Below are 72,089 nucleotides of genomic sequence, written 5' to 3'. Positions count from 1 at the left end.
GGAAGACTGTGGAAATGCTAGAAAATTAGGGAAAAGCTAATGTACCCATATTTTAAGAGTAAATGGAATGACCTGGGGCAATCACATATCTCTCTGACACCAGTCCCAGGCAAGACAATAGAGTAGCTCATATGGGACTTGATTAATGAAGAATTATGGGAGAATAATAATGCCAATCACTTGGAATTATGGACAATGGATCCTCTCACAGTAACTTGATATTTTTTTTAAATTAGCTCATCGGGTTAATTGATAAAGGTAATAACGTTGTAATATATTTTGAATTCTGTAAGGTCTTGGTACCACATGACACTGATTAAAAACAAGAAATATACACAATTAATATAGCACACGTTTAATGGATTAATGGATTAACTAATAGATAGGTCTCAAAATGTAATTGCAAATGGAGAATCATCATTGATGTGTGTGTTTTTTCCAGTGGGATTCCTTAGGGATTGGTTCTTAGTCTCATGGCTATTTAACATACTTATTAATGACCTAGAAGAAAATATAAAATCATCACTGAAAGTTTGCAGATAAGGCACAAATTGAGCTGGAAAATAATGAAGATAGGTCACTAATATAGAGCAATCTGGATTATTAAAGTGGGTGGAAGCAAACAAAATGCCTTTTAATATGACTAAACATAAATGTACACTTCTATACAGAGCTGTGCCATCCATAGGACAGTTTGGGGTGGCTACTTCATGACTCACGCATTGGAGGGTCATGTGGAGGCTGCCTTAAACATTCTGTGGATGGAGTCCAGGGGTTTATCTGGGGGCCTGGAGTGGGGTTGTAGCAGGAGTTTCCCTACACCCACACTCACTGCAGTGGCGGGAACTGGCACAACCCCGCAGCCTGCTTCACCCTTCCCGGCTGCCCTCTCATAGCCTGTGGCACTCTGCTTCACGGCAGCAACAGGAAGCAGAGCTCTCTGGCCCCCGAGCCTTCCACTTCCTACTGCTGTGGTGAAGCGGAGTGCAGTGAGCTGGAAGAGGACAGGCTGGAGCGCAGGAGTGAGGCTTGGGAGAAGGGATGGCGCAGGGGCAGGGTGGGATTTTTCCACACCCATGGCCCTGGGGGAGGAAACTAGTATCTCTGAAAAAGGTGGGGGATAACTAGCTGAACCTGGTCTTCCAGTGTGAGTGCGACACTCTCCAGGTACCTAGGTTTGTGAGGCACCTTACCACCACCAGCAATTAATGTGATGCAGCCTTGTTAGTGCATGCAGTGGATCAGCTCCCTTAATCACCAGTCTCTGAGGAAACTAACACTGCCTTCCAGACCTCTGCAGGCCTAACCCTCTCTGTACAGACTACTGATAGGCAGACACTACCCTCTGAATCATCGGTGCGTTCCTTCCAGCGGCCAGCCCTTTTTTCACTGAAAACTCACAGAGTTATCAGTGCCACTGTCCCCAGAGCAGTTCACATTAGCTTGTGAGAGGCAGCTCCCAGGACCACCCCTTTGTTTAATACAGGTTGAGCTTTCCTGGTCTGGCACCCTCAGGACCCGACTGGTTCCAAACCAGGGAATTTGCTTGACAAGAGGAGGTCAAAGCCAGCTCCTCCATTCCCAGCCAACAGGGCTCTGCTCCCCTGGGCCCCCTTGGGGCTCTGCTGTCAGCCCCCTGCCACTGGCCCCTGTGGCTCTGGGACTCTGCTACATCATTGGTCCACCAGAGTGCTAGCTAGCGGGGATGCTGCCCCCCCCCCCCTCACCCCCGCTAGCCCACTGGGTGCCAGGGCTCCCTTCCCAGTGCCTGCCAAAGCAGTCCACTCTTCCCTAATTCTCCTAGCCCCAGCCCACTGATTTTCCCTTGTGAGTGTTCCACTCCCAGAGCACCCATGGGGTGACCAGTGATGCCAGACCGGGGGTGTTGCTGAACCACACAAGTCCTGATTACAGAGTTTCAACCTGTACCACATCACACGGACAAAGATGTAGTAAAAAGAAAGATATGTTTAACGTCAAAGATTTGAGATTCAAGTAACAGTAACTCCAATATTATCAGACACATATAAATCAAAATAACAACATGCTTTCTAAATTTTAACTAATGGGTCAGTATGCTGACGAAGTTTTGTCACCCACAGTTCTCCCCAGTGTTTTCAGCCCACCTTTGCTGAGACCCCTTTTGCATAAAACCACTGTCCTTTTCATTCCTCAGTGAAGGGTGCTTGGGTACTGTCTCTGTCCTCTGAAAGTGGTCAAACAAACTTTTCAGATGCACCTCCAGCAAAACTCTGCTTTTTTTTCTCTCTTTCAGTTCCTCTCTCGGAAATTCTTAGAACTTGTCATTTACATTCCGTTCAGACTAGGGATAAGAAATCAGATACGAATAAGATATTATTCAGTTTCATATGAAAAGATGTTGAATAAACATCTCGGCTGTGTCTAGACTGGCAAGTTTTTCTGGAAAATCATCTGCTTTTCCGGAAAAACTTGCCAGCTGTCTACACTGGCTGCTTGAATTTCCGGAAAAGCACTGAAGATCTCATGTAAAATCATCAGTGCTTTTCTGGAAAAACTATGCTGCTCCCATTTGGGCAAAAGTCTTTTTCTGAAAGACTTTTGCGCAAAAGGGCCAGTGTAGACAGCATAGCACTGTTTTCCACAAAAAAGCCCCGATCGTCAAAAAGGCGATCGGGGCTTTTTTGCGGAAAACTGCGTCTAGATTGGCCACGGACGCTTTTCTGCAAAAAGTGCTTTTGCGGAAAAGCATCCTGCCAATCTAGACGCGCTTTTCCGAAAATGCTTTTAACGGAAAACTTTTCCGTTAAAAGCATTTTCAGAAATTCATGCCAGTGTAGACATAGCCCTCTTGTCTGAAAGAAACCCTGTTTTCACCTTTGCTGGTGACCAGTAAACACAGACTTTAAGAACATATATTCAGTTCTTATGCATAACTCCTTGCATAGTATTTTTACATGCATTTCCCAATAATTGTCATTATCAGAGTCAAACAGGCATTTATTCAAGGCCTCACATGATAGTCTTGGGAGAAGTAGAATGTATGAACCAAACCCATGAAACGTCAGTAAACCCTCTGCACCCTTTTGCCAGTTGACATTCAGACATTCTTGGGTTCCAGTGAAGCTGTGAGCAAAAGTGCTAATGTAACCCCCATAACTCCAGGATGTGGTGTGCTGTCCCATCTAGTGGCAGCAACCACTCATGGAGAGAATAATGAGTCAGTTCTACAAGGTGGAACAGAGAAGTTGTTTCTCCTCTGTATTTGGCGCTGTTCTTGGAATACAGTGTCCTGTTTTTGTGATCACAATTCAAGAAGGATGTTGTTCAGTTGCAGAGAGCTCAGAGAAGAGCTACAAGAATGGATAAGAAAAAAGGATTCGAAAAATGTCTTACAGTGATAGTTTCAAGGAACTCAATTTATTTAGCTTAAAAAATACAAGGTTTTAGAGTGAATTGATTACAGTCTATAAGAAGCTACATTAGGAACAATTTTTTTTATAATGGACCTATCAGTTTAATAGAGAAAGGTATTACATGATCCAATGGCTGGACATTGAAGCTAGACAGTTCAGACTGGCACTAAGGTGTACAATTTTAACAGTGAGTTTAATTAACAGTGATGGAGAATCCACCATGCCCCTTGGTAAATTATTCCAATGGTTACATTTTAAATCAATATCAGATGTTTTTCTAAACTATCTGCTCTATGAATAATTTTAGGAAAGTTCTATGGTCTGCATTACACAGTAAATCAGGCTAGATTATAACAGTGGTCTTCTGTTCTATAAACTAGGTTAGAGAACTGTATTCTGGAAAACACCGCTTCAGAAAAGGACTAGGAATTATGGGGTTTAAACTATTTAGAGGAGTTCCAGTGTGATGTGCTGTCTAAGAAAGGAAATCGAATCTTTGGCTAAATGAACCAAGGAATGTTGTGTAGAAGTAGGGTGTTAATGCCACTGTATTTATTAGGCTCATGCACTAGGGTGATCATTACTGGAATACAGCATCCAGTTCTAGTGCCCTCACATCTTAAAAAAGATGTTAAAAAATTTGAAAAAGATTTGCAAAAGAGCTGTAAGAATGATTGGAGGCCTGGAAAACCTGTTTTACAGCAAGTAACTAAAGAAGCTCAATCTATTCAGTTTATTCAATGAAAGGTTAAGAGGTGACTTGATCAGTCCACAAGTGCCTACATGGGGTGTCGTTTTCTGATAGTAGAGGGCTCCTTAATTTAGCAGACATCAGCATAACAAGGTCTAATAGCTGGAAGCTGAAGCTAGATAAATTCAAACTAGAAACAAGGCATACATTTTTACAGTGAGAGTAATTAACAATTGAAACAACTGGTGTAGTCTCCATCAGTTGAAGTTTATAAATCAGTATCTTTCTAAAAGATATTCTGGAGCTCATCCACAAGAGAAGGGAAAGATGTAGTAATTTTTGGGTGAAACGCTCTCTCCTGTTATTCAAGAAGCCAAACTATATGATCATAATGATCCCTTTAGGGTTTAAAATTTATGACTGTAATCTTAAATGAGGTTGACAAACAATGTGGACAGAACAGGAAAAGTACTATGGAATGAACATCTTCACATTTTAAATTGCTTTTCTATAAAATATAAACACAACAAAAATGAAACATAGAAATAATGCATAAAGAACAAAATTCAGCATTATTTACAAAAAACTGGGGAAGAACAAACAAAAAAACAACACCTGAATCCATAGTCTTCATGTAGGGGCTCAATTATTACAGTAACTAACTAGGTTATATTTTCACTTATTTGCCAGTATCAGGGATTAAACTGTGAAAGTATTTTCTTAAATAAATTATTTTACAAGTAGTAATAATTGATTTTCTTGTGGGCACTCCCCTTAGAAAAATCTTGAGGAGCAACATAAACAAGGGGATGACAATTGCTTAGGAAAACTGCTTAAGGGTCAATATAGTAGAAAACATGGAGAAGTTTTAATGTTAAGAATTATTAAGAATATGCACCCAAAATGAATATGCTTGTTGTTTTTTTAAATCTACAGATTTAGAAGGTAATGAATTCATCTTGAAGTATAGGAACAGGCTTTGAAACTGGACAGGCTCCTAATGCAAGTGAAAAGCACATATTGATTACTTAAAGAAAGTTAAAATAAAAAGCATTTTTTCTCCCCATTTCTACACATTGCATCTTTTGGCCTATCCACTCATAGCTAAAAAAGCATTCTTTCCTGATAATCAAGCTTCAGCTGTCTGAATTTCAGGCCGAGCCTCTCATCTTGAGCTCTTCTGAAGAGCTTCTTTAATTAATACCATTATACCACAGATGTTATTGATTTCTCCCTCCCCCCCTCAAAATCTGGTTGATACATCATTGTGCTGGATCATTGCCAAGACTAAGGCCTGAATTTTTTGTGCACTGCTTTTACTCCTCCTGCATACCTTATTATCTCCATGTCTGTTAAGTGCAATCCTTAGTATTAACTCAGAAAATACAGAATTGATTTTTAGCCTTGCAGCCGTGAGCTAAGGTCTCCTAATTTGGAATCTGGAAGCCTGAGTTGTTCATGAAGCTCTGTTACTGGGCACTTCTTACAAGTAAGACCTTTCACTCTCTTCACAATTTTGTTGCATTTTTTATGTGGTTTGAAGTTAATGGAACCATTTCCTTGTGAAAAGAATAGGCCAAAATGTTCAAACTTGGGCACCCAAAGTTAGGTGCTTATATAAAGGTGGCCTGATTTTACAATTGTAAAGTCCTTATAACTCCTGTTGATTTTAGTGACATTTGTGAGTGCTCTACATTTCTGAAAACCAGCTGCGTTATTTAAATACCTTAATATGGAGTTAGGAGCATGACTTTGAACTCCCATGGTCCAACTCTGAATACTTTGGTCATATTGTTTAAAACTGCCTGGCATTATTTCCTCTTAGCATGTTGAAGAGCTAAGGGTTCAAATCTGTATTCATTTGCAGTGTTTTTTTTTACTGTGAGAAAAGTCTGACAGCATCCAAACTTTCAGAGAATCTTAGTCATTTTAACAGCAGCCTTCTGCATTCCATTTGAAACATGTCTTTCTGTGACGGTGAATTTTGAGGACTCAAAACAATCACAGTAGGTTCTTAAATTCCAATAAGACTTCTGTGAGTTTAGCGATACATTATTTAAACATAATTTGAAGCTTTTAAAATACTGTGATGGCACCTCTTGACCTTTTAAAAAATCACAGGGAGCAAGAGGTGGTGAAAAATGTTTATTTACTCTGCATTAGAAGCTAAACCCCTGTTCCTTCTTAGAACCGGTAGTTCTTTTCTGTTGGGGAACTCATGCATGTCACTTCCATTCTTCAAACAAGAGCCAGACAGGACTACTTGAACTGAAGAAACAATGACCTGCAGTCTATCCTATGCCTGAGTGATAAACAACAATGCAGACCTCTTGACAAACTCTGGCATCAAGAGTGGAATCTTGCAGCTCAACATGTCTGCTGAACAGAAGTTAGAAAAAGAAAAGATCATCTTGTAAACAATTAATTAATGTTTGTCATGAATTATCATTTTTACTTCCTTCTCAAGAGGCTCAAAGGGAATAAAAAGGCATTTTTGCAGGTGGTGGCATTCAAACGAAGGGCAATCAAATGTTTGAGAGCAGTGGCACAGCACTTTGAGTCTCTAAGGGTGAATGGTGCTAGGATTAGAGCACAGCAGGGGGTTGAGGGCTTCAGGTGTGAAGCTTAATGTTTGTGATCAGCAAAAAAAGTCTTGAATTTATCTAAACTGCTCTTCTGCTAACAGTACTTCTAGCACATAAATGTTCTGAAAGTGACAAGTGTTCTCATTGCTCTTCCAGTGCAAACATGATCTGCATTTGAAAGATGCATCCCTTTTGCCTAATTTAGAATGTGCATTACAAAGAGCATTAGATGGTGACCCAACAACAGATAACACACACATACACTTCAGACAAACAGGCATACACACAAATGTAAACGTTTACTTTTTCTACATAGCTTCCAGAAGTCAATGTTTTCTGTCCATTGTTCTGTCCATACCAAAGATAAGATGTGTTAAATTGAAGCAGTGTTAAGTGTTCTTATGATGCTGTGCATTAGTGGATGCATTTTATTTTGGCCGCACAATTTCTAGGATCTTTATTCTATTCTAACTTAATATTTATACCCACCCCTTCCACCCTTCCCTTGCGTATAAGTTATAGTGAGGAAATGTATTCCTTTAAACAATTATCTGGAATATTTGCTGCTATTGAGAGGGAAAGCCATGGGTCTAGTACATTTAATTATAAGAATTGTAAATGGATACTGTAGAATCATCTTTATTTTCTACTGCAATCATTCCTGTCTCTTTTGAAAAATACTTATTCTCGATCTATCATTGCACTAAGACCTAGTTAACATACAGAATAGGAAGAAAAACATGGAGCACCCTACTGAATATTATCGACCTGCCATTATACAGGTAGTAACTAAAAGCAACCAGAAAACAAACTGAGGTGTAATAACAAACATAGGAAATGATATATGAAGCTCCTTAAATATTGTTTTAATTTATCATAATGAACATTTGCTATTGGTACAACATTTGCTATGGTACAACATACCATAGGACGTGTTAAGTTTCATGCACTCTGAAATGTGAGAACCAATGGGGAAACAAAACTGGTTGGTAACATAAGATAATAAAATATGCTTCCAGCTACTGTTTCAATGCTGAAAAAGAAGGAGTGAGGGATAATAGTTAGATGGGGAGCAGGACTTACGTTTAATTTCTGTCTTAGTGACTTTTGAGGTGAGTTGGGTAATTCTCTGTTCCTCAGTTTACCCCTTTATAAAATAGATATATGTAAAATAATTAGTATGTCAGTTCAGGGTGTTGGGACAATTACATTTGTAAAGCACTTTGAAAAATCATATAAAAATACTTCTCTCATTGCTACAAGTGGAATGAATAAAATATAAAGCTAGTCCACATTTCTCACAGACTGTCTTCACATAAAGGAACAGATACTTATTTACCCTAAGATTCCTTTAAACAACTCTGGCAATTAGTATAAACTCCCCACAAAATAGTGTCTTAGGAGAAGGTAAATTACTTTGCAACACCTTTACCCTGCCAAAATGATGCAAAGAGGCGTCAGTACAAGTGAGAATCTGGCTCAGTGTTTACATTTGATTTTCTATTGCCAATTATGTATTTTTAAAAAGAGCAAATTGAAAACTATGCAATATTTTGGAATGTGTTTGTTTGCATTTCCCCGCTTTGCTCCCAGACTGATTTTGGAGTCATCAATGTACATTTTTGGTATAATTAACAATCCAGTCTCATAGACACACCATGATTTTAGAGGAATTGAACTGGAACCTTTTTTCCCCTTGGTCAGCTCCCCCAGTGGAAAAACACTCACTCTGAGGAAATAAGCTGCAGTGAACCCTGAGACTTGCAGGACCAGTCAGCTGCTGTTTGAACTAAGCCCTGACCGCAAAATCAAAAGTGGGTCCAAAGAAAGCTGTAAACAGTGTGCAATGAGCCTTTTGAAGGCAGCTGATGCCTCATTTGGGGTGACATGTTGTTGCTGATGAGTGTGGATGATGTGGGGTTTTCGATAAGTGCCTCATCAGTATCCTCATCATGATCGTGTTGCTCAGCCACGGCGTGTGCCCTGACTTGATTGTAATTGCTTGAATCTGCTCCTGCTGCTCAGGAGCGCACGGTAATATGCAATAAAACAGCAAGAAGTGAATGTTAACCATCTGAGTTCTGACATGGCTGTTTGCAGTTCAAGTTCTCCATTAAGGACAAAAAAATTATATATACATAATGAGTGTGTGTATCTCTATATATACTGTTATAATATATACACACGTGTACTTTCTCTCTATAAAAACTGAAGACTGAATGGAACAAGAACATCAGAATCTCTCTTAGGGTTTGTCTTTGTGAACTTAAGTGAGATCCTGAGGTTAAACGTATGTTTAGTTTTTCTTAATCTTAACAGTAAACGTGTATACAGAATGGAAGGCTTTTTAAAATACCCAGTTAATCTGTGTTTATCTGTCCGTATGTGTGTTTATGTATACAATCTTTATAGCATTTGTACAATTAGATTAGCTCTTTAGAAAGTATGAACAGATTTTTAGTATGTTTAATCTTAAAAAAAAAATTACAACATAACATCAACTTTCTGAAAAAAGTTTTAAGAATCTTGTTTGTATTTTAGAATGCTGAAAAATCATAAAGTGTCTATATTGTACATCAATTGTAAACTCATCAGGGCAGAGTCTGTCTTTTTGCCCCTCACTTGCATGTGTGTATTTATGTTTGTGTGTGTGTGTGTGTGTGTGGTAATGCAGTAGTACCCTGATCCATGATTAGGGCCACTGGATAACTATCACAATGCACACAAATAATAAAACGTCTGGTTTTGCAGCTAGCCAGAGGTATAAACATTGCTTAATCCATGAGTATGGGCTTTGCTGACTATGAATCCACAGACAATAAATAGAAAGCAGCGTGGATTATTTTCCATTCTAATGTTACTGTATCTGTTCTATGAAAATATTATCAGCTTTACTTTTAAAGGTAGGCAATAAAATGCATACTTAATTTATGCAGTCAGCCAAGTTTTCAAAGGGGGCTGTATCACTCATTTTCTGTAATAGCAGACTCTGACCTCAAAGGGCCTGATCCTGCAGTGCCCCTACTGAAGGTACTGGGAGCTTGGCTCATGCCTGTGCAACTTTTTTTTTGTACATACAAATGATAATATTTCCCCATGCAAAACCCATTTGCACTCAATTCATGCCAGATTGTATGAACACATGAGATTCATAATATAAATTCATTTGAGCATTCAGGTAATAATACACACAAATGTGGAAGTAAAGATGCACAGAGAGAGGCCACCTTTTGAAATGTTGACCTTTACTTTCATTTGCATCTGTTGCTGGCATTTATGTGGAGTTCTGAATGCCTGTCGCCTGGGTTATAGGGCATCCATGTAATGACGTTCACAATAGTTTTGCTATATTGGCAAAGAGAAAGGTAGTCTTAAAAGGGGGAGTAGAGAGTCAAATTACATTTTCAGACTGGATATCCATTGGCTTATCATAAAACATTCTTAAGATGTTCCCTTTCCCTAATTATTATTCAGGCAAATTTTGCCTAACTGCAGTGGGTTTAATATCTTTATCTTATAACTGAACAATATAGATTTAGAAGTCTTTATTTTGAGACCTAAGGACGTTATGAGAAAAACATTTAAAATTATGTCAATGTGTGTTTTAAAGTGTATCCTCTGTTGTAAGTTTACTATGTTCATCCCTACTCCTTTTTCCTATCAATCCTATGCAATGCTGATGAAAATATACCTGATTTCTATATTCATTCTGGGCTTTTATTTGAGACACACACACATAAATAAACAGATTCCATTTAGGAATAGAGAGAAGAGCAGAAAAATGATTGAGGCTGAAGAGATTTGCTTATAAAGAAAGATTACAGGAATAAAATCTCTATCTTAGAAAAATAGGATGAACTAATTTTAAAACTACTTCATTCATGTCACTTTTATAATTTCAGAATATGGAACTCATAGTTTATATTTCATCACCTTGTACTGTTAGCAAATCTAGTTTCTTTTGTTTGTTTTTTTAAATCTGGTTTTGTTCAGCATGGCCAAATGATAACTAAAGAGGGAATGGACTTCTTTAGCATAGAATAAGGATAGATAGTTTACAAAAAAGAAAACTTAGGCTGAACTTCAGTAAAAACTTTCTCCTGGACTCAGATGTAAATTGTGAACTATTTTTCTCCAAAGGGAATGCTGGAAGCTCTGTGCTGAGAAACATTGAAAACTAGACAGGAATAAGTACTGGAAAATAGTATGCATATGTTGAACTTGAACTTAAATACTATCAACTTAGGCTTGAATAAAGATCTTAGCTGGTTAACGCACTACAAAGGCAACTTCTCCACTTTTGTTATTGACAATCTCCACATCAAATACTGTGAATGAGACACATCCACTAATTAGCTTCATTAACACTGGTCCTACAATTCACAGATAACTTCTTTTGCTGTTATATATGCCCCAAATTTTGTCATTTCCACTCCATCTCATCTGATGAAGTGGGTTTTACTCACAAAAGCTCATGCCCTAATAATTTTGTTCGTCTCTAAGGTGCCACAGGACTATTTGTTGTTTGTACAATTGCAGACTAGCACAGCTACCCTTCTGAAACATCTTTGAATTTAGTTCCAGGTTCTTACCTATTTTTCCACATCCAGTTTTAATGTGGAGAATACAAGCTACATGTACAACATGTCTGCATCTCAATTCTTCCCACACAATCAGAGCTCATTTAGGGCACCAACATGGCTCTTATATGCTCAACTACCCAGGGGCCCTCTCCTTGCACATGTTCTCCACATTAAGTAGCCCCTGTTAACATTTCCCTCAAAGGAGATTGATGGTGGGATTCTTTTGTTCAGCTGGCCCTCTTCTGTGTTCTTCCAACTGCCCAATGGCATGCTTGTTATTGCACACACTCTGGCTTCATTCTTAACACAGCCCAAATATATCCATCCTGTTTTCTGGATAGAGAAAAAGTTGAGCTCTGAGGAATCCAATATTTACAGTAAATAACTGCCAAATATTTGTGATTCAAAATCTTTATTCGAATGTTAGAAGCAGCAATAGATCCTGCAGTATTATCATAGTCCATGACCTACTTTGCTAATCCAAGAGCATGATTAATGTCACTAAAATATAATTTTAAAAGTGCACTCATTTCACTTCAAAAATGTAATAGACTGCTGGAGTAAGGTCTCAGAAAACAGGGTCCATTTATTAGTGTGCTGTGCAGTACAATACAGAATTCAAATGAAACTTCTTGTTCAAAGTAAATAAAGAACCTTTTGAGATGAAGTATCCCTTTAAAAAAAAAAAGCAAAATTATTGGGAACATCAAGTTCAAGTCAATGGCTCTCCAACAAACACTGCATGTTATCAAGGATTCTACAGTTTATATTAGAAATCTCTACCCTGTTCATCCCAAGTATCATATTTTTTTCCAAAGGGGCAAAAGGGCCATCCTGCATATTTTGGGGAAGATCCTTTGCCCTTACTGTTCCCTCTGCATCCCTTGGGTGGCACGAAAGGAACAGAAACAATCCACATGTTCCCTATTAGTGATGCCCTTGGCACACTATGTCAGCCATCTCCCATGGCAAAGGTGATGTGTCACAAATCAGGGGCAGGGGAGTGGCTGGAGTAACCAAGCTCTAGCTATCCAGAATTGGTCTGTGATTTATTGGACCAATTAAAATTCAGGAAACTGTAACTGGTGGTTGATTTTTCTCTTTTCCTCCCCTCCTAGATGGTAGTGTGAGGCGTAAGGAGCCTCCACTTACTAACTCCCCTATTAGGCTCAAACAAAGCCAAGTTTTTTAATCTTATTGGCCACATATATTGGCAATAATCTTGCCTCCCTGCTATGTGATACAGCAGGTGGCCAGCAGGGGAGATGCTGAGCAACTATGGTAGACAATTGGCAACAGTTGTTGTGAGTTCTCCTGTTTGTACTGGAGCTGCTCCTAGTAAGCTGGCTGAAGGCAGGAGCGGCTCAAGGAGGGCTGCTGGCAACTGGCGCCCTAGGTGGAACTCGTGATTGGTGCCCCCGCCTCCATAGGCTGCAACGGCGTGACATGATTGGGCGCCGCATTCAACGCGGCGCCCTAGGCGACTGCTGAGGTTGCCTGTATCCATGGGCCACCCCTGGCTGAAGGCAGTTGAGCAGCATCCATAAATATGGTCTCATTCAGACGGTCCATTGTAAAAATCTCATTTTCAGTTCATGATCGGATTTTTTTTTTTTTTAAATTTCACACAGTTGCTCTTAATGGCCAAAAGTGACCTCTCGGGCACAGATGGGACAGCACAGGCCTATGTGCTCACAAAAGTGCCTATAAATCAGGAGTGGGCAATAAGACAGTGGCAGTTTGGCAGGGTTAGCCCAGGCAAACCATTGCTGCTATATTTACCTGTGTCTCTGCAGGTATGGGCGATTGCAGCTCCCAATGGTCACAGATCACTGTTCCTGGCCAATGGGAGCCACAGGAAGTGGTGCAGACTGGAGCACTGCTTCTGGCAGCTCCCATTGTCTGTGAATGGTAATTCGTGGCCAGCAGGAGCTGCAATCACCTGTACCTGCGGAGGTGCAGGTGAATACAGTGGTGGCCAGCCGCCCGCCAGGGGCTAAACCTGGTGAACCATATCCAGCCCACTGGCTGGTATTTTCCCACTGCTGTTGTAGATGAAAGAGGAGAAAAAAAGGGGGGAAATGTCGTTTAAAAAAATTGGTACAACATGATACTCTTACAAGTTAAGTTAATGATAAAAGCAAATAACTTGATTTCTACAGTGCACAAATCCAGTATTAAGCAATTTCTTTAGTCAGTAATGATGTTTATGAAAGTCCGTGATCAGTTTCTGTGTTAGTGAATTTTGGATGTGAGGACCGTAAATCCGATATAAGTGGCTGGGTGTGAAAGATCTGCAGAATCAACAGCTTATTTTATAAGGAATCCTGGAAACCCTTCAGTAACATTTCAGGATGTTGCTATGGGCACCAAAGGGAAGCTTAATACAGGGGAAGCGATGTTAAATCATGGGGGATGGTGATAAACATAACAAATCTGATATGGTAACTGAAATGTTCCTGATACTAAAAGTATCTAACCATTTTCATGTTTCATTATAAAGAAATTCTATTGAATGTAATTTTAGAGTAATTTGAGAAATAACTAATGGGCAAACAGATAATGCTTTTCTGAGTTAGACTTAATTATAGGTTAATTAGTAATGCAGTTTTTTAAGAAATAACCTAGTTTGAGATATGGATGCTCCTGAAATGATTTCTCAGCACATCAGGTATTTTTTTAAATAAAAAATAAAAGGGGGGAGGGGAAGGATGTGGAGGTAATAGGATAATAACAGTTTCCCAAAATGTTCATGAATAAAAATTTGTTCTATCTTCAAGTGCAGCTCCAAAGTTTAGGCAAAAATCAGAATGGGAGAGGGCCTGCTTTTATTCATGACTGTGTTGCCTCCATTCTAACTGTTCCTCCATCAATAAAGGCTACTTAAATGGGAGGAAAAGGGGGGGGGGGAGCAATGTAGAGTAACTGGAAGTGTATCTCAAGACAGACAAAGGGAATGTAAAATTAAATTCTTGATGTGAAAAGGATGGGACAATGAATCCTTCTCCACAAGATACCTTTAGAGAGGAATTCAATTTCAGTGCTTTCTTTTGCTCTTGCTTGCTTTATTTTTTCATAGACATACCATGGAGAAAGCCTGAAAGCCTTTTATTATTTCTTATTTTCTTTCTCTTTTTAGTATGTGATATAAGTTCTTTTTTTTATTTTCCTCCCAGTGTTAAAGCAGTTCCCATTTTTCTAGTTTGTTTCTGACACCTAGCTGTGACCAACAAAGCCTCCCATTGAATCACTTCTTTCATCTATTCAGCGTCTTTTATTTCCTTCATCTCATCTCCCCCTTCACAAGCTTACCTCTCATTAACCCTCAGGGTTCCAAACATATTGTATCTCTTAAAGATACATATTTTTATTCAGTCATAAGCCATTTCTGCTTGCTAGACTCAGTTTCCATAAGTCCATAATACAATACTTAAGTGCACAGTACATACTCTTTACATTACAGTGAACAATAAACCCAGACATTAATTTATACTGGTGCATTGTACACTGTTCTATTTTGCCCTGCTTTTCTTTGCTAGGCCAATATTCATAAGAAAACGCATTCTTCTCCAGCATAAAATATATTTCAATCCACATGTAGGAAATCTGCTTACCATGCAAATATGTTTGACATACAAAACCCATTATATTTTAAGTCACCTTGTTTTAAAATGGTTTGTGTAAAGATGAAACAACCCGCATTTTCATTTTGAAATTCCAAGATAATAAATGTTACATTAAACTGGATATCTATCAACAAAACAAGCACTGTTATTTAGGAGATGAAGTAAATTTTATCCTGTGTATGACAGCAGTAAATTTCTGTTCTCATTTACAGATGTGCAACCACTTTGACATTTCTGATACGGCATAGATGTAAGAGGGCAAAATTGATCCAAAGTTTTAAATGTAACCTTTATGTTTGTGTATTAAAAGATATAAATATATTTCAAATTACTCTTATATGTTTCCCACTTCATTAACCATTGAAAGCTGATTATCTGTCTGGTCCCAATCCTGCAGTCCTCAGGTGAAATCCACACTATTTCCTTGGAGTTTTGCCTAAGGTCAAGGATGGCCAGATCAAGTTCTTTGTGAATAGGAGCTTTGTGTTAATTCATCCAGCTCCTTGTCTTTTTTCACTTGTTACTGTTTATAAGTTATAATTCTCTGTGGCTTTGTAGGTTGTTTACTAAATAGTGATAATTTTTTTTAAATGTAAAAAACAACCTACCCGCCTCCCTTCCCCCAACTAAAAGATTTATTGTCATATAATATACAAAGTGAAAAGGTGAAACCTTTTAAAGAGGCCACATCAGGTTGCTATCAATAGTGAAAACTAAAAAGGAAAACAAAAAGGAAAACAAAATAAAAACCGGAAAGACTTAACCACATGAGTATTCCTTTAAAACATTCTTGGCAGCAAACCAAAAGTAAAGAAATCCACTGAAATGTGCCACCTTAAATGTATAGCTTGATCCTGCAAACAGAGTCAGTCTGGTGTATTACCTATTTCTATTATCACTACTAGACTGTAAGTACTTTGACCTGGGACAGTCTTTTACTATGGAGCAATATCTTCAGTTGGTATATACTGGTATAGCCCCATTGATGTCAATGGAGTTTTTACACCATTTATACTAGCTGAGACGCTAACACTATATGTATGTTTACAGTTACTGGAGCATGTAATGTACAGACTCTGAATGATCAGCTAGCTTGGGTATAAACAGCAGTGCAGAACAGTATTCCCTTTAATTTTTTCGATCATGAGCAGAATACATTTTGTTATATGCATGGAGGCACGTATGGATGTGCATCACTATTAGAAACACATGCTGTGGTCACTTTGCTAATCAGCTGGGTAGCATATGAAGTTTTTCTGGGTGGCCACCCAAGTGGTCAGCTTACAGGGAACATGGTCTAGACATTAGGACATTGTAAAGCCATACTAGAACCCCGGGGTATACATCCTACCCAATGCTCTTCATACCCCAGCAGTGCCTCCCATGTCTATATTACTCTTTTTTAAGCAGCGTAGTGTCCTCCTAGTCTCTCAGCTGCTGGAGATGACTTCTGCTGCTGTGAAAGGTTGCAGCAGCAGGAAAGGGCTCTGGTGGGGGTGAGGAAGCTGAAAGAGAGCATTGGGAATCTGGGGAGCTTAACCTTTCCCCACTGCCTCCTCCTGCCACAATCTTTCACTGCTATGTACAGTTACATTCCAAAGTGTGGTTGCAATCTGCTCTACACTATGGCATGTAAAGCACACATGCCTTACATGCTATGGCCAGTGTAGACACGTATTTGTACAGCACCTAGCTTGGGGGGGGGGGGGAAGCTTTTGATTGGGCTCACCAGGCAATAAATAATTTAAAAAAAAAAAAAAAAACCTCAGTACCATGAGTAGGCCCATGACTCATTGCAATAAGAAACACACTGTTAGTAGCCATTTGCAGAATTTGGTCATTAATTCTTTGTGATGCAAAAATTAAAATTCCACATTTAAACCTTTAAATTAAGAACATTTGAGGAACATATAAGAATGGCAGTGTGAATAACTCATGAATTCATCAGGCACGCAAGTGAAAGAAAATAATGTTTTTGAAGTTTTCTAACTGTTGATTGGACATTATTAACTGACAAATGCTCTGAATTAGGAAAATGTAACATGGATGGAAAGTGTTTGCTTCATTACTTCACATGTATACTGAATAAGATGCTGTTTTTATGTAGAATTCTAAGAGATGTTAAACTGATTAAATGGACTCTCATCCTCACATTTAGTAATTAAGAACTAATTGTGGGCAAATTAATGTTTAGAAAACATTTTGTTAAATTTAATTATTCATGATCAAGACATTGTTATTAATATCTTATTTGTTTTGTTTTACCATTTCTGTTAACTTTTCTTCCTCTAATAAAATACCAATAATTAATAATAATACTTTGAATGTATATAGCCCTTTTTACCAGAGCACTTTACAATCAATAGAAAAGCTTTTTTCTTCTTCCACATTACTTTTTCCAGAGATTTCAGATAGTTGAAATATTTTTATTTATTATAAACTTCTCATATTAAATTATTCTCAAACAAAATGCTCATATAAGATTCTAGCCCATACATCATGCATTTTATTTGCATAAACACATTAAAATATTTATTTAAATTAAATATAAAAATAGTTTGTCCCTAAAAATATTAAGTTCGCGCAATTAAGATATGAGGTTACTGAAACTATACTTCAATATATAATCTTCATTAGTCTAATTATCACAAGTTATATCACTTTTATATCATTTATAAAATGTTGGCTTTATACTATATGAACCCTAATTGTCACATTAAAGGCTTACTTGAACTCATTTTAAAAATATGGTTGTGAGTATAAAATCATGCATCTGCAATAAGTGTGCATTTATAGAAAACTTACAGCTTTGAATTTCACTTAGGAAAAAGCCTGATACTTTTTTCTGCAGGTCTTGAATGCAGATTTACTATAAAATAAGTGAATAATAATACTAGGTTATTTTGGAAAGTGTTCTTTTATGCAATCACTGCATTTAATAGACTCACAAAATGGCAGCCCAACAGGTGGTCTTTTCATAGTGTTAAGCCACAACAATCAGAACAAAAAGGACACCCGAATCTAATGTTCTTCAGAATTTAAAAAGCTGTTCACTTTCTTTTGTTAATTTTTAGATTTAGCCATGTTCATTATTGTTGAGTCACAAATGAAGGACATTCTTTTTTGACATTGTGCCATAAATAGACACTGACTGAGGCTGACTAGCCAGCTAGCTGTTTTGTCACATGCAAGCGGAAACTAATTATTAACAATGAGTATGCATTCTTGATATATAAATGGCTGAGGAAAGTACTGGTTTTGACATGTTGCAAATCTGGCAAAGTCTTGGTTAACAAAAGTATAGTTGACAAAGGATGAAGTTTCTTTTCCTATATTTTCCCCAAAAGTAAGTATTTAATTCTGGCCTAATGAATTTGCTTGGAGGATTTTGTGTCACATTGACAAGCTATTGAATGTCTGAAAATATACTTTTGTATTGTGAACTACCATTCACCAAGCCTTCTCTGTCAGTAGCTATTATTTAACCAGTAGTTATTAACTTTAGGGGAGAGAAATAGGATAAAATATTTGTTATTCGGTATTTTAAAAATGGAAAAAGCTGTTAGAGTGATCTCAGACTTGACATACATGACAGTCCATTGAATTCTTAATGATGCAAGTTGTCTCTTGTAGAAGCAATGTAATGGTGTTCAATGGGACTGCTCATGCAGGTACGGAATAGGTGTGTCTCTAAGGGATCACAGGATTGGGTCCATGTTTTCCAACAGACCGTGACTACATAAGATATAAAGTCTGCATAAAAAGCAGATGTAAAGTAAAGCCTAACTTATTTTTATAAGTCTATTATTTTAATGTGAACTTCTTAAGTTTAAAAGTACTCGAGTGAGATTCTCCTCCTCTTTGTGCCACTTTGCAGGTGTAAAGCAGGCCTGTAACCATTCTAGCTGGTTCCACAGAGGATGTCTTGTGTGCAAGGCAAATGCCAGTGACTCATATAGACCCTCTTTTCATGGGCGGCGGGTAATGTAGGCAAGGGAAGACATGCCTTCCCAAAACTGTCTATGCTGTCCTGCCACCCACGAGGGCTGGGCCTGCGTCACAGCAATCCTGGCCTACTAGGTGACCAAGATGGATCAGACCTTAGGACTGAGGTCAGGAGGGACTTTGCTGGGGGGTGGTTCTTGAAAGGGCATGGTCTCAGGGGAAGGGTGTGGCTTTGGATGGAAGGAGTGGGACATGAGCTTGCCTTCTCCAGCTGGGCTTTCACCCACCACCCATTCTCCTTTTCCTGCAGCTGGGAAACAGTGTGTGACCTGAGCATCCATGTGTCTGGTTGACCTCTGGTTGCCAAAAACAGATCCTTAGTGTTGTTGGTAATTGGCACAAATTATAAAGGCATTTCCATTGTTCTTACGGGACTCTGGCCCTAAATAAAACAGCCCTATAACCAGCAGACACACAGTAAGCTCACATCCTTGATCCTTCCTCCACAGCTGTGCCTAGTGCTTGAAAGCTGCAACTGAAGATCTGATGATGATCTGATGACGTGCAATGAGTGTACTGAATCCTTACTCTAAATATTTATTCCTACGTATAGCATATGATTCCTTGGTTTACTAGACTTTCCCCTGTCAAACGGTCTGATCCACCTACTACAGTAGTCTTCCGATAATCCGGAACCTATGGGAGCTAGGTGGTGCCGGATTATCAAATATGCCAGAGTATCAGGAGGTACTATAAGCTGGTTATATATATATACACTGTATACAGTATATATTGTATATAAAGTGTTCTTAACCCTTTTTATTGTACATACTGTATACAGTATACTGTAATGTTTTAGTTTTTTTAACCCTTTTTGCTCAGTTCAGCTGCTGCCGCTGTTACCTTGGGACTCTCTTTTTGCCGAAGCTCACTCACAAGGCTCTTGCCATTTTGATGCCTGACTATCAGGAGTGCCAGACTATTGGATGCCGGTCTATTGGAGTTTTACTGTACTGAGAATAGCACTTACTTCTGTGTGCACTTCCATTTAAGTGAATAGGCTATGGGCCTCAACCAGAACACAGTGAAGTCATGGAAATCTGTAGTGGGATTTAGATGAGACTCCATGAGCTAAAGGAATCCCTAAGCTTGGTATGACAATTTGCAGTTTGATCCAAAGGCAGAACATAACGATATTAAAATCTTTGAAATCAGATACCAGTAGTAATGTGTTTTTGATAGAAAACATTGACTGCCCTGAAATGTCTTCTTAAAAGTATATGTTGTTAACTACAAATAAAAATGTAAGATTTTAATTTCAAAACATATGCTTGCAGACAAAAATTTAGTTTTGACAAAAAGATAGAACTTAACGATGGGAGGAAAGTATTTGATACTATTTCTATTCTAATTCTGTTTTAAATCAGCACAATATGTTATTGTCTTTAGGACAATGTATCTAACTTTAAAAAAAAAACTTTTGGATAGAGCTGTCACTCTATCAGTGCTCTGAAGATGTCAAAACACGAAGTAAAATCTGGCTTTTTTTCACAGCGGAAAAGTTCTCTTACAAATTACTTTTTTTTTTTCCTAATCAGGCTCTAGGTTTCAAGATTTAAACCTCAGCTCCAGTTAGAGAAAAATAAAGTGAAGGCTTTCTATTAGGAATAGCCTTTGTGCAATCATCGAGCTAGATCTTGCCAAGCTACCGCAGTTTCAGCATATTTCCTGAACAGGTGACACCTACTTCAGTTTAAACCAAAGATAAAAATGATTCACAAGCCTTTGGTACTATGGTGTCCTTTCTTTCTTCTTTTAATGCTGGTGATTTTAAAAAGTAATTTCAGTTAAATAAACAAAGGTGTACAAATTATCCTGTTATTCCATTCATACTCAGTTATATTAAGTTGACTAATGCGTTGTGATTAGGTATATTTGCTGCTGTACCACTGGTGAAAACACCATTTCCTATACCTTAGTTAGTAAAGATGGTTTTTAATAGATTTAAAAATTAAAATTTTAGAAAATATTTTTTATTCATACCAGTCCTTGAGGGAAAAAAGGGCTCTGTAGTTATTATTTGTACTGCAGTAGCACCCAAAGGTCCCGTTCAGGTTTAGGGTACCATTGGGGGTAGGTACAGTTCAAACACGGCTTCCACTTTGACAGGACATCCAGTCTTAGGCCTTGATCCTGTAGTCAAATCCACAAAGACTGAACTTAATTCCCATATGGAGTCCTGTTGATTTCAGAAGTTGTGAAGATCAACTGGAGGAAAAGGCCCTATATGATAACCTGCACTGGACTGGAAAATACATTGTAATTAGGGCCCTTTTTATTCTGACACACATGTACAACTACATTCTGAGAGGAAACACTCTGATTTCTATGCCAAACTGGATATCCTATAGCAGCATGAGACTGACCCAGCATGTGCCAGTTCAATGACATAGTACTAAGCTGTCTTTTCTCCCCCATATATAAAAATATTGTTTTATCCATTTGATGTTAATTAAATCCTTTGTTTTTAAGTGTTTTCTTCCACCTATTTCAAATTTCTGATACATTTCAGTTTGTCACAAATCCAGTGTGAATGCCAAAAAAAAAAAAAAAAAAAAAAAAGGTGTATCGCTGCAGATTTTAGAGTATGCCACCCTCCAACTCATCTCTGCTGGGAGCAAATGGTAGTGAAGGGACTTTCCTTAACCTTCATCTGGCTTTTGGGAAGAGGCCTGCATCAAAAATTAAAAGCCATAGAAAATAAGGGCTGGTAGACTGGGGATAAAAAAAGTAGGAGGAAAATTTTGTTGTGTTTTTCAAATATTTCAGAGATCATCCGTGGTCTTTTTCCTCTTTACTGTCTGCATCATACAACACTGATAAATTGTAGCAGTGCCCTTAAAAACCAACAGATGCCTTCTTTTGGACAATTTCTCATTACTTTTTGTCATAATCTTCTCCTTAATGGACTCTGTGAATGAGGTTGCTTTACTGCAAATACTCAGTTGAGCATAAGATTTTCCAGCTGCACTCGTAAATGAAATATATTACACACAATAGAATCCTCGTAATTGTCACATGCTAATACAGGGTTTTTTCAAACTTTGGTTTGCAGCTTGTAGGAATAAGCCACTTGCTGTCTTCAAGATACTTTGTTTACCTCAATGTCCACAGGTATGGCGGCTTGCATCTCCCAGTGGCTATTGTTCACCATTCCTATGGGAACTGTAGGAAGTGTTGACCCAGCCTGCACTGCCTCCCAGAGATCCCGTTGGCTGGGAACAGTGTACAGTAGGCACTAGGAGCTGCAAGCAGCCATGCTTGCAGATGCTCAAGTAAACGAAGTGTTTTGCAGCCAGCTAGCTGTTTACCATTATAAACTGTGACCCAGCATTTGTAAAGCCCTTTCCTTGTAGGCTGTATATTCCACAGGATAAACTACAGTTGTAATAAAACAAAGAGTCCTTACGTAAACAAGCCTTGTACTGAATAAAAATATACAAAGACAATTATAACTACATTTAAACTTTGTTTGGAAATGTCCTGACGTACAAACTGGAGCTTAGAATTTTTACACTCCTTTAATACCTGCTTAAAATTACCTACCTGCTGGAATTGGTTAAATCATAGATTCACACAAAACGAAAGGCTGAAAGGGACCTTGAAGTCATTGAGTCCAGCCCCCTGTGCTAACACAGGACCAAGTAAATCTAAACCATGCCTGGCCAAACTGTCCTTAAAAACTTCCAGTGATGAGGATTCCACCAGCTTTCAATGCTAGCCTACTGTAATAGTCAGAAAGTTTCTCTTATGTAACCTAAATCTCACTTGCTGCAAATTAAGCTTGTCACTTCTTTGTCCTACCTAAGTGGACATGGAGAACAATTGATCACACTCCTCGTTATAACAGCCCTTAACGTATTTGAAGACTCTTATCAGGTCTCATCTCAGTCATTTTTTCTCAAGACTAAACATGCCCAGTGTTTTAGCCTTTCCTCATAGGTCAGGTTTTCTTAATATTTGATTATTTTTCTTGCTCTCCTTTAAACTTTCAAATTTGTTCACATTGTTCCTAATATGTCGCACTCAGAATTGGACACAGTATTCCAGGTGAGACCTCACCAGTGCTGAATAGTGTCCTGCATATGATACCATGTAAACACTCCCCAGATTGTTTTTAGCGCCTATCACATTTTTGGACATGTATTTAACTTGTGATCAACCAGAATCCCATCTTTTTTTCAAAAGCATCTCACCACTTATCCCCCATTTTGCAGTGGTGCATTTGATTTTTTTTTCCTTCCTAAGTGAAGTACTTTGCACTTATCTTTACTGAATTTCACCTTGCTGATTTCCGACCAATTCTCCAATTGTGGAGGTTGTTTTGAATTCAAACACTGTTTCAAAATGTTTGCAACACATCCCAGCTTGCATCTGCAAATTTTATAAAAATTCTCTCCACTCTAATATCCAAGTCACTAAGGAAAATATGGAATAGTACTTGACTCAGCACTGATAGCTGCGGCACTCCACTAGACATACCCTCTGAGCTTGATAGTGGAACATTGATAACTAATCTTTGAGTAACGGCTTTCAACCAATTACATACCCACCTTCCAGTGATTTCATCTAGACGTTTGCCCAGTTTGTTTATGCAAATGACATGTGGGACGGTTTCAAAAGCCTTATTAAAATGAAGTATATCATTTCTGTTATTTCCCCACTATCCACTGGGCCAGTAGCTGTGTCAAAGGAGGAAATTATGTTGTGTTGGCATGATTAATTGCTCACAAATCCACACTTGCTATTTTTTGTAACTACAGGAGGCTCTTGAGGTTTGGCCCCACCCCTTCCTCACACTACCCTGCCCTGCTTGCATCCATTACACCCATTCCTTGTCCTAGGAAGGATGCAGTCTTGGGGGGGGGGGGGGGGGGCTTGTTGCAGGGCAGCAGCAGTGGTCAGGGCCCTCCCACACACACTCACCATGGCTCCTGGCTGCCACAAGGAGCTCCCTGCAGTGGCTGGCCATTGCAGGAAGCTCCCCATGGCTCCCTGCTGCCACAGTGAGTGTGAGGACAGGGACCTTGAGCGTGGTTTCTGCAGGGGTGGGGGACCTCACCACAGGGGCTGGAAGCTGTCAGGAAACAGAGCACTCACTCTGCTTCACCCCACCCTCACTGTTAGCAGATTTTGCCATTTGGGATGGTGTCAGGAGTACATCCACCATAAATGGCCAGGGTTTACTGTTCTTGGATATTAGTGGGCATGTAAGTTGATTGTTTCATGATTTGTTCCAGGATCATTGCAGGTATTGAAGTGAGGCTGACTGGTCTATAATATACTGGGTCCTCTTTGTTCCCATTTTTAAAGATTTTGCCCTTTTCTAACCTCTGGGGCCTCCTCCATCTTCCATGAATTCTCAAAAATTACTAACAGTTCCGAGATTGCTTCAGTTAGTTCCTTAAATACTCTAAAGATGAATTCTATCAGGCCCTGATAACTTAGAGACACCCAACTTACCTAAATATTCGTTAACCTCTTCTTGCCCTGTTTTGGCTTGCATTCTAGCCATTTTGCTGCAGAATGATGAAAAGCAGGCATTAAGCTCACTTGATGCTATCAGCTTTTGTCATTTTTTTCTCTCTAAGTAAGGGCCTATGCTTTCCTTTGTCTTTCTCTTGCTCCTAATGTATTTTAAAAAAAATCTTATTGCTGTCTACATCGTTAGCTGTAACTCGTTTTATCCTTAACATTTCTGATTTTGTCCCTATTTGCATGTGCTATTTTTTCCCTCCTCAGCAATTTGTGCATGTTACTAGTTTTTGTAGGATTCCTTTTTTGATTTTTCAGGTCAATATTAAATTGCTCTTGACAGATCCTGGAGGCTTCTTCTCCATCTTTCCTTCACATTGGGACAGTTTGCAATTGCACCTTTAATATTGTCTCCTTTGAGAAACCACTAGCTATCCTGGACTACTTTTGCTCTTAGATTTTCTTCTCATGGGACCTTATTTGCCAGTTCTCAAAGTCTGCTGAAGTCTTTTTGAAGTCTATTATTCTTATGAGGACTTAAATTCAACTGGAGCTGTCTGAGGTATAGCTCCAGTATATATTTTTCAAACCCATCGGAGCCCTGGTGCATAACCCTCTCCCCCCCATCCCCATCTGCAGTGGGGCTAAAGCCTAAGCCCCTGCACCTCACAGCTAAAGCCCAGAAAGGGGAGAGGGGCTCTAGAAAATCATTTCTGAGAATTTAAGCCCTGGTTCTTATTCTGTTGCTCTCACTTCTTCCTTTCCTTAGAACCATGAGGTCTATTACTTCATGATCAGTTTCACCCAAATTGCCTTCCACCTTCATAATCACAACATATTTCTCTCTGTTGTTCAGAATCAAGTTTAATGGCTGTCTCTCTGCTTACTTCCTCTACTTTCTGAAACAGAAATTTACCCAATACGTTTCAAGAACTTAATGGACATTGTGTGTTTTGCCAATTACTTTTCCAACAGACGTCTGGTTAATTAAAGTCTCTTGTTACTACTGCATCTTGGGTTTTGGATATGTCTATTTGTTTATTCTAGAAATGCCTCATCCACCTCTTCTTCCTGATTTAGTAGTCTGTAGTAGATGCATACCATGACATCACTCCTTTTTTGTGATTTGTAACAGTAAACATTCTTTCCACTAAAATTACAGTTGAACAGGTGACTCAATTCTAATTTTGTTAGCAAATATTTGTATGTATTTTCCCATGAAAAACCAAGATAACTATTTAAACCTTTCACCCAGCACATTCCGGTGTAAAAAGTAGTACATTCCACTAATTTAAGTGGCAGGATTCTTTATGCAAAATTTGGTGCCTGCAGGTAACTGTGAAGTATGACTATATTTTGCACAGACAAATCCACAAACAAAAAAACTCTTCAAAATATATATATCAGAGATAGGTCACATCTGTTGCACCAGAGCTCCACTTGGCACAACAGAAGTGGGGGATATCCAGTAGCTAGCTGCAAGTCCCTGGATAATTCTGTGCTCCGTTAAGCCCTGAGAACTGCTTTAAACTCTACCATCTAGTAATTGTTTTTCTACCAGCTGTGTTAGCCAAAGTTCCGTGTGCTCTGGCTACACCTCCTGCGCTATAGGCTTCGGTAGATAGTGGCACAGCTGCTGGCAATATACTCACTGGGGACTTCTTCAGAGTAGCAGCAATCACAACAAAAGAGACCTGGTAAGTTTCCACTCTTTTTGCACTGGAGTAGGGGAGAGAATCTGGTCTGCTATATGAAGGGATATGTGTGTACATCACAATGTATTTATATGTGCGATTACTATCATGGTGTCTGGAGTGACTCATGACCATGCATACCTACATCAGGATAGGCTGTCAAAAACAGGGCAGACTTCCCAAACTGGAAGCATGGTCTACATATAATTATATTTTATCGACCCAGCAACCAATGTGAACTCCTGGATCACTGTAAAGTCTTACCATGGAGTCACAGACAGACTTAAACTAGAAAATCTATCTTGCCACCCAGGCAAGCTGGGCTTAATGATAAAAGGTCCCCTTACAGCAAAAATCACAAAATATTCAAGTTGATTCCAGTCCCAAGAGACCAGTCACTAACCCCAGATCAATTGGTACCCTAGTTCTTACACCAAAAACAACATCTGTACTTACTCCTGTAATAAACTATCTAAAGGATTATTAACTACAATAAAAAAAGTTATTTACAGGTTAAAACAAGCAAACATATACAAACATCAGTGATTACTAAAGATAAATCTCCCTATCACCTGAGAGAGGCTTGCTGCTCTGTCCTCAGAAGGGAGCTGCTGTTGTAGCTCAGGGAGAAGTGTCTCTCCCCCACCCAGGTAGCTCTGTGCCCAGCAGTCCTAAGGTCCTGGGTGGGGCTCATTAAGTAGCAATGGGACCATGCTGCTATGCAGCTTAGAAGGAACCTTGTTTGCAAGTGAGATTAATGCATACAGCTACTTACAAGCATGCCATAGTGTCTATACACTAAATACATTTTTATAAGACTAATACTTACTTTGAACAAAACTGACATATAGGTAAGACAGCTTGGTTTCTGGCAACAAGTCTGTCAGTTCTTAACTAACACCAACAACCTTGGCCAGAGCTGGCACATGGTTTACTAGTATCACAATTACATAAATAATTCTATCATGTATTCTGTGTAGAACAGGACTGAGCCAATAGAGTTGCAATTTTATACTCCTTATTTCACAAATACAAGAAGGGACATAATCCTAGTTTTCAGCAGAATTAGGTTGCAACAATGGCTCTAGACGGGGTGCCGGTAAAAAAACACACACTAAAATAACAAAACATATTGAAAAATGTATAAAATAGGCCATAAATCAGTAGAATAATTAAATATGTCTATATATGTATAAACAACTTACTTGTATTTATTGTGGACTCTCTTCATAAATCTATTTTGGTCACACAGCCGAATAGAATTCTCATGCCATTGTTATGTTAAGTTGTACATCACACCTCTTACATTCCCCTCTATTTGGCCTTGAATAAAAATCAGCACAACAGTAATATAAATGGTATGAAAGTAGTCATGAACAGTAGCCCATCTGCACTGGACAGAATTCTGCAAATCAATTAAGTGGTCATAAAAAGCTAAACAGATGTGGATGAATCAACTGCAGAAATGAAATGGATTGAACTCTTACATTTATTGTTCTCATATAACCCTTTTTAATAAACGAAGATGGGTAAATTACACTAATTAACCTTTAAAAATTAGATGATTTCTAAATAATAGGCTTTAAACAATACCTATTCTGTTCATTGTTGCTATAAGTGTTTTGTTCATGACTAGGCATAGTTCCATTTGAAGATCTACAGAGGTGATTGTTTAAATGTGATTTTTCTCTTTCCTTGCCAAATTATTTAATACAATGCATATTCCCTTCTCTCCGGCAGTGCAAATCAAGTAAGCTGGGGGGGGGGGGGGGGGGGAGAGAGTAACATTCAAATATCTCATAAAGGAAGGCAGAATAATTTACCTACATGTAGAAGAAGAGGTCTGCTTCCCCCCCACTTGGTTTGGACTTTTTCCATTTTTAGGTAGAGGTAAATTGGCTGTTGTGGGGGCAGGAAGGCCATTCCTGATTGCCACCAGTGACCTTCATCTGCAAAATGCTTTGAACTGCAAGAGACTAACCTGCTGCTCACAGCCCAGGCTCCAGTTTTCACCTGATTTGAGGGTTTACCCTGTGCTTGATCAGTCAGTGTAGTCTCTGGTCCAGCCTAGAGAGGTCACACTGCTGTTGCTGTAGATATTGGCAGATGAGGCTTTGCAAGAATTGCTGGACATCCCAACTGGCTCATTGGGAACCAGAAAGGTTGTAGATTCTATGCCAGCCCAAATCATCTGGCCATGTTCCATCCAAGTCCCTTCACTCCTTCAGGAGCCATTTCTTCACCTGTTCTCCAGAGGGCAAGTAGTAGGCAGCAATGACAGGATTACTGAGAGTATGCAAGACTACTTTTTCTGCAAGGGCTTTTCAACCCAACCACCATAGCATGATGGCTGCCTTTTTCTCTCATTAGAAAGTGAGGTGGTTTGACTCCTGTGCTAGAATATGCCTCCTGGAGTAAAGCACATCTGGCATTTGCCTATAGTATTTTCCACACTTCTAGTGCTTACATCCTGCCCACCAATTATAGCTGCCAGTTTGCCACACCAGCTGAGGCTCTGATGGGAATGCTAGTGCAAATAGTGTTCTAGTGGCTTCCAACTTCCGTACAGCTTCATCAATTAAATCTCTGCAGCAGGTTTTCCACAGATGACACACTTTACTCTCTTGATGGGGAAATGCTGGAGGATGGGAGAGGATCTTCATGGCAATTTTTCTTTTCCAAAGCCTGCGTTTTTGTACAGGAAAAGATGTTTTGGCTCCATGTAATTTGGCACGATGGGATCGAAAACTTTCGATTTATCCTCACAGATGCAAACAAACTTCTAGACTTCTTAATCATTTAAATGTGATTATGTTCAGTGTTCTCACCTATTAGCTTTTGTTCCAGATGATTTTGCTTGGTATTTTTAGGGTTAATGTTTCTCTGTGGTAGTGTAATTTTTTAATTAAAATTAAGCCAAGAGATCACTTATGATTTTTTTTTAAATCCAGTGCAGCTCAAAACAATAGATTGGCTAGAACAGAGAATGGTACAAGTTTCCTAAATCACTGATACTTCCTGCTGATGTGAGGACTGTTCAAAAGGGTACTTCACTTTTTGGTTTATTTATTAAAACCCTGCACTCAGCTATAAGAAATTAGCCTCCTAGAGATGAATCACTCCCTAGTCAGGGGAATTTTCAGCAAAGAGGCAGATCATACATACATTCCAGAGTAAGAAAATAAACTAAGATCAGATGTTTTTTATATATATTCCCTCCATTCAATATCTAAAATATGGATGTTAGATGTCTAAAAATGATGTGGACTCTAGTGGTTTAAAGAGCGATACTGTTAGCACCCATTGTACTAAGGAAATGGATTCCTTTGGTGATCTTTTAACATGAAGCTCTTTAATAACTGAAAAATTATACTGCTGTAAAGAACAGTAATTGTTCCTGTGTTATTCTGAAGGCTGGTACTCTGACTGGACTTGGAGAAATAGCGAGTGCTCTACTGAACCCTGCTTTCAGATAGGCTAAAATGGTCTGCTGCATGACAAGAGCGAGAATCCTCTTCAATTATCTATGAAATGCTATGTGCTGTGGGTGGGATATGGTTTTTCTTGGCCTCTTGTGATATACAATGCTCAGGCTTTGAATGTCAGTTTTGAGGCTTCTCAGTCAAAGCATACATCTTGGTAAAGTAAACATTAGACGAGAGAAGGTACAGCTCCTTTCAGTATTGCTAGCTGAAGTACAGTACTTTGGAATCCCAGCTCCAAGGAGAGCATAGACTCATAGGACTATAGGTTAGAAAGGTCTGCATGGGTCACCTAGTAATTCCCTTCCAAGATGCAGAGCTTCCAGGCATGCTGAAGAAAAGAGAACAATTAAGGCCAGGTCTACCTTAGAAGAGGTTTGTTAGTATACTTATGCCAGCAGAGTTTTATTGGCAAACCTATTGTAGAAAGAGTGTGTACTAAGCAAAGAAGTGCTTTATCTTATACTGGTTCATTGAGTAAAATAAGCCATTCTAGCAAAAGCACTAGAGTCTACACTAAGTCTTTTGTCAGTATAGAAATATCATGAAGAAATGGCCATGCTCCTAAATGAGAGTACTATGATAAAAATTTCTAGAGTAGAACTGGCCCAAGAGATTTATTAAAGCTTTAGTCCTGAAAATTGGTCTAAACAGAACATCACTGTCTACCTGTATGGAGCAAGAGATGTCTTAATTATAGACTGGGGCCTAAGTTTGATTCATGTTATGGTATGCATATGGGTATGCTGACTAATAATAGTTTATATTAATGAATTACAGTTTTAGTTTACTTACCTTGTTTTATAGGAATCTTTGGATGTATGACTGGAAATCAAGCATTTAAATAAGCAATATTATTTCTAATTAAATAAATGTTTTTTTCATTTCAAAGAGGCTGGACATGAGCATGTGGAAACGTTTGAAAAGCTTTCAGCTAAATCCGTACATATGGTATTGTGATGGGGTGAAGATGTGCTGAATGTGTGGAAAGTCCCACTCACAAGAAAATAGTGGGCACAAAGTTACTGCAGTACAACCCAGACTTGGATACCTTTGGCTAGTGCTCAGTTACGGATCCCCAGTGCCCCTGAGGAGGAGTGGTTCTATACTACTCAAATAACAGGGTTGGTCCTGCTTTGGGCAGGGGGTTGGACTCGATCTCCTAAGGTCTCTTCCAACCCTATGATTTTATGATTCTATGAGCGTACCTCAAATCCACATGTGAAAAAGTGGCTCCATTGGTGTGAATGAAAGATTTTTCATTAACATAATCAGCAGGGGTGGGGTTTCTCCACAGATGTCTAAATACTAAAGGCCAGGCAAATTGGGCTTTAACAAACTACACCAGCTTTCCTAAGAACCCTCATTCTTAAAGGTAAAATCACCTTTTGGTTGAGCTTGTTTACCAATATTAGGCACTTCTCCTTTCTTTTCCAGTCTCTGCAAAATTGGGAGGGCTGATAGCAATAATACAGTAGATCTTCTCCCAAGACTGGTATTCCTAGTCCTACATTAATGATGATGTTGCCAACAGTCCTGATATGTTCTTTTGGGTTTTGTGGAGAGGGAGAAGCACCATTAACTTATGTGGGTTCCTCTTTACAGTGACTATTGCAGAGAGAGCCATGAGGAAATGCAGCCAATGACAGCAAGGTTGCTGTTGGAATTATTTTTCTGGGGAAGGAAGTCAGCAAGGCTGCATAGAGTGGGGCATCTCTCCAGGTGGCTGCCCATCTAGTCCTATTTGAAGATCCCCAGTCAAATTGGAAAGCCACACTCCCTGCCCATTCCATGGCTAACGAGGGCTATCTGATTTGAGTGGATGATTTTCTGGCAGTTCAATAATGTATGTCATGGAATTCCTTGGCCCTTCTGTCCCCCATTTGTGGGCTTTTCCATAAATAGGATGCTCTAGCCTTTAGTGGTAATTCTCTCCTTACCCCCTGTTTTATGAAAACTTAATTGACAAATAAGTTCTATGGGTCCTGCTGTGCTTACACTGACCACAAAAGCTGTAAACAGAAGGGGGAAGCACAGACTGGAAATCTGGTGGTGCTTTTGCCAGGAATAGTCTTACTGGCAGTGAAGGAGTTTTATGGGGGATGTTGCTTGTAAAGCTGCTAGCTACAGTGTACAGAAACTCATGATTTTTTTTTCCATTGTTAAAATATTAATCTGGTTTTGGTAGCTATCTGGATCTGTGCCAGTATGGGGCCTCTTTACAATAGTGATATATCTTTACTATAGTAAAGCAGCACTATTATCTAGTCATGGAATCAATGGTTGCCTTAAAAATATGATAGAAGAGGCCTTGCAGTGTGTATAAACATAGATGGAAGCAAATGGCTACTGCCCTCTCACATTGGTTCTCTTCCTCATGAAATAGCAGACAACATGTAATCATATCAAAAGGCATCGCTACTGGTACTGAAAATTGGGGGGAAAGGGGGGAATGACACGTAAATTTCACTGAGAAAGTAGTGCTGGAAACTATGGTGGGCTTATAGACGGCTATAAAAACAATTCTTTAGTTATAAAAGGTTGTTAGGGTTTGGGGACTGTAGAAAGGCTCTACATCATCTTCACTTTAAGGTTTGAAAACCAGGTCTGTGATGATGTTAAATGTAAAGAGAGGGTGCTGTAAGGGGGAACTCAGATACAGGTACCAATCCTCTAGCTATATTATGGTTTCAGTTGACTTTTGAGTGTTTAACATTGAAGTGTTGCTTAAGATTTATTTTATTGTCTGATTTTGTTTTGACTAATTTTTGTGCACTTGGTAAATCACAAACTCTTAATAGTAAAAAAAAAAAAAAAAAAAAAAAAGCCACTCAAACTTTTGAAGTGATTTTAATAACAAAATTATGTAGTATAATTAATTTTAAGTTTATTGTAACTGGTAACTAATTCAAATTTGTTACCTAGTACAATATAATTAGAATTTACTATGGATTATTAAATTAAAAAAAAATTCTAATGGAAAAAATAGGTAGATAAAAAGAACTTGGATTGGTTTTCTGTGACCAAGGTTTTTGTTGCTCAGAACCACATTTAATTTTTCCTGTGAGAAGAAAAAAAATGTTTTTTCTGCCTTCCTCTGGAGTGGTACTGAAGTAATGTTGATGATGTCAAGTGGGCAAAGCATGAATGGGTGTAGGAAAGAACACTTTTTCTTGGTTTCAGAATTTCGTTGCATCTTCTCTAGATGAGCTACAACCAGTTTAATCTTGTAAAAGGAATGTACTTATTGTGCAACAATATTTTCTATGCTTTAATTGCTGCTATTGTTTTGAAGAGTTGCGGGGATGAATCGCATAAGAATGCTAAATTCATAAGCCTAACATTAGCTGAAGGGTGCCAAACCCATCAGAATCCATTGGGTTGTGAAACAGGTGTGTTTGCATAGACTAACTGGGAGAGCAGCTCAACACCATACTCCTTTTCTCTCCTGATGGGATAGGGACTCCTATCCTAACATGTTAATGATGCTCCAAGCAACATTAATCTCCAGTACTCCCCCAATTGCATTTCTTTTCAAGGGGAGAGATTGTAAAGGGCACCAGTAAGAATACCAACAGAAGGATGAATCTAGAATGAGACTTGCTGCCAGAAACTGGGAAAGAGATAACCCTTTCAGGTGTTATTGCTTTCTTTATCCCAGAGATCCTAGATAATAAATGGGGTTTTGAAGTCTGTGACACTGCCGTTGTATCCAGACACCTCCCCTTTCTGGAAAGCTAGCAAAAGAAACTATGGGCAAATCTCAGGCTGACAGTTGGCATAGCTCCATTGACTCCAGTGAAATTATACTGATTTACATCAAATGCAGAAGTGGTGCTATGCTTGGATGGGATTCATAAGGGAGATTTAGGCAATTACCTGCCACTGTAAGCACCTAAATCCCAAATTTAGAACCTCAAAACTTCTGTTCAGATGCTGCCTAGACTCCACCAATTACCTAACTTCTGCAGGTGGGCATACACACAGCAGCCTCTCTCCTGATGCTACCACCCACCTCTGTGCCCAATTCATGCCTATGCCCCAGTGGGATTCACAGACCAGACATTTCCTGCCAGTCTTGATCCAACATGTTCAGGGGCCACCTGAGTGCACTTTTACTGAATCAAGCCCCAAAGAAAAATCAGCCTCTTATATGCTCAGTAGCCTAATGGTCAGAACACTCAGGCTATGTATACACTGGCGGCTTGTGCAAGAAGTCTTGCGCAAGAAAACGTCCACACTGCCATGTGCGCGCTGTGCTTTTGCGCAAGAGCTCCCATGGCAGTGTGGATGCTCTTTTGTGTAAGAAAGCTCTGATGGCCATTTTAGCCATAGGGCTTTCTTGCGCAAGAAATCCCTGCCGAGCGTCCACACTACCCTCTTGCGCAAGAGCTCCTGCGCAAAAGGGCTTACACCTGATAAAAAAAAGAGCATAACTCTTGTGCAAGGAGCCCTCTCTTACCATGTCGTACTGTAAATTTCCTTGCGCAGGAGCAGGCGGGCAGTGTGGACGCTCTGCAGATTCTTGCGCAAGAACGGCCGTACTTGCTCAAGAAGCTGTGAGTGTAGACATAGCCTCAGGGTGTTGGAAATCTGGGCTCAAATCCCATTCTGGCTGCTACATAGTGGTCTTTCCTCCTAGGTGAGTGTCTTAACTGCTGAGCTAGAAGGTATTCTTGTGGGAGGTTTCTCGCCTGTTAAAGCTATTGTGTGTAAAATACTTTGTGGGGCAAGGACTTGAACTTGAGGCACCTACATCCTAGGAGGCTACCCTAACTACCTGGCTATTGATTCAATCTCTCTGGTGCAATACATGTTTTTTTAAACTGTCAAGCAGCACAGAAAAAAATGCCAATCACTGTGATCCTGACAGTCATCAATATGAACAAGTTGCACCACTTATATTAGCATGCACACAGGGTCAGAAGACAGTGACAGCTGATTAGTTTTGCAAGATGTTTTCCTGGAGTGCCACTTGTGGGCTCAGGTAATGGCCCTAACTCGTGAAAAAGGATAGCAATGCAGAACTGGGGTGATCTGGGAGGAAGTTTAATCTCAATGAAACTGCTCACCAATTTGTCACAATAAAACAAAGCGGTTCGATGTCCTGACAAGGTAAGTGAACATTTTCCACGCCTTCTTGTGTGTCACTTGAAGAAATTTCAGATTAGCATCTGAGAAGGCCTCTGTTAGTCATAGCATTTGAAGAGTTTGCAGAAGAGAAAAAGCACAAGTAGCTATTGGCATGAAAACCATTATTGAAACACTGACAAAGTTGCTACACCACCACCATCATCAATTTTGGAATGCCATTGCCATCTTCTTTCCCCTAGCTGGGGTGTGCGTATTGATGGTGAAGTGAACCTTACCTTCCCCTTGCTGTTGGGTCCCTGTACTAATGCCAGGGGAGAGACTGGTAGTGAGTGGTTTAGTAACTGCTTGTGCATATATGCAGAATATCTTTGTTAGAGAAAATCATGCTATGATGTGTCTTTGAGAAGCAGAGGAGTCTTGATTAAAAGGAAATGGGCGAACCTGGAAGACATGCAGCACTGTTGTGTGTCAAGAGGGTGCTGCCCCTAGCTGATACAGGAGCAGAAGTGAAACCCTTCTAGCAGGTCCAAGAAAACCGCATTGCCTTGAAATACGTGCCAAATTAGAGCATTCCCTTTCATAGATCCACTTAGATATTTCTCTATAGCCTAGTTCTGGCCATTTACCTTCTAAAAGTAAGGGTAGATAAAAGTCTAGCACACCAATCAGACTGTGAGCAAAAGTAGTTTTGTTCTATGTTTGCTATTACAATGTTTGACTTCTGACACTCACCCCCACAATGCTATATCTTTAGGAGAAAGGGATTGACAACATAAGGGAGATTCATCAGGGACAGGAAGGGGTAGCACTTTAGCCCACGAGTGTGGGATTTGATATTTTAGGGAAATAAACCCTTTTGAGTTGTGTGACCAAATGGCATCCACACCAACATAAATGCCCACATGGAGCAAAGTTGTTTAAAAATCAGACCTCTGTAACATAGCACATGATACTGACTAATGGTGCTCTTCCAAAGCAGTTTCAGGCTGACTTAGCCCCTAGAAAGCCAAATGCAGTTTCTGTCTTGGAATTGAGACTTTTGTCCTAGTCGAGTTGATAAGCACTTGACAGCCCTCCCCTGCTTTTTCTGCTAGAAGTGGGAACAGGCCCCAGCTCTCCTGATGCTCACTCCTCTGCTCTAACCAGTAGACATGCTGTTCTGTAAGTCCATGGATGGGGCAGGGTTGCTATGAATATGTGGCTCTGCCTGTGTGAAATTGCTATGAGTCTGAAGCACAAAAGTGTGCACCCAGCTGTTTGTAACCACGTTTAATAGAAGAAGTAACAGTCTAGTTGACCTCAAAACAGTAGAGGGCACACTTGTGCAGCAATGCAGTATGGGATACTTCAACAAAAGAGTTAATCCAAAATACCCTTGCATCTACACAAATCTACTGTGGGGGAAAAACCTCATGTGGGAATAGTTATTTCATTTTGAAATCAGATTTAATTGATGTGGGATAAGACTCAGGAAATAACTCAGGAATGCAAAGCAATTTATTCTAAAAAATAACTATTCTGTGAAGACAAGGCCCCACGTTTATCTACTTGCACTGACTTCAGATATGTAGTCAGTTTATTGAGTGAGCGGCCTGGTCTAGATTAGGGAAAGTTTTAAAATGTTAGTGTTTTAAAAAAATAGCTAATGGGTTAACACCTCATAGAAAATATTTTAAAAGGTTCAATATTGTTTAGCTAACTGTGGTCAAACTTTATAGGACTATTGAAAAATGGGTGCAGTCTGCCTCTGTACACCTGTGTATTATCTATCGGTAATCAAATCTTTATGCTTAGCAATATATTATGGTTCCATGTATTTTTGAAGCCTGGGAGATAATGAAAATGACAAACATTTACTAACAATTTGCTCTTCCTGTGTATTCTCTAGATTTTTGTAATACTTGCTTTATTTTTTCTACTAAAACAAAAATTCACTCAAACATAAGTAGGTATTTTGTTTTATTTCATCAAATTATGTTACTTACATGAACACTGACATTTTAGTTAAGGTAGACCTTTTGAATATCATTATTCAAAAGATTTTTTTCCTGTTCCAGAAACACACAGATGAAATATAGATTTTGCACATTTAAATTAGCAGTTTTCACAGCTGAATAATAACGTACATCCTCCTTTACAACAGAAGGGAATAGACTTTTAGAATGCTACTTCCAATGCATTCATCATTTTAAAGAAACAGAGTCTAGGGAACTTAATGTACATTTTGGGCTGACCCTTGTTACGAAGTTAAAAAGCAAGTTTCTAAAAACATTGAAATGAGTTTGTGTATGCTTCATTTTCATTACCAAAGTAATCTCAGGTGAAGAGTACTCAAGTCTGTAAGAGTTAAGACAATAAGGACATTTGAAGATTTCATCAAAGAAGCTCATCAAACTCCTTGGACTTTGCTTCATTTGTTTTTCTCAATAATACTTGTTTAAGAGCATTGATCTTCTCATCAAGTTCAGCCAATGAATATTTCTATTTAAAAAAATACAATAGTTTACACATTGGAATTACTACATTGTTCAAGCACAACATCGCATTTTACTACAGGAGAGTCATTCCATTCCACTGATATTTCAGTGTTAAGATGAAAATAAATTCAGAAATTTATTTGAAAGCTGAAGAGTTGCTTATAGCAATCTTGTAACTACCTCAATTTAGAAGGAACAAAAAAACTGAATATTTGACTTCTCAGCAACAGAACAAAGAATGGTTAGCTGTCTAGTTTTCAATCAATTGTTAAACTAATGTAGGGTTAAGTATCCGACTTCTCAAAAATATCTGCATTTTCTACTAAATGATTCTCAATTCGTGCACTATTCACGTGTACACTCAGCTGAACTACTGGTATTTGAAGGGAACCCAGTAACCTAGCATGTAGTTAAGTACAACTATAAAGCAAGTACTCGTGGTGCATTTTGACAATGCTATGCTAAAAATTTGAAGATACGCTGTAGTTATAAGCATTTCATAAACTAAGATTAACTTTTGATTATGACACTTACATGGGGTGGTTGGACCTTCCTCCTTTTGCCAGAATAATTCTAGAGGGAATAAAGATTAACCAGACTTAATATTGAGAAGCAAATTATAGTTTTTTGGGCCCTGGAACTTTCCCCACTCTTTCCACCTGCATCCCGTGCCCTGATCCTGCCCCCTGGCAGGAGTGTCTGTTGGGGTGTGGGGACATCCATTTGTCCAATGCGCCCAGGCACAAACCCTACTGGTCCAGTTGCTAATCCACCATTAATACAGTATTTACAGAGGATTCCTTAAAGTATAGACACTACAAAGCCTATTTATCACTTACCCATGGAACCCTGAACGGATACAAATCTCTTTCCATGGATGCAGATATCTGCTGAACTGCAATGGCCAAAGGAGAACATGGTATTACTGTTCCCACGTACTACTGTCTCTTTCGTCGGATGTCATAAAACCCCACTGAAGGTTGTACAACTGCACAACCAGGAGAGGCCACTGGCATGGGGCACTGGCACCTGGGAGCCAGCAACACCATGTACTTCTTAAAATTTGTGTCCATGCAGAGCTCTGATATAGGAATATCCCTTCAGGGCTCTGAAGGGAACATGGACCATTATTCCACTGGTACCAAAATATCCTCTTTAAGTGAATTTTAAGGGTTGAAGAAATCCCAGAAAAAAAAATCAAATAACCTACTGTTTTTTTCCTGAGCATAGCTAGAAGCTGCTCAAACTTCTTTACACTGAACAGCCCATTTACCCCAATCATATCCTAAATGAAGGCTATCTTCCAGGGGTAATCGGGTAGTTAGATATTTAGTGCTGAAACCTTGTCTATACCAGTTCTCCTCTAAGGTTTCTTACCATGCTGGTATCAATGGTGCAAATATTCATGCAGACAGTAACAATACACTGTTGCCATTTTAGGCACTGACCTATACTAGCTGTATTACTCCTACTGTGAATGCCATTCAAATACCTGTTGGTACCCAGAGAATATCCCAAAGCACTTTCTGTGGGAAACTCAACATGTTAGACAAGAAGCTCAGTTCTTCTCTACCTTTAATTTCCAAACAGCCTCAAGCCCATGTACAGCACATATAACAAGCCAAGTAAAAACTAAGGGTTGCATTTAAAATTTCAAGTATTGCTGTTTTACTCTACCAGAAGCTCCCTTTTTCTGCATGCACACTGCTCTTCTGCTGGGTTTAGGAGAAGAGAGGTATTCAGTCAGGAAGTGGCAATCTAGGGGAGAGGGCCTGTCCATTTTAGTGACCAGTGAGGGAGAGCAGGACAACTGAAGAAAACCTTTCCCCATGGTAATTAACAGGTAGTAACAGCTGAGACAGAGTTCCTTCCTTTGCCCACTCAGCTCTTATAAGGACCCCTACCATTAGTCACCCTGCTTCAGTTCAACTCTCCACCTTAGTCTAGCTTCTGCTCCTTCTGGGGTGCTTCAAACCCTTTCCCAGACTAGAAGAAGCTGCAGCCGGGTTTCCACTCCCCTGCATGATCCCGCACTCAGTGCTACAGAAGGGGGCGGGGGAGTGTGGTGGAACAGAGATATCATCCTGTCCATCTCTCTCATAAGGGGAGGGAATGGAACTGCCTTGAGCTGACAGGCTCTTCCTCCTTCCTTTCCTGTGGTAAGACTCTGCCTGCTTCTGGTGCACCTTAACTTTGCAAGAGTGCAGGAGCTTCTTACGTCATTGAGGGTACATCTACACTGCAGGGGTTTTCGGGATACTGGATGTATCCTGGAAAAACTCCACCATGTCTAAGGAACATATTTGCTCTTCCGGTTTTTTTTTTTTTGCAGAAGAGGAAACGCGCTCTTTCAGGGAGCCCTGTATTCCTTGTTCTCTGAGGGACAAGAGCTCTGCCAAAAGAGGGGGCTTTTCCACCATTTGGTCCCATCTAGACAGGAGCACAATTTGCATAGCTTTTTCAGAAAAAAAACAAAACAAAAAAAACCCCTAGAGTATAGATCTAGCCTGAGAGGAGTTCAAGCATCTCACTTGAAAGAAAACTTGAGTTGGCAAAAGCTCTTTTCCTCACCCCAATTCTTGACATTAATTCTGTATAGTTATTAAAATGTAATCATATTGTGTATAAAAGTAAAAAATTCCAGGGTTACTCCAGCTGTCACCTATATGAAGGCCATACTTTTGCTCAAGTTAAGTTTATTTGTAGTTGAGAGATTTTTCATATTTCTATGGCAAAAGTGTTCATACAACTATAAAAATGATATCTACCACCTAACTTCATAGGATCCATTTCCAACAACAGATTTAAGAAAATTTTGCCCCAAACACAGGTATGTGCTGAATAATGGAAATCAGAGAGAGTTACTTACCACAGATTGAAAATACTCAGGGGACAATCCTTCCAACTCAAGAATTTTATCTTCAAGCTTTTTAATTCTCTGATAAATGTCCCGAGGTACTGGACCACCTAGATGTAACAGTCCAAATCAGGAATGTTAAAATGCGGTTAATTGACTAGTTGACAGAATTTCCATCAACAAGTCGACAGGCACTTCCACATTCCTCCTTTGAAATGGACAAGAGCCCCCAGCGGAGGAATGTGGAACTCCATGTACAGCCCGGGGCCAGCAGGAAGTCTCACTGACTCCAGGCTGCACACAGGTGTCTGCTTTGAAATGTGCAAGAATCCCCAGCTCTTGTGCATTTCAAAGGCATGGAGCCTGGGGGACGCAGAGTCCCTCACTGACCCTAGGCTCCATGCTACACTGCATGCCACGCAGAACCCAGGATCAGCTGGGGACTTCCCAGCTGATCCTGGGTTCCTTTGAAATGCCTCACAGAGCTGGGGTCAACCTCTGGCATTTCAAAGGGGCAACCCCGTGAAGCCCAGGGTCAGCGGGGGACTCCCAGCTGATCCTGGGCTGCGTGCGACACCGAAACCCTGGGTTCTGGGGAAATTCTGTGCAGAACCCGGGATCAGCTGGGGACTCCCCAGCTGACCCTGGGCTCCATGGCTGCCCCTTTGAAACGTCACCTTGGGGTTTCAAAGCTGCAGCGCTGCACAGCTATGTAGCGCTACCACTTTGAAATAACCCTTCGCTATATCATAGAGGCAGCCACAGGGGAGCAGGGAAATCAATTAGTCAGACTATCCGATAAGCAAATGCTTCCCGGATAGTAAACTAGTCTTTAACATCCCTAGTCCAAATAGGAAGAGTAAGAAAACCATCTGAACAACATTATTATAAGCTTAAACTTCATAGTAGGGCTTGAGGAATTCACTTACTAGCCAGGAGATGAGATGAGAAAGATGGGAGAGGAAGTAAGAGGAAGGGTAACTAATATAGCCTGCCAAGAAGCCAAACCCTAGTTAGTTGCCAGGAGAGGGAATGTTGCTGGAATTTCTACTATGATGCTGTCCCTAGGCCCTGCATGGAAGCTCGTTTCCAATGAGATGTGATGAAAAGCATTCTATCCATAGACATCAATTGAATTTAAAACCTTGCTTAACTGTACTATATTAGTGATAATTATAGTACAAATACATTAATCGCACAGCTAAAAAACGTTGTACACACCTGTTTGTAACCGTAAATGAGCTTCAATGTTTTGCAGTCTTTCCTCTACTGCTTGGTTCCCACAATCACGAAGGAGAATATTTGCTTTATGAGTGGATCCATGTGTTCCTTCAGATTTGGTCTGAGGACCATACGTATTTACAACTCTAGAAACTAGATTAAAAGAGGTTATAAGATTACTACATAGTCAGTCCTTCTCTTATCAAGAATATTCTGCAATGAAAATATTTTCATCCATAACAGTAAAATTATACTAAAAAAACCTTTCACTGTGATAAACTAATTTTACTACAACTTTCAACATAATGAAAATCTCAAACATCTAAAACTAGAGGTTCAATAAAATGTATTTCTTAAAAGTATGTTGCCTAACCAAAAAACAGGTATGGATAAAAACTCAGAGCTTTAATTTCTTTTTATTGGTGACAAAGGACAATTTATATTCACCTTTCTATGTGGCAAACATACAAGAATGTGTTGAATTAAGTTTTATTTGTCTTTTATCTGCTAATCTCAATAGCAGCAAGAGTTAGATTAGCAACTGAAAAACAAATATAACGTCCAATCTAAATCAGTGATTGTCTAGAGCTAACATGGGTGGGAAGAGAAAAAAAAAAAAGCCATGACCTAACAATATGGGAAGCATTACAACTACCATTAAGTTAATATGGAGAATATAGGGGGAGGAAAACAAGAAGAATTAGCAGAAATATTAGCAGGGAAATTCTCCATGTTTTGTTATTTTGGTTTGCAACCTGGGGCTCTGGTTGGCTCCTTTGCTGCTTCAGGGCCAAGCATGCTTCCCCTTCTCCCCACCCCCAACAACAGGTCAGAATTTTTTAACCCAACTTTGTGGCAAGATCCAGAACAACATTGTGCATTCCTCTGGGTGGTCTTACTGAACTATGCTATACTAGGAGTGTTAAAAAATTCTTATCAGTTACTCAACTATTCTACAGTCCCTGGGAGTGGGGACAGCAGCCAGTGCACTCCAGCCCCACTCCCGAGGAGTCCCCCGCTACTCTGCACTGCTGCTTCTGTATCAGTAGCAGCAGTGTGGGGTGCCAGGTGGGAGTTGCTCTGCGAGGGCAGCCACTTTAAAAACCAGATCCCCTCGAAGACTAGCTGCCTGTCACCCCATGCTGCTGCCTCTGATACAGAGGCAGCAGCGCAGGATGGCAGCAGCCCCTGTTTGGGTGAGGGCTGAGCTCCCTCACCCGGTGAGAGCTGGAACTGAGTTGGGCTGCCTGCCCACCTGACTCCTAATACACTTTAAATGCAGAGCTGCAGTGGGGGAGGTCTCAGGACCCGGCGCAAGACAAACCTGAGATGGGCTTCTGGCCAGCCCGCTAAAAAATGTACAGGCAGGGGGGAAGGTTAGGGTTATCAGTTAATCAACTACACTATTACATCCCCATGCTATACCTACCCTATACCTGAACACCATTCAGGATCCCAGAAAGTGCAGCATACTGTTGTAGGATTACTAAGTATTTCATGCAGGGAACATGTTACAGGTGTGCTCCACAGTCTGTTCTGGCTTTGTTTCTAATTCTTTTTCAGATGCAAATATATGTGCTGATTTTGACCTATCAAAATGGTCTGAACAGTATAGGTTTGGGCAACTTACATAGTTTAATGGCGTCTTTGGGGCTATTTAAGATAAGCTAGAACACCTCAACTAACAGCCTTAGGTTTACAAAAGAAAGGACCTTAACTCTGAGCCTCACTTCTCCCATCTTCCTCCTGGCACAACAGAGTCTGAAATGGTTAAGCTTTGCAACTTGCTATGGAGCTAATTTAATGTGTTATCCTAGACTTTTCCTGAAAAGGTGATTGAGTGAGTAGCATAGGTAGAATTTCAATTTTCGGGGGTTGGGGACTTATCTGAAATGCAACAAAAAAAGTTTGTGTGCCTAGAGAGTACTGATCAAGCACACTTAATTTCAGCACTTGGGAGATCTTGGTTCAATTCCCTGCTGTTTCAGACTTCTTGTGTGACTTTTGACAATCACTTAGCCTCTTTTTGCCTGGACAGTAGTACTTCTCTACCAACTAAGGTTTGGGGAGAGTTAATATGACTGTGAGGAGTTCCGATACTATGGTGATGCTTTCTATTCAGGCAATTATAAGGAATTTTATACACTGTTGTTTTTTAGAGTTTTTTTTTTTTTTTGGAAGGGTGGAGAGGGAATCTTGTTCCCTGTGTTGTCCCCTCCCATGGAGTGCTGCTGTACCTTCTCTATTATTTGAGTGATAATGAGAGGAAATGATGACTTTCCACAACACTGGCCAAGCAACCTGAGTGGGAATGTAGAGGAGATTGACACCTTTCCCTCAGATGGCTACAGCAGTCTCTTCTTGCTCATCTGGCAATACCCACTTAGTAGCAAGAGAAGGAGCATTTAAAAGCTGAGCAATTCCTGTGATAATGAAGAAAATATAAAGCCTTCCAGTACAATAATTCTATCATTATAACTTATGAGGAACAAGGATAATTTTAAAAAAATCCAGTTTCTTAGCTAGGTTGCTAATATCAATTTAGATTGTTCAATACAAATAATTCTTACATTTTGAACCTACACTGTGGGGTTTTCTGTTCCTTCTTTTAAATCTCAGACAATGAAGTTTATTTTTGCTTCTGGTAAAATACACCATTAGGTTCTATAATAATTAATGGAGATTGCCTATCTCCTAGAACTGGAAGGGACCTTGAAGGGTCATCAAGTCCAGTCCCCTGCCTTCACAGCAGGACCAAGTACCATCCCTGACAAATTTTTGCTCCAAATGGCCTTGGCATTGAACTCACAACCCTGGGTATAGCAGGCCAATGCTCAAACCACTGAGCTCTCTCTCTTCCCCCCTAGTTACTAGCACTGTGCTGCTGGTTTGGGATGGAAGCTTTGCATGGGGAATGACTCAAATTTGTTTAATAGGCTTAAAATCAATACAAACATTCCTATGATATTTTATAATATACAAAATAGACACTATATGTACAAAATGTATAAATCCATGCAAAAATGTAGATTAAATATTGCTCAACTAAAAGGTCTGGCATTTTCCCCAACTGAACAGTGTTCATTATGGCTAATATATTTTAAAGGAAAAGGTACATAGATATTAATTACCACTTACCCTTTACATGACTTTTAAATCCAGGATAAGGTGTGAAAACTGCATCTGTTCTGGCACAGCTGTTCTCTAAGAATTTTTTTTTAAGAGAGAGAGAGAGAGAGAGACCTTAAATTAAAATTGACCACTAGCTTCTTGGCTTTTACCACATCAAATTTTAATGCCCCCTCCTACAAGGTATGAAAGGCCTAGGCACCAGTTCTGTGACCACTTACATCCACCCCTCAAGTTCAATAAGACTACTCACCAGTGTAAAATCATTTATGCGTATCAATGTTTGCAAGATTATAACCATACTCTGTTACAAATGTATTTGTGTTCTATCTGTCCTCAGCTCCTTGGTCCATGTGTTTCTCCATATCTTTCACTTATTGCTTCCATCTCTTTAACCCCTACTTCAGATTTAGTTGTGTGTCTTTCTGCCTATAACCCTTCTCCTTGTTCAAGTCCCTCCTTAAAGCTAGTTTCTTCTATGACTCCTTCCTATTAGGCTCCACATCTGTAATCTTGTTACACTTTTGATGTCCTGTGGCTTGCCACTATTATTAACAGTAGTACTGTAGCTTGTAAAATTGTAACCCCCCTGCCTGAACAGAGACCATCTCTCATTCCCTCTCATCATATTCTATCATTTGTATTTTATTCTTGTCCATGTACTTAGAGCTATACTAAGTTTTGTTTTATAATAAAATGAGCATAAATACATGCAGCCCTTCTGCATGTAAGTTTACTTAACAGAACTTTTAAAAATTGGCATTTTACCATCTACCACCTCTTACAGTCTATTAACCTTGCATGTAAGTTGGAACAATCAGAAACATTGAAGTCATAAAACAGTGATCTTTGAGATCTAAAAGATAGCAGGCCAACAATTACTTATGTGATATCTGGGATAACAGATGCTGAAGATACTAGAGGACATACTGCAGTTTTCCTACTTTACTCCTTATTAATAAATAAGTCTCTTCAAAACACTTCTACAATTGTTTTGCTCTCGATATAATCACTGAATGTTTAAGTAGGATGCATTTAAAAAAAGACAAAAACTTGATTTAAGACCCTTCACATTTTTCTTATAACTTATTGCACTAGTAATTCAAATAAGTTACAATGAATATATTCTCTTGTAATCAAACTTGGTGGTATACTTCTCTGTTTGACTTTCAATATACAATTGGTAAAACTTTTTTTGCCTACAATTCTTCTGCATTAATTTAGGTGTTCTTTTTAAAGTCAACAATTACAATAATTTCATAAAGTAAGTATCTTCACATTAATGAGGGCATCTGATCAGACTCTGCAAAAAATATAGTAACAGCTCCTCTCTCTCAGTATGGACTTTATGATCAACACACTAATACTGGGAGAGTAATCTCTGTGTTTTGTCTGTTCAATAATTTCCACATCACACATACGAATCATCTTAAACTTTATTTTAAAAATGAAGGTTTTTTTAAAATATTAAAATCATTTTGAAACAAAAGAACATGTTTACATTGCTAGGAAGATTAAACTCTGGTTGGATAATTACCTTGATTACAATCAATAACATTGCAAAATTCCCTGACATTATTTTCATTGATCTCAGCTTGTTTCCTCTCAATGAAGGCTGATATCCTCCTGTCAATCTGCAAGTAACAGACATGGTGACATAACTATTTCATTGCTGTAATTCAAAAATAAAAAGACTATTTCTAAAAACTATGCAAGAAGGTCACTTACTTCTGCTTTTCCAGCTTTTATCTGGACCACTTCTGGGTCAAAATTAATATGAACCTCTTTCAGATCTCCTGAATCATAACTTGTATATTTTTCTTCTATTTGTGAGGTACTATCAGGTAACTTTGTATTTGTATCCAACTTCTTGCCTTCTGTTTTATCTGCATCTTCAACTAGGACTATATTTTCCCTTGTAATCAATAATTGGAGTTTTTCTAAAAGAGGCTGAACAAGAAAGGATATACAGTAGGGTTCAAAATGACCATATACTTCTCATTACAATTTTTAAAATAGGCTGGTTAAAATAATTTGCAACACTATACAATCTAATAAAAAAATTAAAAATATACTACTTCCAAATTTTATAACCACATCCTGTTATAGGTTTGTATATGAGAAATTGGGAAAATCCAAAATGTGTGAGCAAATCTGTCTATTGCTCATCTGTTATGAACCAAATCAAAGCTTCAGCCTTTGCCACCAGTGACACTTAATTAACATGTCATTCAGATGCCTACTCAGAACACTAGGCTTAGTATTTTTCCTCCTTAACACGAGAGCCAATGCTCTCACTCTGTAAAGCCCTTACTTTATTACTACATCACTAAAGATTCTCCACTTGAAACTGCAGTTGTCCAAAGTGTATGAGATAACAGATGTGAAATATAAAGGTGTTATGCTGAATAATCATGGTTTTCTTGATATGGCTGATCATCTACTCATTAACAAAATTAAATGAGGGAAAGCACTGGTATCTGTAGCAGCAAAATAAATGCTTTTCATTCCACTGGATGTATTCATGCAAGATCTAAAAAATGAAATCCTGGCACATAAGTAAGGCATCCATCCCCCCTTCCCCAACAAATTTAAGTCACTACTGAATTTTGTATCTTCTGTCTTCTCTACAAAACTAGGATTAACTATTACTTATAACACTACAATTTCTACCAGTGTAGGTTCCTGAAGAAGAATGAAAATAGTATGTTTGAATGTAAAGACTAAGTTTTACATTTTTTTAAAAAAATCTTGCATTATGCCTTTTTCTCTGTCATATTAAAGACTTAATGTGTAAAACATAAAGGCCCTTTTTATCCTATAGAAGTTACTCTAATTTTACCCCATCACCCAAATACAATGCACTTGGAATAATTCACTCAACAGATAAATTGAAAAACTGAAATGTATTCAAATCACCACCTTCTTCAGATGTCAGACCATGAAGCGGCAAGGGCTCAAAACTGTTCAGCTATTGACTGGCCAAACCCAAAATCAAAAACAAAACAAAACAAAACACAACAAAATTTTTGTATAGTTACTACTTTTGATAGGGCCAAAAACTTCCAAATAGTTAACAAAAATTTAGTGACTGGCTACTTGGCAAAATGAGACATGAATGTCAAAGAAATTACTTTCTTGTTAAAACCTATGCTGAAAATATGTTTAATTGCAGTAAGATACTCCAGGATGTATCATGCTGGGATAATGCCACTTCTTGAACCACTGAAAGCACTCCATGAGCCTCAAAAACTCACCCAAGGCATAGAATCATTATCATAGCATGACACACACCTGCCGTGTCTTATTGCTTAATTACAACCCACCATAGATAGGAATGTATTGAATTTACAATGCAAGTCTAGAAATCAATGGGGCTGGATTTGTTCAGTCTTCTTACCCATAGTGGCCTGGTAGGCTATTCCTGTTCTGACAAATCTGGAAGAGAGCAGGTTTGAGTACCTATGAAGTGTAGTGGAATCCCAAATGTACAATATATTTGCATCCTTCTCAAGTTAATACTTCAATGCTAAATCAAAACAATTGAAATTATGCATTTTATATAATCTAGCTACATTTAAATGCTAATCTCTTGGGCAAGTTTAAAGTGTCCAATAAAATATTTACCTGCAAATATAAAATATGTTGCTGAAGTGCACTAAAAAGCAATGTAGGCTGGAGTGTTGAAGTACTTTGAAGCTTGCTCCAATCGATTACAATTTTCACATCATCTCCAAGGTTAAGCTTCAAAAGGGCAAACAAGCATCATCACAAAAATTACACCATTATTCTGTATTACAGAATGTCACAGAAGTATACAGGACTTCTATAGCTCAGTAAAAATTCTCAGCCTGTTGACCACATTTTTATATTAGAGCAGAAGAATGGTTCAAAAATGTTAGTTTTGCATTGAAACATCAGTTGTAACTGTCATTCCCCAAATAAATTACTGGGTATACTTGCATGAAGTCTGATTTTTTTTTTTAAAATACTCAGTTAACCAGTGCCATTTTTATTGCATTAATATAGCCTCAACCTCTGTTAATGGTAGCTGATAGACTGACTAAACAGTTAACTGTTATTCTAAAATATTTTTGTCTCTTCTTATTTGCTTTTATTTTAGCTGCCTAGACAGCATAGCTAACGAGAAGCCCAAGCCACCACTATGCTTGTTTCATAGAGATTACTGCTTTGCAAACAGTGGAATATTAAAAAGGTAAAATGGGTTTAATTACCAGTATATAAAAATAAACTATGGCCTTGATTCTGAAACACACTGAGTAACTTTTAGTCTAAAAACAATCTAAAGTTACATTTTCTTTTGCAAGAAGTCTCCATAAATAATCTTTACTAAACCGTACGTTAAGCAAAATGTAGTCTATGTAGCAGAACTTTATCCACTCCATTAAACCTATTTAAAAATCAAAGCTTAAACTTTCTATGCAATTGAACCATTGCAAAACCAAATTACATACCATGAGATTATACTCCTTGGCGAAAAAATGATGCATAATTTACAAATATGCAGGTATTGAAGTTAGCTTTTACAAACTGTGTTGATCATGCAGCCTATTAAACCTCTAAATAATATGCATGTTTGTAAAAATAATTTTACAGTACACTTTAATAAACACTAATGAAATAAATGCATACTCTTCATTTCAACCTCTATTTTTATTTCAGTGAAACTTGTTCTCTCAGGCATGATCCTAAGAAATAGGAAGCACTTGGTAACTCTCACCAAAACTAAAGAGGTTGTTTTCCAATCAAATAAGGCATTAGAGATTCTCCAAAAGTGAATGAAGAGCTCTGTACTCTGGCATAATTCTTATTTAAATTAACAGAGGTTGTATGACATAGCCACACTCAGAATCAGGTCCAAAATTCCTAATTCATTGACATACTTGTAAGACTAGGTCAATATGATGCTCGCAAATGGTGCAAGCTCCCAGTTTAAAAAAAGAAAACTAGACCACAGGTAGATAGATAATTGTGTTTACATGCCAAAAGCCAGAATACCTTTAACATATACCCTCCACAAAGTGTGGGTCTCCTAATGGCATCAAATATGGGCAAGAAAACAGAATATATATATTTAGTTCTTGAGGGGGTTTTTTTTTTTAAAGGGCTGATAATTGAAGATTGAAATGAGCAAAAATACATCGAATTCAGAGCATACATAGCGAGAATCAAATGTGAATAAAGTAAACAGAGTGCAAGCAATACATTGGGAGACAAAGAAGTTAAATATTAAACTACTTTGCATACTTGCTGTAAAAACAAGAACCACAGTAAGTAGTATACTTAAAATATGACCCTGATCCTTCCGCTTTAAGTAGGGAACATTCCTATTCCTGTTCTACTTGAGTAAATGTGTGACCCTAAGCCAATATGAAGGACAGAAAGAAGGGGACTCACCAATTACTATAGAAGCAGAAAAACTAGTGAAATAATAAGTCTGTATTTTTCTTCTTAGTCAGCATCAAAATTCTAAAAACTAACAGTCACAACAAGTTCAAGCTTTCCATTTCTTGTTTCAGTTAGATGTAATATATCAAGTATTATTAGTTAGAATAAAATACTTCTGTTTTAAATGTTTTTTTGGTATTTAATCTGTGTGTATTACATCAGGAAAATTCGTGTTTTCGGAAACATGCTCATTCCGAACATTTTATTTACATAGTTTCACTTTCTTGGGTACATTTTATTTAGTTCATGAGATTGTTTATCTGTATCTATGGTGCCACCCGGGTGTACATGCATACCCAGTTTGTGCTACATGTTTCCATTAAAAATATACAGTACACATTATTTTTTATATTGTTAAGTACAGTTTCTATTACCCATGGGAGAATTTATACCATGTATTATAGATTAAAATGCATACTCTTCAATCTTCCCTTAGCAATCCATCTTTTCAAATAGTCACAGATACAGTCATATGCTTTACTTGATTTTTGAGGGCTCCTATTTAGGTAGCTCAAAGTGTGGAAACCTTGCCAGATTTCTGAATGGGAATAACTTTAGGATAAACAGTTAAAAATGTAAGTGAAAAGGTTGGGGGGTTATTTGTAGTCATGCTTTAGTCACGAGTAAAGGATAACCCCTATCACCATATAATGTACACTTTTTGTATGTATTAATTTGCTGTTCAGTACAAATTAATCTGTCACATAAATGTATCTGCTTGCCTTCAAAGCACTTGTAAGGACTGTGATAAACAGAATGTAATTTTGTAGTTTCTGCACCTACTATACTCTCACTGGCTGACAGTCTATTTTGTGGTAACTTAAAGTCACGCCATCACAAAAGATAACCCTACGGCTCGAAACAATAACAGACTAGCAATTTTTAGATAAGATGTCCCTGTTGTGGAGGAAAACCACTGTAATTAAATTCTACTAAATCAGAATGTGGACCTTGATACACGTGTGCCACTAGGCCCAGAATTTAAAAGCTAAATTTCAGGTAACCGTGAAGTACTGAATAAGGGACAGAGCTTAACCATTAAAAAAAAAAAAAAAACTACACATTAACTGCAAGGATTTAAACTGTTACATAGGACGTATCATCGCTAGCATCATATACCTACTTTTCTTTAAGTATATAAGGAGCTGGTATATATATATTAATTATACATACATACATACACGTGGTTCTGTAGTGCTGATAAGCACAAAGAACAACACTCTTTTAGAGTAACATGCATATAGCAGTAGTTACAGAATGTAAGTTTTTTCTTCATCCACTCAATTGCTGTGATGAGCGATGACTTGTGGAAAATGTTGTCCACAATAAAAGGAATACTATTATGTAATGATAGTGTGATACACCTAATACTTAGCACTTTACTGCCTCTTAGCACTGTATGAACATTAACCAATCCATACAGTGTTTCTTCTAGAGAGACAGAGTGCAGTTATCCATCTTAAAGATAGGAAAAATAAAAAGGCTAATGCCCGAGTTTTCAATCCCTTTATTTTGGGTATTTCAATATTGAGTGCTTAGATAGCTATGATGCAATTGCTATGCACCTCTGATAATTGTAGCACCCACTTGAAATGGCAATAAAGACAAGACTTGTTTTTGCCAATATCAAAAAATGTCACTGTTTAGTGGTAGACTGAAGAATAGTTGGGGAAAGTAGATATCTAGATTAAGAAAATATTTCAAGTTGTATACATTTCTTTGTCACTCACTGATCAGATGCAGCTTCACACACTGGGCTCCACACACTTGTGCATGGTTTAATTTGAGGGAAAAAACTTGATTTTAATGGGCTCATGAGCTGTCAGATTGGGATTTTCAGGATTGTAAACCATTTAGGACAAGGACTGTGTCTGGGTTTAGACCCTGATCTTCATAAGGACCTCTGAGTACTATGCTAATATCACTACTAAATGACAGTGGACTCTCCTCAGCTCTAAAAATAGGCCTTTACTTTTTAAAATCTTTAAAAAACCCTGAAACTGAAGCCAATTTTAAAAATCTGGCCCAGCAAAATTTTCTTATATTCCACAGCAGCAAAGTCATGGGCTGTCCCGAGCCAAAAATTTCAGTAGCTCTAACTTTAGGTGCCTTTTTTTTTCAAAGTTATAATAGACTATGAAACTTATAATGGTTTGTGGACACCACTCATAATCAGTAACCTCTTTTGTGTGATACAATCTCCACACTTTGTCACAGGAAAAATATTTCCTTTGTAAGTGAGTTCACAGGTAACAGTCACCTTTTTAAAGCCATAGTTAAAAGCAACACATTTGCTTTGCTATTAGGGTGTGTCTAGACTACCTAGTTTTGTCGACAAAAGTGGACTTTTGTTGACAAAACTATACCAGCATCTACACTACCGCTGAGTTCTATCGACATAACGTCGACAGAACTCAGCAGTTTTGTCGACGCTGGTATACCTCATTTTACGAGGCATAACACCTTCTGTCGACAGAACTCTGTCGACAGAAGGTGTTATTGCCTGTAACATTGCGTCCAGACTATGGAGTTCTGTCGACAAAGCAGCTTGCTTTGTCAACAGAACTCAATGTGTCTGGACGCTCTTTGTCTACAGAAGTTTTATCGACAGTATCTGTCGACAAAACTTCCGTCGACAAAACGCGGTAGTCTAGACGTACCCTTAGTATGAAATGGCAATACGAGTGTGCATGCCATCCATCACTCATGCAGCAGCAAGACATTTGAGCTTTGAAAAACTTACAAATAGTCTAGTAGCATCTTAAAATTTAACAAAACATGTAGATGGTATCATGATCTTTTGTGGGAACAACACTTCTTCAGATGACAGAAGTGAGCTATGCCCACAAAAGCTCATGATACCATCTACATGCTTTGTTAGTCTTTAACTTGCTACTTGACTATTTTTTTTTTTTAAGTTTTTTCTGTTACAGACTAACTTGGCTAACCCTCCGAAGCATTTGATCTTTGGTAACTGCAGGTACCAAACATGATGAAAACAATCCCAGATGAAAAGATCTCTCCCAAATAAGGGAGCTTTTGCTGGATTATGAATTTCAAATCGATTTCTAACCAAACAAATCCAAATTTCCTAGTCCCCGCCCTTGCTGCCTTCAGCTACTTCTTTCATCCCCTCTCCCTGGACAGCCGCTGGTCCCCCAAAAGGAGTCTCTCTCCCCACCGCCACGCCCCTACCTATAACTCTGCTGCTCCCGCCCCCAAACAGGGCCCACCTCCTGTGCCCCCACCAGCAGAGCTTCGCACTCCCCCCGCCAATGCGGAGCTACTGCTACTGCCACCTGCCCCGGGCAGGGACTTCCCGCCCTCACTGACCTGCCCCGCCAGCCTGGGCAGGGAGCGCAGGACGCCGCTCAGCACTTCCCTGGCGGCGGGGGCGGCGAGAGTCTCTGTCGTGTGGGCCTCGGGCTGGCGCGGGCTGGGCTCCCCCACGGCGGCCATGACACCCGGCCAGGCCGCTGGCTGCGGGGACCATGCCTCCGCCTCCCGCCGCCGTCGCTCTGGGATGACGAGCAGCCCAGCCTCGGAGGAGGCCTCAGCGCGGCGGAGAGCCGGGTCTGTCCCCGCCCACAGGACTGACTGACGTGAAGAGCGGCCAATCCTCGGCCCCGCTCTTGGGCCAGCTCTGCAGCGACGGGCAGCGGGCCTGGGCTGCGCTGCGCTGCGGGGAAGAGAACGGTGCGCTGGCAAAGCCCGTCCCGCCTGGGGGCCGCGCCGGGCCTGAAGCTGCGAGTGCGTGGCCTGGCTCCTAAATGTGACTGCCCTGGAGTGCGGGGGCGGGACCCTCGGGGCTTCAAACCCCTGGGACAGGCCCTCCGAGACTGGCTGTAAAGTTGTGAGCTTTCAGCGCCAGCCCGCGGGGTTCTTTGCTTCCCGAGTGGAAGGACTGCAGGGGCGCACTGCCAGGCTCCTCTCTGCAGCCATGCAGACTGGAAACGTACCTGGTTTTAGGTGAAAGATGAGCTCCCCAGTAATAACCTCGGGGCTTTAGAGAAACACCGAAGTACATAGTCCTGGTTTTTGTTTCAGCTACACCAGACTAACACGGCTCCATTTCTATCCCCGAAGTACTGAGAGACTTGTGACAAAATAGACAATGTTGCTTTGGGATCTTTTGGGTTCCACGTTTGCGGGTGCAGTAGGCATGGCTGAATTGGCTCTCTACTTTGACAGTGCAATTTGGGGTTGGTAAATCTAGCTTGACTTTTTAGTTTGGATCAGCTGCCTGGTCTTAGAATCATAGAACCATAGAGCTGGAAGAGACCTCAGAAGGTCATCAAGTCCAGCCCCCTGCTCTAGGTAGGACCAATCCCAACTAAATCAACCCGGCCAGGGCTTTGTCAAGCTGAGACTTAAACACCTCTATGGATGGAGACTCCACTACTTCCCTAGGTAAAATCTATCTCAACCACATTTCTTTCCTGTATAGACCAATGTCACACCTTGCTTCCTTCACCTGCTTCTTTCATAGCAGTTTCAGAGATACAATACTTTGGATTCACCTTCATTATTTTGAGAGCATGGTGGGGAGTGGTGGCTTGTCACAGGCCAGCTGTAGAGTAGGGATGTTAAAGACTAGTCGACTATCTGATAAGCATTTGATATTCCACACCCTTGCTTCCTCTACAGGCATTTGATATCTCTTCCCCCCCCTCCCCCCTTGCTGCCTCTATAGAGGCGGGGGGGGGGGGGCGGAGAGAGGGGGGATGGGTACTTCAAAGTGGCAGCTGCTTTGAAACCCCAAGGTGGTGTGGCAGAGGGGCAGTCGCTGCACAGCTGATCTGTCAGCTCTGCATTTCAAAGGGGTAGCCATGGAGCTCAGGATCAGCTGAGGACTTCCCAGCTGACCCCAGGTTTTGCACAGCACTTCCCCAGAACTTAGTGGCATGCAGCATAGCATGGAGCCCGGGCTCTGTGGGGGATTGAGTCCCCTACTGACCCAGGGCTCCATGGCTTTGAAATACACAAGAGTCCCTGATGGACTCTTGTGCATTTCAAAGCAGGCACTCCCTGTGCAACCCAGAGTCAGCGGGACTTCTCACCGGCCCAGGCTGTAGCAAAGTTCTGCATTCCTTCTTTGAAATGTACAAGATCCCCAGCCGGTACTAGAAATTCCATTGACTAGTCAACTACCGTATTTTCCGGCGTATAAGACGACTTTTTATGCTAAAAAACATCCCCCAAAAATCGGGGGTCGTCTTATACGCCGGGTATACAGGCAGTCCCCGACTTGCAGGTACGAACAGGGCTTTTCTCGCCCCGGAGGACACAGACTGCGGGACCTCGCGGTCCCGCCGCCCGTGTACTCAGGCGAGAAAAGCTGTTCCACGTCTCCCTGGTCTGCAGACCAGGAAGACGCGGAGCAAAGCTGCGGAGGGGCTCCGGCAGCGGGGCCTGGGCTGCCCCGCTGCCCAAGCCTCTCCGCGGCTTTGCAAAGCCTCGGGGGAAGCCGGCAGTGGGGCAGCCCAGACGCGCCGCGGCTGTCCCACTGCCGGCGTCCTCAGAGGCTTTGCTCCCGGTGTCCCTGGTCTGCTGGAGACGGTCCCCAGCAGACCAGAGGCACCGGGAGCAAAGCCGGAGAGGCAGAGGGGCGCTGGGGTGCTGCCGGTTGGTCTCTTAAGGGGGGTAGTCTTATATGGCGAGTATAAGACGAAAACCTATCTTTTAACTAGAAAATTAGGGGGTTGTCTTATACGCCTAGTCGCCTTATACACCGGAAAATACGGTAGTCATTTAACCACATTTTAACATCCTTAGTGCAGAGGTTAGTTTCGTGTACTGTTGAGTTTCAATGTAAATAAACCTGAGCCCCACCATCCTCTCCACGAGCATGATTCACTCAGCATAGCTTCATCCTCATTCCCTCAAAGCTTTGCCTACGTTGTTGTCCTGCTCCACCACAGCCTTTCCCACCTGCACTTGCTTTGCTTCTCTTTCTCCCAGCCTTTCACTCTGTGGCACTGACAGCTTCAATCTTCCAGTGCTGCAGTTTCATCCACCCATATAACATACTGCCATCACTATGCCATTGCACTCAAGTGCCTTGCAAGCATGCATATACACTTCATTATAGCATAATCTAGCATACCCAGAGCTTTTATTTATATTACAGTAATGTCTAGAGGCTACAGTTAAGAATGGGCCTTTTGCTAAGCCCAATTGAAACTCTGGTAAGAGCTGATTTATGTTCCAGCGAGCTGAATAGAAAAGCCAGATGTAAGGTGAAAGAAAGGGCTATACAAGAAGATTAAACAAAATGATACTTGTAAACAACATGTTAATTACACATTTCGTTAGCTGTTGCTTGCTTAAGGTTTTTTTATTGTTTTTGTTGGTTTATAGGATGGGAGTAGGTAAGGAGGGAAAGCAGGAAAGAACTAAAAGGAAAGGATAGGGGTACTGAGGCTATGTCTAGACTGCAGAGTTTTTCTGGGATATCCAGAAAAACTCTGCCGCATCCAGGGAATGTGTCCACTTTCTTTGAAGTTTCCAAAAAAGTAGGCGCATTCTTTTGGCATCTCTGTATTCCTCATTTTATAAGGAATAAGTGATGTGCTGAAAGAGGAGGTTTTTCTGACATTTGACCCCATGTAGATGTGCCAAATGTTGGAAAAGCCTCTTCTGAAAAAACATAAAAAGGTACGCAAATTGTGTTTTGCAATTTGCGTATCTTTTTCCGAACCTCCCTCCCTCCCCAGTGTAAAGATAGTCTCTGAGGTGACAAAAAGACAGAAAGAAACTGCAGTATGAATGAATCTGAAATTAAAAGTGAGAGAGGAAAATAACAAGTAGTTAATCAGCAAAGGATATTGGATATCTGGAGCAGGAGCGGGCAATAACTTTTGATGGGTGGCCATTCCAAGTTTTTGAAAAATGGTCAAGAGCTGCACTTTTCTATGTGTGGGTTTGAGATGGAGGTGGGGTGCAGAAAGGAGCTTGGTGTAAGGGGTTTGGATGCAGGAGGTGTGGAATCACTGGAGATATTTAAGAGCAGGTTAGACAGACGCCTGTCAGGGATGATTTAGACAGTGCTTGGTCCTGCCGTGAGGGCAGGGGCCTGGACTTGATGACCTCTTGAGGTCCCTTTCAATTCTAATGTTCTATGAATCTGGGAGGGAATTTGGGTGCAGTGGATTCTAAGGATGTGAATGGTTAACCAGTGAGCTTCGCCCTTAACAGATGAATCTTAGTGGTTCCAGTTAACTGGTGGGGGCTGGAGCAGCTCCCCACTCGCCACTGGCAGGTGGCTGCTCAAGCCCCTCTGTGGGCAGGGGGCACTCCAGGCCAGAGCAGCCCCTATCTTCAGCGGGGGAGAAAGGAAGTTAGTGTTGTTCCAGCCAGGCTGGTACGTCTCTCCCCTCCCCCCACCTTACTTTTAATTGGTTAACTGGTTAAACGTTATCTTTAATCGGTTAACCAATTAAACAGGATTTTACATCCTTAATTGATTCTGATGTGGGGGAAAGGTGTAGGAGGGGATGCTGAGTCTGGGAGGGAGTTATGACCAGGGGCAAGGGTTTAGGTTGTGACCAGAGGCAGGAGTTTGGGTTGTCACATGGGACAGGAGGTTGGAATGCAGGAGTGAGTGGGGTGCCAGGTGTAGGTTCTGGCCAGGAGGTGCTTATCCTAGGCAGCTCCCAGCCAGCAGCCCAGCAAGACTTTTGCGCAGGCTCCCTACCTGCTGCTTGCTGTTTAAAGCAGCCGGCTGTTGGGGCCATGTACATCTGTGCACCATGGAAGGGGGGTTCCACAAGCTACTTACACTCATAGGCATGGTCCAGGCAGCTTTCATTGGCCGGAAACCCACCAAAGCTTCTAATTTGGCCCACCACGATAATCTGGGCTGCCAATGTCATGTGTTTCTTAATTAAAGCCCAGATCATAGCAATTGTTCATGTTGATGGAAGCTTGTTTCCTTCATGGAAAAGTTTTCAGTTAAAAGCATTTTCGGAACAGAGCATCTAGATTGGCACAGACACTTTTCCGCAAAAGCACTTTTTGCGGAAAAGCGTCCGTGCCAATCTGGACGTGCTTTTCCGCAAAAAAGCCCCGATTACCATTTTCGCATTCAGGGCTTTTTTGCGGAAAACAAATCTGGGCTGTCTACACTGGTCCCTTTGCGCAAAAGTTTTGCGCAAAAGGACTTTTGCCCGAACGGGAGCAGCATAGTATTTCCGCAAGAACACTGACAATCTTACAGGAGATCGTCAGTGCTTTTGCGGAAATTCAAATGACCAGTGCAGACAGCTGGCAAGTTTTTCCGGAAAAGTGGCTGATTTTCCGGAAAAAACGGCCAGTCTAGACACAGCCAGGAAGTCTCCTTCGTTTTCATTATCCATTTTGGGTCTGGATCCATTTTGAAGTTTCATAAGGGGATCTTTCAATACATTCACAGTCTAAAATTCAAAGAAGATACTAGATAATGAGTTGTTCTGAACACGAATGAGTACAGAGTAGCCAAGAGTAAAAGACATTAAGTATATATTTAAGATATAGAGGTGAAATATAAGAATATTGTAACTCTTCTTTAGATACTTAGCCACCTTAGCATGGCTAGTTAACCAAAAAATAATCCTGAAACAGGTTTAAAATTACAGTCAAAGATGTGTTAAATGCTGATATTCTGGAAGCCACACTGCATTAGACTGGAAAATATGCCACAGTGTAGTAGTTAATCCCACAAGATGCCCAGTAGTAACATTTTTGGGGATTCTGTAATAACCCCAGGTTGCTATGGTAACTCTGAGACATAGACTGTGTCTACACTGCAGAGCTTTTCTGGGGTACCGGAGGTATTCCAGAAAAGCTATGCCGTGTCCAAGGGAATGCATCCACTTTTTCAGAACAGTTTCTGAAAAAGCAGACGTGTTCTTTTAGCATCCCTGTATTCCTCATTGTATGAGGAAGAAGAGATGTTCTGAAAGAGGAGATGGATTTTTCTGAAATTTGGCCCTGTGTAGATGGGCCAAATTTTGGAAAAGCCTCTTCAGAAAAAAAGCGGGACAAGATATCGCAAATTGTGGTTCGCATTTTCCGACTGTACTGTCTATGACTATGTCTAGACTGCAGTGAGAATGAAGGGAACTAAAGGGATAGTCAGCGAGAGGTGGGGCACCCCTAAGTTAGTGGGATGTGTGGAAAGTAAGGACATAGACTCATAGACTTTAAGGTCAGAAGGGACCATTATGATCATCTAGTCCCGTGGTCACCAACCAGTAGATCGCGATCTACCGATAGATCTCGGAGGCTCTAAGAGTAGCTCTTGAGCCCTTTCTGAACTGCGCACCTGCGCAGTACATTTACATTAGATTTCCTCATTTGAGGAGCAGCTACTCACCGAGCAACAGCACAGGTGAGTAGCTGTGAGGAATGGTGGGAATTTTTTTCTTAAAGTAGCAGTATAAGGAGTGGGGATAGCAAGTGATGGAGAGGAGGAAAAGAGAGAGGGCGGGGCTTCAAGGAAGGGGCGGGGCAGTAGATCTTGGCTTGGTCTGTCATTTAAAAAGTGATCTTGGGTATAAAAAGGTTGGAGACCACTGATCTAGTCTGACCTGCACAATGCAGGCCATAGAATCTCACCCACCCTCTCCTAGAATAATCCTCTCACCTATATCTCAGATATTGAAGCCTTCAAATGGACATGGATTGAAACCTTATGCACCTTAGCGGGTGTAGGTATAACTTAAGAAAAAAAAAAAAGGAGTTGTCTGGCCTGTGTGTGGAAGAGACAGTATTGAGGAAAATGATTTGAAACATGCATATTCAATAGAAGAAAGGAGCCTGAAAAGCTATAACGCCAAAAGACACTTACAAGTCTTAGTAGACAGTAAAGAAGACCTAAGTTTGCTATGTGATAGGGCAATAAAACCGGCCAATGCAATTCTGGGCTGCTTATAGAGCTGCATCATATAAAGCTGAGAGAGTTCATAGAAGAGATACCAGGGTGGATAGATTAGTATATAAAGACATTAAAATATTTAAATATGCATAATTTTAGCTAAGGTCCACCTTTGCAGGGTCCCAGTACCCAAGCTCTAGTCTACAGATGGGCAATAAATGACTCTTTGGCCAGATGCAGTTCACCAGGGTTTAAGCATCTGATGGCCTGCCAGCAGCTATTTACCTGAGCATCCACAGGTATGGCTGTGCGCAGCTCCTAGTGGCCATGGTTCACCATTCCCAGCCAATGGGAATTGCATGAGATGGGCCTCCACTTCCAACAGCTTCAATTGGCCAGGAACAGCAAATTGTGGCCAATGGGAGATGCGATTGTCCATACCTGCTGCGGATGTCAGGTAAATAAAGGGTTTAGCAGCCTGTCAGGGCTAACCCTGGTATACTGCATCTGTCCCGCAGGCTGTTTATTGCCCACTCCTGCTCCAGCCTCAAAAGTCTACACCACAATTAAACAGTTGCAGTCTGAGCCCCGCAATCCTGAGTCAGTTGACACAGGCCAACTGTGAGTGCTTAACTTCAGTGTGAACGTACCCTCAAATTTACTCACATGGGCTTTAAAGATGGGGACATGCTTAAGTATTTCACTGAATTGAGACCATACATTGCAAATCTGATTCTCATATGGGCTTTTGATTCTCAAATCTGATTCTCTGATGCTGACATAATTCTTGCCTGTCTTTTAGTTGCTTCCCAGTCTAACAAAATTAACTCAGTCATGTTCTGGTTGTGCTCCAGGCATCAGTTTGGCATGGGATTTGTATGAAAGATGCTCTAGTAACTAATGTTGTTCAGTATTTGCCCTTTTAAAATAGCCCAATATTACAATATTTTTTGCTTGTATTAATTTTATCTTTCTCTGTAAATCTGTAATTCTTTTTTGTACTATTGAAGGTTGTCATTGGGTTGACATTCCATGGAAGTGATCACCTATCTTCCTTAAACTCTGAAAATGTATGCCTTAGTTTATGCTTGAGATTTTGTTTATATTATTAAATATTATACTTCACTTGTCTTTATTAAATCCCCTTTTATTTCTTTTAGTTCATTTCTTCAATCTATTGAGAATCACTGTATTTTAATTTTATCCTCCTATATGCCCTTTGCTTTTCTGCATCATCTGCAGATGTGATTAGCCTGTTTTTCCTCTATTTTCCAATTTATTAATGTAAATGTTGATTTGCATGGGACTCTTGACTGACTCCTGTAGGGTCCAACTCAATACATCTTGTCACTGGTCAGAGAACTGTTATTACTTATTATAATTGTTTGTTCAAATAATGTAGCCAATTGTGTAACTACCTTATAGGATTTGAATCTAACACATATTTTTCTTGTTTCCTTATGGGCATATCATGTGACAATTTATTAAATAATGTTCTAAAGTATATATGTGCACAGTACTTCTCCTGTCATTAAACTATTAGTAAACCAACATTGTTGGGAAATCAAGCATTTGAAAATCAGGATACTCAAAAGTCCGAATTTCTCTCATTACATTAGTATAGCCATGTTGTGTCTCATATATTTTAGGAGATATTTAATAGAATACAGGAAAGTCTATATTTAACAAGTAAAATAGAAATATAGTACATTTACTTCAGGAGAAACATTAACTTTGGAATTTCTTGATTTTACATTCTTCAGCTTGCCTTAATGATATCTTTTTAAACTTGATTTCCCTACTATTTTAAGGGGAAAATAACATTGACAGGTGAAATATTTAAAATTGACAAAACTTCAAATTGTGTAATCAACAAGTTCTTCATCTTTTGCTGTGCATACAACCTTTCTGTCCATTCCTACAGAACTATTAGGCCATTCAAATGTACAGTCATTTCCTGTTTTAGGAGTTAAGCATATAAATTTCTGTAACCGAGTACCTGGGCAGTTATTACAGTTGTCATGGTCCTGATCCAATGAGCACCTGTTCATTTACTTCCATGGAAATTGGGTCCAGGTCTAAGTTCAGTTAACAATTTTATTTCAGAGACAAAGATTGTTAGCTCAAAAAGGTATCACGTAATCTACTGATTCTCTAGCCTTTTTGAGTATTTCATTATATATCTTTGACAGATTACTCTCTTTTTATATTTTGTATGTTTTTTGGTCCATAGTTTTTTGTGTGTTAGCTTGGACTTGTTTAAAAGGAGCCTAACGGAGTTAGACATCCATCTCACAATGAACTACAAGAATTAGGTGCTTAACTCAGATGGGCGCCTTTGAAAATCCCATTCTGTAGCTTTACCACATACTACATTCTTTTGTTACTGCTGGCTAATTATGAAACATAAACAATAGCCGCTATTTTAAAGAATCATATGCTTATACAGCTACTATTATTGTAGAAAACTGACAAAATAAAGAGTCATTCACTTTTCACTATATATATTTCTCTTGTGGAACTCAAAGAATTGTTAAAGAAGTCTTTAGCATCTTCTGTCACAGTCCTGAAAACATTTTTGCACATGCTTATCTTTATGCACATGAGTAGTCCCATCAAATTCAATGGAACTATTCATCTTTATAAAATTAAGCACATATGTAAGACTGTGCAGGATTGAGACCTATATTGTGAGTTTGAATGTGGTCCACGTCAGTAGCAATAGAAAATTTGTACCATTTGATGTCAGTTTAAAGACTAATTAAAATGAGTTAGGATCAGTGTAGTCTGCAAACAACACTGTCATAATTTGCATCTTTGTTGACAGGCTCAGTGGAGAAGGTGGACAGCAAGCTAGCTTTTTCATCTAACGCTAGGGTTTCCAAGTCAGCGTTGAGGCATGCAAGTGCTACAATTTGTGCTGTGCCTGTTTAAAACCCAGCATACAAATACCTAAAGAATATTTATGCATAATTTTTATATAGAGAATAATATGCGGTAACTTATGCATAGTTTCATCTTATTTTTTATTTTCGTTTTAAGGAATTTGAATAAAATCTTTAATACCAACTGTTACCATCATGTAAGTTTTATGCTTAGTTACTCCTCTGCTGTACTCTTGGAGCCAGTGGGATACGTATGGAGAGCTGAGGGTAGAATCTGACACAAGAGATCCAACTGAAACTTTACTGTGCTATTAAATTTCCAGATGTCTGGCTTGTTATTTAGAGCTTGTCATTTTTTAACATCTCATTTTTAAATATATTTTTTTCATTTACAGCTCTATTTCTACAGATAGAGCATTATTATTATCCAGCTAATTTGGAGTTAAAAGACGAGAGACTTCTAGATCTCTCACTTCCTTATTTATAGAACTTAGACTTTCTAATTGTAATAACAATAATCAAGAGGCCAAAAATTGGTCTGGAATAATAAATACAAATGCCCCCTCAAAAAGATAAAGCATTACTACATTAGCTTATATCATGTGGCATCTTAAAATAAGAATGCTAGAATCAATTGTCTTCATAGTTCCTGCTTTGTTGATATATATTAATTGACCCTAAGGCATCTAAGGAACTTGATTCACATAGGATGAATTCCAGTCTATTTTTATATGCCTTTGTTGGGAGCAAGCAGACCTTCTTTAAAAGCAAGAAAAGTAACTTCAGGAGTAAGACACACATGGGAAATTCTGGGAGGTCTCAAGCTGTTCTTAGTTCTCAAAACTGTCAAAGAAAAATAATATATAGTTACTGTATTTTTCATTTCAATGTTCTGAGGCTGGTTATCCATTAGATCTTAGCATAAACTGAATTATATATATATAAAACACACACACACACACACACACACACCATATTAGGTGAAGAGCTTTAATAATAAGAAAAGCATTTAATATTATACGTATATAAAGATTGTCAAGTTTTAAAGCCAACCTGTTTAGCTAGCAATCATTTTCAAAAATCACATGGATGCATTTCATATTTCTATCTACAAGAAGGCAGGACTTCAGCACATTCTCATAGACAACTACACAGAGGAGCTTTTTCATATTTGTTTATTTATTAAGCCTAATTCTGTGTCACATTGTGGCTACATTTTGCTGTGCTACACTCGGATTAGGACATAAAGCCAACATAGCTGGCCACAGGAGACTCACTGCAATGTAGGAAGGACTTTTTTTTTTTATCCTCACCGCTTTAGAGAGGGCATTGTTAGAAGAAGCTGCATGTGTGTCAGCCATTTTCATAGGCCCTGATCCTGCAAACACTCATGTGCTTATTATTAAGCATTTGTGTAGTCTCATTGAAGTTGTCATTTCTGGCTCATAGGAAGCCAATCGGTATGTTTGAGTTCAAAGTTAAGTATGTTTATGTTGAAGGATTGGGGACATAGGTTTTAGCATTTAATATGTTCTGATTTTTAAGATGATTCAAGTCTATGTTGTCAAGAAAAATATATATTTTTTAACAATGTGTGTGAATTAAGGTTACATTGAGAAATTGTAAAAGAGTAAACAAACTCTAGAGACTTAATGCATTCTTTAAAGTTAAAATGATCACTCTGAGAGCCTAATAGATAACATTGGCTACCAAATGACACTTGTTCCTCAGGCTGTCTGGGAATAGAATATCATGAAGTCATGCTGTTAGCCTGAAGTGGATCTTTGCCTCACTGCTTAACAAAATGTTAGTGGCTAGTTATTGAATAGTACCAAGTCTGTCCTATTGAAAATTCCAACCTTCCCAGTTAGAAGATGAATTTAATGAACAGTGCTGGGTGAAAAAGGCTAGGATTATACATGGAAAAAACAGCTTAAAGATAAGTGATAGGTGCAGGTGATAGCCATGGGACCTTCACTTGGGCTGGCTAAATTTTTGTTCCAGTTGCTGGCTTTGGAGACATGAGAGCGTGTTTGCTCAGTTTGATGTTGTCAAAGGGATGAAGAAGATTCATGTTATAATCAGAGGGTTGGTGCTGCTGTGCCACTAAACATTTTTTAGATCTAGACTAAGGTTATGAATTTTGTGAGTATTTTGCTGTTTTGTAATTTAACAATTAAAGCTGAAGGTTTTTTTTATGTTCTTTCTGGTTTTATGCCTGCAGCCTAGAAGATGGACATTTTACAAGCCATAATAGACTGCTCCTTTCCCAGGTATCTCCTGCTTGTTTCCTTTATCTGTGAATAGGAAATGGCTTAAAGGCACCTGTGTTATGAAGGTCCCAGGGGCAGCTGCCTGACTAGTGAATGCCTGATTATGTGTTAACATGCTTTGTCAGATATTGGCAGAATCTGTTCTCTTCTTTTGCCTTTTCAGCAAGGGTGCCATTGACAGACTGGCTACCCATTTATAGAAATGTTGTCCATCAAACTGTGAGGAAGGACAATGGTGTTTTTCTGTGGCCAGTGACTGTGGGAAACTTTTCTTTGGCTATTCAGGCAATTTTTGTAGCTTGCTCTGAAGAGGAGAGACTGATGAGTGCAAAAAGTACAATTAAGCAAAGCCAGACTTCAATTGAAGGCTGTAGTGTAGTCTGCTGTTCTCATTTTTTTTATTTGGAAAAAATCTATGGGTTTTCACGTTGCTGTGTGGCATTCAGCGGGGGGCTATTACAATCCTAAATTTTTTTTCTAGACCACCTAATTCTAAGTAAAAATTAAATGTAATGAGAGCCACTTGGAGTTCTGAATATTTTAAAGCATAATTCCCACAGAAGGGATTCGACCTAAACTGCAGTGAGCATCAGTTGGCTAATTATAGCTGCATTTTATATTACAGCAGGTGTCAGATGCAGTCATCTCAATAAAGTCCACATAATACTCTGGGAAATAACAAAAGCTTTTCTTTGAATGTGGGTACTAATTTCTGCTAGGTGTCATATGAGCTCTGATACTTCTTATTGGCATTAACAAGAGCACTGCAGCACTCAAAAATGCTTTTTGCTTAGGATGAATTGATACTGTAAAGCACTTACTAGTCAGACTTGGCAGATGTCAGTAGTTAATACTAGTGTTGCAGAGGTTGGAATATAATGCAGAGAGTCTTATGTAAATACTTTTAGATGATGGACTGGTTTTGAGAATGAGTCTGAGCACTGCACCAACTCACTTAATGAAAGCTAAATAGACAGCAGTGGGATATCTGCATTTACTTCAGCTACTGTTTTATGTTAAGTCCTCTACAAGTGAAGGGCAGATGGTAAGGCAGTAAACTAGGTGAACAAAAATGTTAGACTTGATAAGCACTTGTTAGGTTCAGAGTAGTTTCCTGAATTTGTGTTACGGGCAAGTTGGAATTCGTGAAATGGTCAGGATGGTAATTTTGATATCTGAAACTGAGACATATTGAAAATGGCATCTTCCAAAAAGCATGAGTAGATATGAGTGTTGACACTACAGTTTGTGGATTACCTGTATAAAATTGAAGGAGAAAGCACAGCAATGACTGCACAAATGATTTAAAAAAAATCATGTCAGGTGCTAGAAGATGCTGTAAGGCCATAGGGACTGTAATGCTACCTGTGGTGACTCGGGAGAATGCATACCAGAATTAAGGCAAACTATTAGAAAGCAGGGCACAAACCCAAACTGGTTGTGACTTCTATACCTAGTTTTCATCAACCAATTATGAAGTGTAAACTACTTCAGCGCTATAAAAGCCTGAACATGGAGTCGTGGGTAGTCCCCTTGAGAACGCCAATATACCTTTCCCCCAAAGTATATATACTCTTTGTGATCACTGGTCCCTTACAGCAATATTTAAGTACTCCCAGTCAGTTACCCTATTTCACTTAGGACAATGCTAGTAGCCAATACTATAATAAACAAACTACAGATTTATTAAGTAGGAAAAAGATGAAAGTTATTTACAAGCTTAAAGCAGGTAAACATGTATACACAAGTGAGTTACAGTCTTAAATGTCAAAAGGTAATATCCTTTGGTATATATGGTTGTGACAATTTTCTTCCACTATTTGATCTGAGGAAGTGGGTCTGGCCCACGAAAGCTCATCATCTAATAAACCATCTTGTTAGTCTTTAAAGTGCTTCTTAGTCCTGTATTTTGTTTCACATTAATTAGTATCTCTTTCCTGTCTGGTGATTTACATGGTCACAGCGGCTTCCAAAACAAACACTTATATATTTACCTTAAAATATTGGATACAGAAGTTGCAACTGAGATTATTGCATGCAGCAACTCATGAGCATTCAGTTAACAAAAATATTAATCTAAACACTGAACACATGCTTAAAAGTCTAATACCTATTTTAACAACTGATTCCAGCAATGTATTTGTAAGGGTTCAGTTGAGACATGGTATCTTTGGCATGAGCTGGCACCTCATCTACCAGCAGCACAGGAGCCCCAGCACAGAACAGCAAGGTCTTTCTGGGTCTCTTGTACCTGATATTGTGTTGCTGGCCCCACTGGATCTGACAGAAGTACTTTCTCATCATGGCAAATAGTTGGGAAGGGCCTCTCAGAGATCACTACCCAATGTTAGGGTAATTTGGGAAGGAAAAATTAAGAAAAAGCAGATGCTCAGTGTCACCGAGGTGTGGGGAGCCACCGGGCTCTGCACCCCCATTGCAGCCAGATATGACTCTCAGCCAGCAGGTAGAACAGAAGGTTTATTGGTTCACAGGATACAGGATACAGCCAGAATAGTCTTGTTAGCACAGGAACCAGGAGCAATCAGCACAATCCATCTTGGGGAGAAGGGCCCCTGAGCCCTGACCCCCCATTCTGCTCCAAGCCACCTGAGAGAACCCATGCCCTCAGCAACTGGTCCCAGCCTGCTGGCAACCCTGCTTCCTCCTTTATCCAGCTTCCCAGGCCCAAGGTGTCAGTTGGTCACATCCCCTTCCCAGGCTCAGGTCATAAGCCTGGCCATTGCTTATGTGATGGGCTGTATACTCTCTCAGTAAGTCATACCCGAGATCCCCACCCCCATCTAGATAGTAGAGCAGTACCCAGGGAAACCGAGGCATGCAAACGGGGTTACTGCAGGACAGTAAAAATCACATGTAACATAACAGACTGCCAACCTTCATATGGTTCCAAAAAGATTTTTAAAATATAAAGATAAGTAAATAAACATGCATAATCAATCCCCACTTTCCCTCAGCCTAGCCAAATATGGGAAGTAAAAAACAAACAAACAGAAACCCTCAGATGAACACTTCTGCACTATCTATGAGAGCTGTCTAAGCAAGAACTCCCCGATGTGAGGTATCTGTAAGAAAAAGGTAGAAGAAAAGGTATAAAAACAAAAGTACAATTACAAAAGCACAAGCATATTTCCCCATGTACAGATGGATTTCTTAATTTATCCCATTTTTTTTTATTCCAACTGAGCTCTTCTGACATTCACTAATAGAAATATTGACCTTAACCTAGAAAACTCAGATTCAGGTTCAGATGTTCTGGATTGGATGGGGAAGGTAAGAGGCAGCAGCAGTCTGAAAAGCAAACAGAATGTTAGGCTACGTCTAGACAGTGGGGCTAGTATTCTGAAATAGCAATTCCACATCTTTAAATGTGCCTGCTATTTCAAAATAGATCTCAAAATAATGGGCGCGCTATTCCGGTGTCCACAAGGGTTAAGGGACTTGACAGAATAGTGCTTTATTTTGAAATTTGGGGCTAGGTAGACAGTGCCAAATTTCAAAATAAGCTATTTCAAAATTATCTCGGAATAAGCTATGCCATTTGCGTAGCACAAATTGAGTAGCTTTTTTTGAGGTAAAGGTGCTGTGTAGACACACCCTTAGAAATAATTTTAAAAGGGAGAGAGACCAAAACAGAGAATATCTTATTGCCGTTATATAAATCCATGGTATGCCCACATCTTGAATACTGAATGCAGATGTGGTTGCCTCATCTCAAAAAAGATATCTTGGTATTGGAAAAAGTTCAGAAAAGGGTAAAAAATTATTAGGAGTTTGGAACAGGAGTTTGTTGTATGAGGAGAGATTAATAAAACTGGGACTTTTCACCATAGAAAAGAGGAGACTAAGGGGGGATATGATGAAGGTCTATAAAATCATGACAGTGTGGAGACTGTAAATAAGGAAAAGTTATGTACTTGTTCTCATAACATAAGAAGTAGGGCTCACCAAATGAAATTAATAGGTAGCAAATTTCAAACAAACAAACGGAAGTATTTCCTCATACAACTCATGGTCAGCTTTCCTTGTTAGAGGATATTGTGAAGACCAGAACTTTAATAGATTTCAACAAAGATCTAGATAAATTCATTGAGGATAGGTCCATCAATGGCTATTAGCCAGGATGGATAGGCATGGTGTCCCTAGCCTCTGTTTGTCAGAAGCTGGGAATGAGCAACAAGGAATGAATCATTTGATGATTATCTGTTCCATTCATTCCTTCTGGGGCACCTGGTATTGGCCACTGTTGGAATACAGGATACTTTCGTCTGACCCAGTATGGCCATTCTTATGTTCTTATGCGGAGAGACCACAGAAATTGTTTTTGCACTAGTTTGTCTTTTGGTAGCAGGCATTTATAATTTGAAGAGACCACAATGTGTAGAATCAGATACGGAACTAAGAGTACCATTTAGGGCGGGCTGATGCCTCTTGTATTGGCACACTGCTTGTTCTTCTTCCCCTTCCCCTCTCTGTCAGGGAGTAAGAAGAAAGTATACAACTGGCATCATTTCCCTCACCAGCTAGGAATGAGAGGAATGTAGGCAAGCTGTGTGCTTTCTTAGGCTGTGTCTAGACTACATGCCTCTGTCGGCAGAGGCATGTAGATTAGACAGATAGGCAAAGGCAAATGAAGCCGCGATTTAAATGATCGGGGCTTCATTTACATTTACATGGCTGCCGCGCTGAGCCGACAAACAGCTGATCAGCTGTTTGTCGGCTGGCGCGCTAGTCTGGACGTTCCCCCTGTCGACATCAAAGCCCTTTGTCGGCAGCCCCGTTATTCCTTGTGGAATGAGGTTTACCGGGGCTGCCGACAAAGAGCTTTGATGTCGACAGGGGGAACATCCAGACTAGCGCGCGAGCCGACAAACAGCTGATCAGCTGTTTGTCGGCTCAGCGCGGCAGCCATGTAAATGTAAATGAAGCCGCGATCATTTAAATCGCGGCTTCATTTGCCTTTGCTGAACAAACAAATCTACATGCCTCTGCCGACAGAGGCATGTAGTTTAGACGTACCCTTATTGCTCCCTGATAGTGAGGGGAGAGGGAAGAAGAGCAAGCAGTGTCTTGGTATGAGAGGTTTCAACCCCCTTTGCTCTCCCTAAATGGTGCTCTTGCACAGAACATTTCAATTTTGCCTTTGTGCTCTTGCTTGTTGTGCAGGAAAAAATTGTGAATTCTCCTTTCTCATTGTTTTACTGATGCATGCCAGTTAGGAGTATGTGTAAATTTCTCATTGTCCTATTCAACCTATTTGCACCTAACCTTGTGCTTGCTGGTTCACGTGCCAATGGGTATAAGCAAACCTGAGAAATGGGGTCTAGATGAAATTAATACAACGTGAGTGCACAACTGATCTGAAAAAAACATACTAAAAGAGTAGTTATAAGTAGATCGTAGTCAAACTGCGAGGAAGGGAGGCTGGCTGATTGTGGGGCATGGTTGGTATGCTGGCCTCTGTATGATTGGTTCCTTTAAATAGACTTCAAATTCAGATTGATAGATGCTGCTTCTCCTCTCTGACCAGTTGGATCCACAGGGTGGGGGGTGGAGAAGTGGTGTCTCATAAACCCAGTCCATTCATGGGACCAATTGAGAAGACACTTGTAGTAGCCCATGCAGATCTATGATCATCTAGCCTCTGACCTGACATCTCTTCCTTAGGACATAAGGGTGGGGGAGCAGAAACTTTGGGAGCAAAGGAAGCAATATGAGGAGAGGAAAAGCTTTGGGTTGTGTGTAGGTTTGCCAGGAGTCTGGTATTGGCCTGGACAGTCCAGTATTTGCGCCTCTGTCTGGTAAAAAAAACCCAGAAAATACAGGACATGTAAAATGTCTGGTATTTTCTGTTTTTCTCGGACGGAAGGCTGCTTGGGACATTCTTCCCCTGCCACAGCTGGTGGGGGAAATGGGGGGATTTAAAGGCACAGTGACTCTTTTTTTTGGTCCCCCGGTTTTTTTTGCTCAACACATTTTTTTCCCAGCATGTTCGGTATTTTTTGTGAAAGTATCTGGCAACCCTAGTTGTGTGGGGAATAAGCTTCTCAGGAGGGAAGGGACTTTGGGAAGTGACAGAGAAGCTGGGAACTTGGGGTCTGGGTGCTGATGTTTGGAGGGAAGTTGAGGAGGGGGAGATGGGAGGGGGAAGGAACCTTGCGTGGTTGGTACAGGGAGCAGTTCACAGAGAAATGGAATCTTGGAGAACCAAACGAGACCAAGTTGGAGTAGTTTGGGCAGGCCTGGCCAAAGAGTTTGCGTTGCCCAAGGTGGCATGCTGTGGTTCGCTGCACTGCACAGCCAGGCAACTCCCAGCCAGTGCAGCGAGCAAGTTTCCATGTGGGTGGGCACCGGGCAGCGTGGAGTCCTGAAGACATGGGGCCAAATCCAGCTGCCTTGCTCATCTTGTCCTTAGGCTGGGCCTGAGTATGGGGAAAAATTCAGGTGGAAAATGGGGAGAGGGAAGGTAGGACTGTGATGGATGCCTCTTGGAGGAGTCCTTGTGTTACTGTGGGTGACAGTGCATCGTTTTATCCCTCCCCAACTTTACAGACCAAAGTACTTCATTGTCTACAATGAAAATTTCTAAGTCCTAGTCTACACTAGACCTGGAAGGTCGGCTCAAGATACACAGCTCCAGCTACATAGAATACATAGCTGGTTGGAGTCGGCTTACCTTAAGCCGAGGTTGGCAGCACCCCCACAGTGGGAGGCGCGGGGAGACGCATTTGCTCTCCTCGGCTTCCCTTATGTCTCATAACTGCAAATAGTATAGGCACTGGCCAGAGCTGTCCTTAGCATTTGATATATGGGTCTATACTAGACCCACTAAATTGAACGTCCGAACATTGATCTCCGGTGCGGCAAGTGAAGACATGCCCTAGCAGAATTAAATGCTGTATGTCAGTGGTTCTTAGCCAGGGGTATGTGAACCCCTGAAGGTACGCAGAGATCTTCTGGGGGTACTCAACGCAAGTAGATCAGTATTTTTCACCCTAAGGATTGCAGCCCTGTGGGAGGTCATGGGTCAGGCCAGCAATAGAGAGCATCCAGCCCATAGAGAATCACGACTACTATACCCCTCAAGACTTACTCTGTAGTAGTGTTCATAGTATAGCTCCACTGGCTCTTCTGCCATTAGGGTTGCCAATTTTGATAGAACACATTCCTGGAGGTTTCATCACATTATATAATCTGTAATTAGAAATGAATCTTGACCTCCTGGAGATTCCAAGACAATCCTGGAGGGTTAGAAGCCTTATTTGCCATAAGAG

At 39.9% G+C, this 72,089-nt stretch overlaps 1 protein-coding gene and 1 long non-coding RNA gene across 3 annotated transcripts; both read right to left on the bottom strand.

The window, feature by feature from the left end:
• Window positions 1-1,990: 1,990 nt before the first annotated feature.
• On the bottom strand, window positions 1,991-26,715 carry LOC142828974 (uncharacterized). Its single transcript, XR_012903164.1, has 3 exons — window positions 26,627-26,715; window positions 7,755-7,818; window positions 1,991-2,323 (listed from the first exon to the last, which is right to left on the bottom strand). It is a non-coding gene; the product is annotated as an uncharacterized LOC142828974 (long non-coding RNA).
• A 9,857-nt stretch (window positions 26,716-36,572) lies between these two features.
• On the bottom strand, window positions 36,573-53,378 carry MBIP (MAP3K12 binding inhibitory protein 1). 2 transcript variants are annotated; one of them, XM_075926923.1, is made up of 10 exons: window positions 53,117-53,378; window positions 47,942-48,058; window positions 46,043-46,264; window positions 45,852-45,948; window positions 44,324-44,389; window positions 41,186-41,338; window positions 39,977-40,074; window positions 37,947-38,002; window positions 37,642-37,680; window positions 36,573-37,111 (listed from the first exon to the last, which is right to left on the bottom strand). In XM_075926923.1, exons 1-10 carry the CDS (start codon window positions 53,240-53,242, stop codon window positions 37,054-37,056), a joined length of 1,032 nt encoding a protein of 343 aa, XP_075783038.1. In that variant the 5' UTR covers window positions 53,243-53,378; the 3' UTR covers window positions 36,573-37,053. The 2 variants fall into 2 exon arrangements, with proteins under 2 accessions (XP_075783038.1, XP_075783039.1); XM_075926924.1 differs by lacking the exon at window positions 37,947-38,002 and having other exon boundaries at window positions 53,117-53,376.
• Between the last annotated feature and the right edge of the window lie 18,711 nt (window positions 53,379-72,089).

The sequence above is a fragment of the Pelodiscus sinensis genome, chromosome 4 (assembly GCF_049634645.1).
Source record: "Pelodiscus sinensis isolate JC-2024 chromosome 4, ASM4963464v1, whole genome shotgun sequence".
Lineage (NCBI taxonomy): Eukaryota > Metazoa > Chordata > Testudines > Trionychidae > Pelodiscus > Pelodiscus sinensis.
The sequence above is the reverse complement of the archived record's forward strand: the minus strand, read 5'-3'. Positions and strand labels throughout refer to the sequence as shown.

What these genes read in the sequence shown, in the direction of transcription:
- MBIP (XM_075926923.1), bottom strand. Translation starts at nt 53,242, where the DNA reads ATGGCCGCCGTGGGGGAGCCCAGCCCGCGCCAGCCCGAGGCCCACACG. An exon ending in ATCCGTTCAGGGTTCCATGG is followed by an intron (nt 37,681 to 37,946) that starts GTAAGTGATAAA and finishes TATTCCCTCTAG; the next exon opens with AATTATTCTGGCAAAAGGAG. An exon ending in GGAAGGTCCAACCACCCCAT is followed by an intron (nt 37,112 to 37,641) that starts GTAAGTGTCATA and finishes TTTTTTAAATAG; the next exon opens with AAATATTCATTGGCTGAACT.